This window comes from Pseudoliparis swirei, chromosome 15 (genome assembly GCF_029220125.1).
Source record: "Pseudoliparis swirei isolate HS2019 ecotype Mariana Trench chromosome 15, NWPU_hadal_v1, whole genome shotgun sequence".
NCBI classification, from domain to species: domain Eukaryota; kingdom Metazoa; phylum Chordata; class Actinopteri; order Perciformes; family Liparidae; genus Pseudoliparis; species Pseudoliparis swirei.
Window position 1 is genome coordinate 2,051,850 of NC_079402.1, and position 72,089 is coordinate 2,123,938.

Consider the following 72,089-nt stretch of genomic DNA (forward strand, 5'->3'; position numbering starts at 1 on the left):
CCGGCCAGCCCGACGGCCGTGTCCGCGGCGGCCGCCCCCCCGCCGATAACCCGAGGTGAGACCTGATCCGTGGGCGGTGCTGTGTGAGCGGGGGGGCACCTGAGCGCTCACCTTCCTCCTTCTCCCTCTCTACTGCGACGCCCGTCGGACAGAGCACACACGACAGGGAAATACATGTTATGGATATGAATATCATCTGTGATGAAACCCGACAGTCTAATTAGTTCTATCAGCTGCAGTGTAAAACACGCCCAAAGAACATCTTCCAAAGAGGAAACGTCAGGGTTTCTTAGGAATATATACACTACCAGTAAAAAGTATTTTATAACACCTCAATTTCTCCAGTTTTTATTGAAATGTACACAGTTTAATTTCTTAATTTACTCTGAAACTAAAAGCTTAGAACAAATAAACAATTGATGTACAATAAACCATGACATTATTTTGTTTAACGAAATGTAATCTACGTGTTTGACTCCTTTTGCAGACATAAAACACTCGTTTAAAAATCTTTCTGCCATAGAAATCAAATATAATTCCTAAAGTTCTTCCCAACACGGCTGCAGAAGTTCCCACATACGCGTTGCACTTGTAGGTTGAAACATTTGGGTGTAAATAGTGTCCATATTGCATTTGATGTGCAAATACGCGTCAACTCTATTAATGAGGTGGTGAACTATTACATGTTTGCTAAAAGGCTTCTTTAAGAAAACTTGTTTCGGAGCCAGCGTTGGCAGATGACCAGAGAACACGGAGCATATTCAGGGAGAGCGTCAACAACCGCACTCATGACTCAGTTCAGTTTATTTGTGTAGCCCATTACCCTCAGAGGGCTTTACAATCTGTACATATAGACATCCCTGACCTTTGACCTCACATCGGAACAGGAACAACTCCCAAATAACCCTTCAGGGGGAAAAAGTGAAGAACCCTTAAGGAGAGAACAGAGGAGGATCCCTCTCCAGGATGGACAGAACAATAGATGTCATTCAATTCAATTCAGTTTATTTGTATAGCCCAATTTCACAAATTACAAATTTGTCTCGGAGTGCTTTACAATCTGTACACATAGACATCCCTGCCCCAAAACCTCACATCGGACCAGGAAAAACTCCCAAATAACCCTTCAGGGGGAAAAAAAGGGAAGAAACCTGCAGGAGAGCAACAGAGGAGGATCCCTCTCCAGGATGGACAGAACAATAGATGTCATGTGACCAGAAGGACAGATTTAGAGTTAAAATACATTCAATGAATATGACAGAGTGTATGAATAGTTCATAGTAGGCATATTCCACGATGGAGACCTCCACGATCCATCAGGCAGACGGCGGCGGGGAGGAGGAGTGGGCGGAGTCAACAGTGGGCGGAGTCTCAACAGGACAGTGGCGTAGTCAGGAGCAGGAACTCCACGACCCAGACCTCGATGATCCATCAGCAGATAGGATCTATGTCGTCTCATCGGGTCCGATGACCCCATGAGACGTGAAGTCAAAAGGACTCCGGGGAGAAAGCAGAGTTAGTAACGTGTGATTGAGAGATGAAAATTCATCCTTAAGGAGAGAAAAAAAAAATGTCATGTGTACAGAAGGACAGATTAGAAGGACAGATGAGAGTTAAAACACATTCAATGAATATGACAGAGTGGATGAATAGTTGGTAGTCGGCATATTCCACGATCCATCAGGCAGACGGAGGTAGAGCGGAGGAGTGGGCGGAGTCTCAGCAGGACCAAAGGAAGTGAAACGTATTCCTGCTCCTCCTTTCTTGCATCACTCTCGTGACGTCGGCGTGCGACCCGTTCCCTCAGATAGACTCTGTGTTGATACACTTTAGTTCATTTATTTTTTAGACTGTTTCAAGACGAAACTGAACATAAAGTGGTTGGATCCGGTGTGATCTGCAGCATCAAGTCTCTCCGAGGTCATCAAGGCCTCCTGATGGCTCTGAACCATGACATCATCGGTCGTGAACATAGAAGGCCTGAGTCTGTCTCTCCGTGTGTTCCAGGTCTGTCCAGCCCTCTGTCCCCCCCCGGCTCCGTCGGCCCCCCCTCCTCCGCCGCCGCTCTCGGCCCCCCTCCCTTCGTCCCCGCCTTCAGCAGCCCCCTCGCCCCTCCCCCCTCCCTGTCGGGCCACTTCCCCCCTCCCTCCGCCCACGCCTCCCCCTACACCAGCGGCGCTCACCACTTTCCTCCATCCCCCTCCCTGCCTCCCCCGCCCTCCTCCGGGGGACCGCCTCCCCTGTCGGCCCCTCCCTCGGGCCCGCCCATGTCCACCTTCTCCATGAGTGCGCGATACGACATCACGCGGGGTCACGCCGGTCGGACGCCGCAGACGCCGTTGATGCCGACGTTCTCCGGCCCCAACGCCATGCCGGGTGAGAGCCGCTCTCCTCCTCCCGCGGCGCGTGAACCGAGGTCAGAATCACGAATGCTGAGCGATGTCTTTCAGGCGTGTCGAACCCCATGGTGCAGCAGCCAGCCATGAGCGGGGGCTTCGGGGCGGCGTCCGCCATCACGTTCCCCGAGGAGCAGGAAGACCCCCGGGGGCCAGAGCAGAGCAGCACTGGGGGAGGCATCTGGGGCTTCTTCAAGGTGTGTGTGTGTGTGTATGTTCCTGATGGATGGAGGAGATAAGACGATGTGTTCCTGTACTTTCGGGTCTTTAAACGCACCAGAGACACATTTATGTAAATGTACATTTTGCACAATGTCACTTTAAAAAAAAAAAATGCACTCACTTATTTACATTTATTTTTCAACAACATAACAATGTGTATTTTCTTTCACTCACTTTCTTTGTCAATTTTCCAGTTGTAGGTCTTGGTACACGAGATATTATGTTGTTATTATTATTATTATATATATATATATATACTCACCCCAAGAAAAAAAAGAAGAAAGGAGGAAAAAAAGAGAATGAATAGATTTCATAAAAAGTAATTAAATACAAATTTACAAAATAATTTAAATAATTGTCCACTCCTGAGTGTTTTATGTGCTTTAAATATGTCGGCTTGTTAAAAAGAAATAACAAAAATCAAACTATTGGACGTGATCTGTAGCGTGGATGAATGTGTCCAAGTAGAACGACCTGTGCCCTCTGACCTCTGACCTGTGCCCTCTCTGCGGGTCCTCAGGGAGTGGCCAGTAACCAGGTGGTGAAGACGGTCCTGGACAAGACGAAGCACTCTGTGGAGTCCATGATCACCACGCTGGACCCGGGCATGGCGCCGTACATCAGTGAGTTCCTCCTCGCTGCTTCACCCCGCGATGAAATACGCCCGGTGACCGTCGTTGTTGTTGTTGCTCTGCAGAGTCCGGCGGGGACATCGACATCGTGGTGACCTCCAACAAGGAGGTGAACGTGGAGGCGGTCCGAGACGCCTTCCAGGAGGTCTTTGGGATGGCGCTGGTCACCGCAGAGCCCGGCCAGTCCAACATCGCCCCGCAGCCCGTGGGCTACGCCGCCGGGGTCAAGGTCAGTCCAGGAGGCCGCATCGGGCGTCGGCTCATTTTGACCTGAAGCTCGTGGTACGGGGCGTTCAAAGACAATCGGAAAAAACAGAAAGAAAAGATTGATACCAGTCGTCATAAACTATTATCAAATTAGTATCATCAATTCGTGATGAGACCTGAGGATTATTTGTTCCCACAACTGGAGAATTGGAGAATTCAGTCGTAACATTTTGAGTAACGGTCATCATATAATGAGAAAATGGGGTTTGTTATGCTTTATTTTTGTGTTGTATACGTTTTATTTTGTATTGTTATGATATTATGCTGTACCCAGAGGCCCAAACAGGGCGAGCTGTCCGTGTTTCTGAGTTCTGAACGGCAAATATTCACATTCGAGAAAACTGAAATAAATGTATTATCCATTTTCTTTTGATGACCCATCAAACGTGTCCCGTGTTGGTCTGTCGACATCCGTCGGCTGGAGAGATAGAGTTCTGTTCTGAATAATCATAACAACAAGTCGCTGCTCGCAGGGCGCTCAGGAGCGCATCGACAGCCTGCGCCGGGTCGGCGTGATCCACGAGAAGCAGCCGGTCGTCTCTCTGGAAAACTTCATCGCTGAGCTGTTCCCTGACAAGTAGGAAGAAAACCACACACACACACACACACACACACACACACACACACACAGACACAGAGACACACACACACAGACACAGAGACACACAGACACAGAGACACAGACACACACACAGAGACACACAGACACACACAGACACACACATGCATCAGGAACACACTGATAATGCATTGACATCTACTTGAATCACTCTCTCCATAATGCATCATAGTCTTCATGATGCATCATAGTCTCTTTATAATGCATCAGTCTTCATAATGCATCATAGTCTCTTTATAATGCTTCATAGTCTTCATAATGCATCAGTGTCTTCATAATGCATCATAATCTTCATAATGCATCATAGTCTTCATAATGCATCATAGTGTCTTCATAATGCATCATAGTCTCTTCATAATGCATCATAGTCTTCATAATGCATCATAGTGTCTTCATAATGCATCAGTGTCTTCATAATGCATCATAGTGTCTTCATAATGCATCATAATCTTCATAATGCATCATAGTCTTCATAATGCATCATAGTCTTCATAATGCATCAGTGTCTTCATAATGCATCATAGTGTCTTCATAATGCATCATAGTCTTCATAATGCATCATAGTGTCTTCATAATGCATCATAGTCTTCATAATGCACCATAGTCTCTTCATAATGCATCATAGTCTCTTCATAATGCATCATAGTCTCTTCATAATGCATCATAGTCTTCATAATGCATCATAGTCTTCATAATGCATCATAGTGTCTTCATCAGTGTGTTCCCCGCGTCTCGTCCAGGTGGTTTGACATCGGCTGTCTGGTCCTGGAGGACCCGGGTCACGGGGTCCGGATCGAGGTCTTCACCCAGGCGACTCCTCTGGCTCTGGACCACGTCCAGCAGGTACCAGAACACCTTGGCTCTCACCACGGCTCATGGCGGGGGAATAATCTCAGATTTCAAGCCAAGTCAGCAAAAGTGAACGCACAGTAACTTGAAAAGAAATTAATGCTTATTCTTTTAATCTAAACTATTGTCTCTGATTCATTTGAGTCATTTACGGTTATTTACTGGATGCTTTGGAATTCTCTTTGTTAGTTTAAATACAACATGTTATCACTTTTATTATGTTCATGCATCAAAATTTCCCAAAAATGTTTAGTCATGGAAATTTGGTTTAAAGTCCTGGACACCCATTGGTCACCAAGGGGATGAACCTGTTCATTGGTCACCAAGGGATGAACCTGTTCATTGGTCATAAGGATGAACCTGTTCATTGGTCACCAAGGGATGAACCTGTTCATTGGTCATGAGGATGAACCTGTTCATTGGTCACCAAGGGATGAACCTGTTCATTGGTCACCAAGGGATGAACCTGTTCATTGGTCATGAGGATGAACCTGTTCATTGGTCATGAGGATGAACCTGTTCATTGGTCACCAAGGGGATGAACCTGTTCATTGGTCATGTGGATGAACCTGTTCATTGGTCATGAGGATGAACCTGTTCATTGGTCATGTGGATGAACCTGTTCATTGGTCATGAGGATGAACCTGTTCATTGGTCACCAAGGGGATGAACCTGTTCATTGGTCATGTGGATGAACCTGTTCATTGGTCACCAAGGGGATGAACCTGTTCATTGGTCATGTGGATGAACCTGTTCATTGGTCATGAGGATGAACCTGTTCATTGGTCACCATGTGGATGAACCTGTTCATTGGTCATGTGGATGAACCTGTTCATTGGTCATGAGGATGAACCTGTTCATTGGTCACCAAGGGATGAACCTGTTCATTGGTCATGTGGATGAACCTGTTCATTGGTCATGAGGATGAACCTGTTCATTGGTCATGAGGATGAACCTGTTCATTGGTCATGAGGATGAACCTGTTCATTGGTCACCAAGGGGATGAACCTGTTCATTGGTCATGTGGATGAACCTGTTCATTGGTCATGAGGATGAACCTGTTCATTGGTCACCATGTGGATGAACCTGTTCATTGGTCATGTGGATGAACCTGTTCATTGGTCATGAGGATGAACCTGTTCATTGGTCATGTGGATGAACCTGTTCATTGGTCTTGAGGATGAACCTGTTCATTGGTCTTGAGGATGAACCTGTTCATTGGTCATGAGGATGAACCTGTTCATTGGTCATGTGGATGAACCTGTTCATTGGTCATGTGGATGAACCTGTTCATTGGTCATGTGGATGAACCTGTTCATTGGTCATGAGGATGAACCTGTTCATTGGTCATGAGGATGAACCTGTTCATTGGTCATGTGGATGAACCTGTTCATTGGTCATGTGGATGAACCTGTTCATTGGTCATGAGGATGAACCTGTTCATTGGTCATGAGGATGAACCCTGGACTCTGTGGACTCTACCTTCTCTTGCCCCTGACCTCTGCCCCCCCCCCCCCTCCCTGTGGTCCAGGCCCAGTCCCTGACCCCCCCCGACTACAGCCTGCGCTGGTCGGGCCTCATCGTCACGGTGGGCGAGGTTCTGGAGCGCAGCGTGCCCAACACCACCCGGGCCGACTGGCACCAGGCCGTGACGGGCATGACGCAGCGCCAGATGATCCACAGCGCCGCCAAAGCTCTGGCTGGACTCTACAAGCGGCAGCTGCCCCCCCGCACCGCGTGAGGGCCCGGTGGGTCCACAGTGGGTCCACAGTGGGTCCACAGTGGTCCACGTACTGGGAGGACTGGGGGAGGAAGAGGCCGGCGTGTCGGGCGGCGAGGTTCCTCAAAGCCTCAAAGCCTCAAAGCCTCGATGCCTCGATGCCTCAAACCCAAACACACATTTCTCTTGAGGATATTTTCCTGACGGTTCAACGAAGGAATCTCCTCGTCCCGCTCCCGAAGGTTACACCGTTTACACGACGCCCGGATCTCTGTGTTCTTGTTCTGTTTATTGACGCTCGTGGTTGTTGTTCATGGACCTGGTTCTGTGTTTATGGACCAACGGGCCTCACGGGTCCAACATGCGGCTTCCTTTGGGGGAAAGAGAGCCGACCAACATGTGGGAACCTGGAAGCTGAGACGTGGCCCAATGACTCTGAATATAAAGTGGACCTGGTCTTATGGGTGGTTCTGAGTGGACCTGGTCTTAGGTGGGTGGTTCTGAGTGGACCTGGTCTTAGGTGGGTGGTTCTGAGTGGACCGGGTCTTAGGTGGGTGGTTCTGGTCCTCCGTAGTGCCTGTTGCAGCGTGTCGTCTCCGTGGCATCAGGACCCGACACTTTTAAAGGGAGCTTATTGTGAACCGTGTGGCGTGGGAACCGGGAACCAACCCGACCCGGTCGGTTCTTGTGGTGCCAGGATCCGATAACATGCGGCTCAATAAGCCACGCCCCCTTGGCGCCCCGACTTGTCTTCAATCTTTAATGTTCTCTACTGACCAGCAGGGGTAGATTGTATGTATAAAATATATATATATGTGTATATTTATATATATGTGTGTGTGTATATACAGGACTGTCTCAGAAAATTAGAATATTGTGATAAAGTTCTTTATTTTCTGTAATGCAATTTAAAAAAACAAAAATGTCATGCATTCTGGATTCATTACAAATCAACTGAAATATTGCAAGCCTTTTATTCTTTTAATATTGCTGATTATGGCTTACAGCTTAAGAAAACTCTAAAATCCTATCTCATAACATTTTAATATTTCCTCAGACCAAGTAAAAAAAAAGATTTATAACAGCTGAGTGTTTGTCAAGGCTCAGGAAACCCTTGCAGGTGTTTCCAGTTAATTAGACAATTCAAGTGATTTGTTTAATACCCTACTAGTATACTTTTTCATGATATTCTAATATTTAGAGATAGGATATTTGAGTTTTCTTAAGCTGTAAGCCATAATCAGCAATATTAAAAGAATAAAAGGCTTGCAATATTTCAGTTGATTTGTAATGAATCCAGAATGCATGACATTTTTGTTTTTTTAATTGCATGACAGAAAATAAAGACCTTCATCACAATATTCTAATTTTCTGAGACAGTCCTGTATATATGTGTGTGTGTGTGTGTATATATATATACAAAGTCCCCTTTTAAAGAGCCAGTCAAAATGTTTCTACAGATCTTGTTTTTATTTCCTCATGTAAATAATTTCTTTCTTTAACTTGTTCGAGGGCCCCTTTATTTACCCCCCCCCCCCCCCCTCCTGTATTCCTCACGCCAAATGTATGTAATAATTAGCGGAGCTCGTTATGAAGCTCTGGAGCTCAAACTGGCTCCTTGTTCTGGAGCCGATGATCTCAACTGGGACCAACACGGCGTCGCTCTGCTTTCTGTCTGCATGTCGTGATCCTCTGACTCCATCTCGGTGTGGAGTGTCTGAGGGCTGCATGATGTTTTATATACTACCGATTGGTTTTAAACATTCGTTGATTCTTACTAGTTTTAATTCAAACTATTTGCACATCATTCCCTCCGTGTGTACGTACGGCTGCACTCATTGGCCGACGACTCCTTCTGACCTGACAGCTGAGCTGTGATTGGATAAGAAGGATGCATTAATATCTGGAACGCCGTGAGGAGAAGTCTGAGTTGAGTGAAGTCCTTGTGTGTCGGTTCCCCTCGATGTGCCTTTTTACACGACTAATAAATCACTTTTCCATGCCGCTGTGTCGTCGCTCCACTTTTGTTAAGCCGGTTACCGTGGAGAGAGTCGGGTTTTAACCTTCTACAGTTCACCTCGTAAACACAGCGACGGCGTGGGCCGACTGCAGGTGTTTTAAAAATGAACTAGAATCTACTGTATGATCATCATCACCACCACTTCCTGGCTTCAGACTAGATGTCGACTTAATTCTGTGATTTCTGCTCGTTTTAATATATAATAATAACCCAACAGAGAAACTGGTGGTTCCATGTAGATATTGTGAGAGAAAATACATCTTCCATAACTGATGTTTTATTCTGGTGTAGAACCAGTGGTAGATATTTTAGTCATTCTGACATATAATAATAATAGTAATGCTTTTTATTTATAAAGCAAAAATAATCTGAGTGTTAATGTCGGGCTTTCCACAATACCAAATATTCCAGTATCTTTAATATGGAGTCGTGCTTTATGAAAAAAGCTTTTTTTCATGATGAATGCCTTTTTACATTTTTTTATTAATGCCTAAATTCAGAAAACATGTATTAGAGTAGTGCTTTTAGAACCTGAATATGTAACGTTACATTACTATTAGTGTAATGACTGAACATGTGATTCCTCCAAAGATGTAAATGAACATTAAGAAAAAATAATGTAAATCCAGATTTAAAAAGAGTTTAATGACCTCTTAATGATGAATTATTAGATTAAAGTTGTGTTATTGTTTTGTTCATTCCCACGTGTCTATGTTTGTGTTTTAATGCAGTGGCCACAGTCGATACTTTATCTAATTTGCAAAGATAAGCGCCCTCTCGTGGTCGTTCCCTCTAACTGCAACGGAATCTACCACGTGATCTCAGAGCACGTGAAGGCGACGTGCTGTGACGTCATCACGTACGGCCGTTGCCCCGGACACGGTGTGAACGCACTTGTCCCGGTGTTCGTCAACTTTAAAGGAAAGTCCAAATATAACTAACTGTGAGTACAACTTGGAGTATTACTTTAAACTTGTTGGGGAGTTGTTCCTGATCCGATGTGAGGTCAAAGGTCAGGGATGTTGTAATCTGATGCTGGGCTATACTAGCTAAATAAACTGAATTGAATAGTTTATTTTAACCGAGTTAAAAGTTGAGTTATAACGTTGTCTTCTCTTTTCAAACTCGTATTATTAACAATAAAGAGAACATGTTAGTTACATATTAAAGGGGAATATCAAGTGAAATCACCTAAATCTACTTAAAGTATCCGATACACACGCGGCCGTTAGCTAGCTGTCGCACCCCGTGACTCACTCTCAACCAATCAGAATGCTTGATTGCATCTCCCCGTATTTTAATTTGATATGTCTTATTAATATTTCCTTAAATGTATATGTATTTATATATATATATATACATATTATTTACATATATGTATGTATATGGACATATATAAAATGCATATCAATTTGTGAAAATATGAATAATATATTAACAAGACATATCGTCGTTTATGTAAAACCTCACATTTAGTCCCAAGAGATGGAGTCAGAAAGAGAGGAGACGCTAAAGGAGGAGGAGGAGGAGGAGGAGAGGGTCAGCGGAGGAGAGCCGACGAAGGAGGAAGACAATGAGCCGCTCCATGGTTCAGCTGCTCGTGAGCTTCTGTGAGTAAATATACACACACACACACACACACACACACATACACCCACATACAGTCACAAACACACACTCTCTCACACACACACACACTGTCACACACACTCACACACACATGTTTTCATTTGGAGTAATTATAGAACAATGGTTTCGGTTGAGTTGTATGTCCATGGTCCTGCTCCTGGAGTCCGTGGTTGTGTTGACCTCGCCGTTGACCTCACCGTTGACCTCGCCGTTGACCTCACTGTTGACCTCACCGTTGACCTCACCGATGACCTCGCCGTTGACCTCGCCGTTGACCTCACCGATGACCTCGCCGTTGACCTCACCGATGACCTCACCGATGACCTCGCCGATGACCTCGCCGTTGACCTCACCGATGACCTCTCCGTTGACCTCACCGTTGACCTCACCGTTGACCTCGCCGATGACCTCGCCGTTGACCTCGCCGATGACCTCACCGATGACCTCTCCGATGACCTCACCGTTGACCTCACCGATGACCTCGCCGTTGACCTCACCGATGACCTCTCCGATGACCTCACCGTTGACCTCTCCGATGACCTCGCCGATGACCTCGCCGTTGACCTCACCGATGACCTCACCGATGACCTCACCGTTGACCTCACCGATGACCTCGCCATTGACCTCACCGATGACCTCGCCGATGACCTCGCCGATGACCTCACCGTTGACCTCACCGATGACCTCGCCGTTGACCTCACCGATGACCTCGCCGATGACCTCACCGTTGACCTCACCGTTGACCTCGCCGTTGACCTCTCCGATGACCTCTCCGATGACCTCACCGATGACCTCGCCGTTGACCTCACCGATGACCTCACCGATGACCTCGCCGATGACCTCGCCATTGACCTCGCCGATGACCTCACCGTTGACCTCGCCGTTGACCTCTCCGATGACCTCGCCGTTGACCTCACGTGTCTCATGTGCTGCTGCAGCCTGAAGCTGGAGCAGGAGGCCCCCGAGTCCCACCGGCTGAACTCCCACAACGAGAGCCGGCTGCTGGCCGTGGCCGCCAGCTTCCAGCGCCAGTTCTCTCAGCTGCACCCCGCCCGCAAGCCGCTGCTGCTGAGCCCCCTCAACGAGTGTGGCGTTCAGGTGACGCGGGACAATCGCGTGACCTCTTGCTTTGCTTTTTAAATGGTTATCTCCGAGAAACAGATTATTAAAATGTGAATTTACACGGGACTGAAATATGGGCCTGAAGGAGGTGCACTTCAGCCTCGTGTGGACAAACGGAGAATTACAACAACAAACGGGCAGGCAGATGAGACGGCTTGGCCTGCTGCTCCTCTGTGTTTCTACTGTGGAACTCGTCTGTTTCTACTGTAGAACTTGTGTGTTTCTACTGTGGAACTCGTCTGTTTCTACTGTAGAACTTGTGTGTTTCTACTGTGGAACTCGTGTGTTTCTACTGTGGAACTCGTGTGTTTCTACTGTAGAACTCGTCTGTTTCTACTGTGGAACTCGTCTGTTTCTACTGTGGAACTCGTGTGTTTCTACTGTGGAACTCGTGTGTTTCTACTGTAGAACTCGTGTGTTTCTACTGTGGAACTTGTGTGTTTCTACTGTAGAACTCGTGTGTTTCTACTGTAGAACTTGTGTGTTTCTACTGTGGAACTCGTCTGTTTCTACTGTAGAACTCGTGTGTTTCTACTGTGGAACTCGTCTGTTTCTACTGTGGAACTCGTGTGTTTCTACTGTAGAACGCGTGTGTTTCTACTGTGGAACTCGTGTGTTTCTACTGTAGAACTCGTGTGTTTCTACTGTGGAACTCGTGTGTTTCTACTGTGGAACTCGTGTGTTTCTACTGTGGAACGCGTGTGTTTCTACTGTGGAACGCGTGTGTTTCTACTGTGGAACTCGTGTGTTTCTACTGTGGAACGCGTGTGTTTCTACTGTGGAACTCGTGTGTTTCTACTGTGGAACGCGTGTGTTTCTGCTGTAGAACTCGTGTGTTTCTACTGTGGAACTCGTGTGTTTCTACTGTAGAACTCGTGTGTTTCTACTGTGGAACTCGTGTGTTTCTACTGTGGAACTCGTGTGTTTCTACTGTAGAACTCGTGTGTTTCTACTGTAGAACTTGTGTGTTTCTACTGTGGAACTCGTCTGTTTCTACTGTAGAACTCGTGTGTTTCTACTGTGGAACTCGTCTGTTTCTACTGTGGAACTCGTGTGTTTCTACTGTGGAACTCGTCTGTTTCTACTGTGGAACTCGTGTGTTTCTACTGTGGAACTCGTGTGTTTCTACTGTGGAACTCGTCTGTTTCTACTGTGGAACGCGTGTGTTTCTACTGTGGAACGCGTGTGTTTCTACTGTGGAACTCGTGTGTTTCTACTGTGGAACGCGTGTGTTTCTGCTGTAGAACTCGTGTGTTTCTACTGTGGAACTCGTGTGTTTCTACTGTGGAACTCGTGTGTTTCTACTGTGGAACTCGTGTGTTTCTACTGTAGAACTCGTGTGTTTCTACTGTAGAACTCGTGTGTTTCTACTGTGGAACTCGTGTGTTTCTACTGTGGAACTCGTGTGTTTCTACTGTGGAACGCGTGTGTTTCTACTCTCACAGAAGTTCGTGTCCACGACTCTCCGGCCCACGACCACCGGCCTCCTGAAGCTACGCACCTGGGCCGGCTGCGCCTCCTTCGTGGCCGACTTCCTGTCTCTGGAGCCGCTGGAGCCGCTGGTGGACCCGGTGAGCTTCAGTCTGATGCAGAGTGTGTGTGTGTGTGTGTGTATAGATGTGTGTGTATCTATATGTTAGTACATATGTGTCTATGTGTGTATATATATATATATATACACGTGTGTGTATACATGTATATCTCTGTGTATCTATATGTGTGTGTATCTATATGTGTATATGTACGTGTGTATATACGTGTGTATATTCGCATGTGTGTGTGTGAGCATATGTGTGTGTGTGTGTCTATATATGTGTGTGTATATATAGAATGTATGTATCTATACATATATGTGTGTGTATCTATATTTGTGTATCTATATATACATGTGTGTATGTGTGTGTATCTATACGTGTTTATATATATATATATGTATGTGTGTGTGTGTGTGTGTGTGTATCTATACGTGTATATGTATATATAGATATATGTATATGTATATGTGTGTGTGTGTGTGTAGCCCAGGTTCCTGCTCTCCTCCAGCCTGGTGCTCCAGGCCCAGAGGGCTTCCTGTCTGGCCTCCAGCACCCTGCTGTGCAGCCTGTTGCTCGGCAACAACTACGATGCGTACTGCGTGAGCGGCTACACCGTCAGGGAGGTGTGTGAGCTGGACCGCAGCGCGCTGCACTGCCCCCTGCTGGACGTGCAGGTACCTGTACAGGACTGGAGTAGGACACGTGTGTGTGTGTGTGTGTGTGTGTGTGTGTGTGTGTGTGTGTGTGTGTGTGTGTGTGTGTGTGTGTGTGTGTGTGTGTGTGTGTGTGTGTGTGTGTGTGTGTGTGTGTGTGTGTGTGTGTGTGTGTGTGTGTGTATCCGGAGACAAAGCCACAGGAAGATAACACAGAGGTGTGTTATCAGTCTTTGATGCTCTGGTATGGCCGTGTGTGTGTGTGTGTGTGTGTGTGTGTGTGTGTGTGTGTGTGTGTGTGTGTGTGTGTGTGTGTGTGTGTGTGTGTGTGTGTGTGTGTGTGTGTGTGTGTGTGTGTGTGTGTGTGTGTGTGTGTGTGTGTGTGTATGAAGGGGGCGGGACATGTTCAATGTGTCTGGGCTTTGATTGACAGACGGAGGTCGCCGAGCAGGAGTCTCCGGAGGACAAGTACTTGGTGAAACCTCAGAAGGAATTCAAGAGTCGGTTTCTGACGCAGCAAGAAGAGAAGAAGAAGCAGCAGGAAGCAGAGCGCCAGAGGAAGCAGGAGGTAACCAGAACAACCAAGAGCCGCGGCGCCTGAACCCCCTCCGACCTCCGACCTCTGACCTCTTCCTTCACCAGCAGGAGATGGAGCAGCGACCCGCCGACCCCCTGTGGGGCCTGCGGGTGCACTGCTGGGTTCTGGTGCTGTCGGGCTGTCGGGGCGTCGAGGAGAACTTCTTCATCGACCCGCTGAGCGGGAGCTGCTTCGCCACCGGCCACGAGCACTTCCTGGGCGTGGAGAGCGTGTGGAACGAACTCAACTACTACGTCAACATGCAGGACTGCAGCCGCGGCTGTGCTGTGAGTCCACGGCCGCGAAGACACGCCACGTCTGTCCAGACGTGTCTACATGTGTGTGTGTGTGTAGGACATGACCTTTGACCTGGAGGATCTGGCGACGTGGGAGCCGCTCCTCTACGGAGCGATCAGCAGGAAGCAGATTCTGCTGGAAGTTGCTAAGAGCAAAGAGGTCGAGATGATGAGCAAAACCACCCATAGTCCTGAGGAGGTGTGTGTGTGTGTGTGTGTGTGTGTGTGTGTGTGTGTGTGTGTGTGTGTGTGTGTGTGTGTGTGTGTGTGTGTGTGTGTGTGTGTGTGTGTGTGTGTGTGTGTGTGTGTGTGTGTGTGTGTGTTATACCCTCATCTTGCGTAAAATTTCGCGAACATTTACACTTTAGTCACCTTTACATAATGCCTCATTTGCATATTTAAAAATTTCATAAAACTCCTTAAGAACTGTGTCTGAAGCTTTCTGCAGAGGGGTCAGAGCCTCATTCATACACATTTTATTAATACTATATCTTATGAAGCTTTATTACATTTCACCTCCTCAAACCGCCGCTGTCCGTTCTGCAGCACCAGGCGGGGCGCCGGATGCTTTGGATGCCGCGATCCTGGATCAGTCCCATCAGGATCTCAAAAGAAGGTGAAGAAGAAGGTTCCTCTGTTCCCGTCACAGTAAAGATGGAGGACTTGACAAAGCTCTTCCTCCTCAGACCTGGAGAGACGCTGGCCGGGCCGGCAGAACCTGACCCGCTACAGGAAAGCCAAGCTGGAGGCGTTCGCTCCGTACCTGATGTCACACGGCCTGGTTCAGAGGCTGACCACATACAGGGACCTGGCCTGTGAGTGGACCCTCATGTGTTACAGCTGCATTATCTCTCCTGACCACCAGGGGGCGGCTCCTCCGGTTGTATAGAAGTCTCTGCTTCATGTGTTAAAGCTGCATTCTCTCTACTAACCACCAGGGGGCGGCTCCTCTGGTTGTATAGAAGTCTATGCTTCATGTGTTATTTTTTTAAATAATACAGTATTTTATTTGTTTTCATTACAACGTGTGTGTGTGTGTGCGTGTGTGCGTGTGCGTGTGTGTGTGCCTGTGTGTGTGTGTGTGTGTGTGTAGGCACTGAGGAGCTCACGGTGAAGGAGTGGTATCAACACAGAGACGACCGCCTGGAGGAGGTAGAGGTCAACAAGGTCGACGGCTTCACCATCGAGCGCTTCAAACGTGGACGACGTTTTCACCTTTTACGTAAATATTAATAACGATATAATATTAATGTTAAAGTCAAACATTCTGGGGAAGCCGACCGGCTGCTGGACGCGTGAAGCCTCCTCCTCAGTCCACAGGTTCTCGTCCCAGAGCGGTGAGCACGAGATGCTCTTCAGCAGCGCTCACATGGAGGATCTGGTGAGGAGGCTGCTGTTGCCGGGCGAAATGACGGAGACCTTCAACGGCCGCGGGGACCGCCTGTTCTACCGACACGTCGTCTTAGAAGACCAGCAGCCAAAGGTGTATATATATATATATATACATATGTATATATGTATATATATAAATGTATAAATATGTATGTAAATAATATATATACATACATATATATATATAAATGTATTAATATATATGTAAATATATATATATACATTTATATAGACATCCATATAAATATATATATACGTAAATATATATATATACATAAATATACTCTATATATACATGTATGTATGTATATACGATATAGACCAATGTATATGTATATACATATATATGTTTATGAGGATGTTGAAGATGATGATGATGATGATGATGGTGATTGGTGTGTGTGTGTGTTCGTGCAAACAGAAAGTGGTGGAGCATTTCCACAGGAACCAATCCAAACTGGCCTCCGATGACGTGGCCAAGCGAGTGTTCTTATTGGACCTGAACCAGATCGAGTTGACCTACCATCTCGAGGACGACGGGTTCATCGCCGCGACGAGGAGCATCGATATTCCGAATCTGCGCACGCTGACGAAGATGGACTTGGCCCGGGACACGGCCCAGCTCCAGATGGAGAGGGAGAGGGAGACGGGGGTGGCCCGCTGCTCCAGGGTACAGAACACAGGAGGAGGAGCCTGACTGAGCTGCTTCTGAGAGATCGTGTGTGTGTGTGTGTGTGTGTGTGTAGGTGGAACCCTCTCCGAAGCCCCTGAAGCATCTGTCCACCATTAAGATGCTGTACCACCTGATGGACGAGGAAGAGAAGATGCTTTTACAAATCGAAGATTCCCTGAAAGAGGTATAAAAAAAGATGAAGGTGATGGGGTCACCACTACTCACACACACTGGGGTCTCCACCACCAGGTGATGAGGTCTCCACCACCAGGTGATGGGGTCACCACTACTCACACACACTGGGGTCTCCACCACCAGGTGATGGGGTCTCCACCACCAGGTGATGGGGTCTCCACTTTAATCTCCCGTGTGAGCAGATGAGAAAGTCCTGGCCTGCAGAGTGAAGGAGAAGCAAGACGTCCGGCTTCACTTCTCCCCGTGGACGGCAACCGGAGAAGCCAGGGCCCGCAGCCAGAGACAGGATATGGTGAGACCCCCCCCCCCCACACACAAACACACATTGTCACCAATGTAATACTCGGTAAAAGGTAAGGCTTGGTGGGAACACACCTTCACCGCCGTAGGAGCGCCAGGCTGCCGAGGAGCAGCTGTGGCTGCAGCAGAGGAAGACGGACTTCCTGGCTCCCTTCCTGCTCCGGCTGGACGGCCCCGAGACGCTGAGCGCCGCCGACGCCGAGCGGCTCCACCGGGACGTCGTGGCCGACGGCAAGCAGAGGCTGCTGGAGAAGGCCGAGCTCATTCAGACGCTCTGGGAAGAGGTACCGTTACTACTGCAGAGACACTACTACAAAGAGACACTTCATAACTACAGAGACACTTCATAACTACAGAGAGACACTTCATAACTACAGAGAGACACTTCATAACTACAGAGACACTTCATAACTACAGAGACACTTCATAACTACAGAGAGACACTTCATAACTACAGAGGGACACTTCATAACTACAGAGAGACACTTCATAACTACAGAGGGACACTTCATAACTACAGAGACACTTCATAACTACAGAGACACTTCATAACTACAGAGAGACACTTCATAACTACAGAGGGACACTTCATAACTACAGAGAGACACTTCATAACTACAGAGGGACACTTCATAACTACAGAGATACACTTCATAACTACAGAGACACTTCATAACTACAGAGGGACACTTCATAACTACAGAGAGACACTTCATAACTACAGAGGGACACTTCATAACTACAGAGAGACACTTCATAACTACAGAGACACTTCATAACTACAGAGAGACACTTCATAACTACAGAGGGACACTTCATAACTACAGAGACACTTCATAACTACAGAGACACTTCATAACTACAGAGAGACACTTCATAACTACAGAGAGACACTTCATCACTACAGAGACACTTCATAACTACAGAGAGACACTTCATAACTACAGAGACACTTCATAACTACAGATAGACACTTCATAACTACAGAGAGACACTTCATAACTACAGAGACACTTCATAACTACAGATAGACACTTCATAACTACAGAGAGACACTTCATAACTACAGAGACACTTCATAACTACAGATAGACACTTCATAACTACAGAGAGACACTTCATCACTACAGAGACACTTCATAACTACAGAGAGACACTTCATAACTACAGAGACACTTCATAACTACAGATAGACACTTCATAACTACAGATAGACACTTCATAACTACAGATAGACACTACATAACTACAAAGAGACACTACATAACTACAAAGAGACACTACATAACCACAAAGAGACACTACATAACTACAAAGAGACACTACATAACCACAAAGAGACACTACATAACTACAAAGAGACACTACATAACCACAAAGAGACACCACATAACTATATATATACACTCCATAACCACAAAGACACACTTCATAACTACACAAAGACACTTCATAACTACACAAAGACACTCCATAACTACAGAGACACACTTCCTAGCGGTTCGGTGTACGATGTGTTCAGGGGACCCGGGCGCTGCAGATGAAGCAGCAGTCGTTCCAGGAGAACCAGTCGTTCCAGGAGAACCAGTCGTTCCAGGAGAAGCTGCAGCAGGACGAGCACGACAGCTACTGCTCTGAGAAGACGCTCCAAATACACGTCGCCAAGCAACGCCTCCGCATGTAGGGCAGCACAGCGTTCACACGCCCACCTCCTTCATGACGCAGAGCGGCGAGGCGGCGGGCGTCTCATTATGTCTGTGTTTGGTTTCAGGCACATGGAAGCAGCTCCTCTGGAGCTCCAGAATTTGACTGTGAGGCTGAGGAACGACCCTCGCCTGGCCCCTCACCTGGCCCCTCGCCTGCCTGCTCTTTAAATACTGAAGTGCATGACTCATGTGCTCAGACTTTCCTCAAGAGCCTCATTCATAAATCCTCGCATATGGTTATTGTATCAATTGGCTTCAGTGCAATTCATTCAAACAGGAGTATTTATATATGATATGTTATATATAGGAAGGTAAAGTAATTTGATTACTCATCAAGTGTCGTCAGTGCGGGAGTCCATTCACCGATACTCTACGCATTCAGAGATGTATATTTTGTTTTGCACAGTAATAAAGCAAACACATGTTCATTCATATATAGAAACATTCATGTTACTGTACTCATGATTGAATAGATGTAACCTACTTTTTGACCTGTTTTATCATACCAAATTATATATGGATTGTATGTAATAATGCCATTACCCCCCCCCCCCTCCCCACACACACACACACTCCCTCCTCCCCATTAATGCTAAATGGAAGATGGTCCAGGTGCATTTCTTCTATTCAAAACAAATCAAAATCTGTTAAAGTTTGGTAAATCCTCTATAAAAAAGGCATGCCCAAAACACAGGTAGGCATATTGGGTCATACATTGATAATCAGATGATGTCATCACAATTTGCCTGGCAGTGTTCTTTCTTTTAAATCACACCATTTATAAATGATATGTATACCATAAAATGACACTTAATTATTATGTACGACACTATGTCATTTGTATTAGACTATGTTGAATGTTTGTATGCACAACTTCATCGTGACATACTCCACTGTGACATTTTTGGTAAGTGCATTTTCACTTCTGTCAGTACCTAAAATCTATTAAAAACAAATGATGCAGTTGCTGTGGCCCTGGAGGTTTTAGAGTTTAACAAGCTCCCAACTTGCTGTTCAAAAGTGGTTTTATTCTTCAGTTGTCGTTATTTCTTGCTTCCCGAACAACACATGGTCAAATACATGATGTTTACAACGAGGAGGGATGGATAGAAATACACAAGCATTGTGCGCCGATCGCCGGTGATCGATTCTGCGCAGGACTGGCTCATCTCGAACGAACCGATATGGGTTTAAGGCATTAGATCTCGCGAGAACTTCTCAACGAGACTTCACAAGACATCTCGTGGATATCGAAGGCTCGACTTCCTTGTTGACTTGGGTGCGCCGATCAAGGGAACTTAAAAAGGCGAATCTGTTTTGATCTTTGATGGGGGCGTGTCCGAGGAACGATGAAAGCCATAACAAGGGACGAATTGATGACGTGAGTATTTATTCTATATATAGAAGCTGTGCGAGTGATTCTCAACAGTCGCTTCCGCTAACCAGTATTCATTACGCGTCTAGTCTACGGGAAAAACGTTACAAACGAACAATGTTGGAATTTATTTCCAGACTTTTTTGGACTAAAACGACCATCCAGGTAAACGGGGATGATCCTCAGGACCGACCTGGACCACACAAGGCTGACGGTCCTCAGGACCGACCTGGACCTGAATCAAAGCCAAACACAGGACGACGGCGGTTACGACCAACTGAGGATGTCGAGGAAACATCGCTGCCACCAAATAAACGACAGCGGACACTCGACCCATGCCCGGACACTCCTCACCCTGGACCTGAACTAGGACTATGGCGGAAACGACAAACTGAGGATGGCGATAAAATATCTCTGTCGCCAAAAAAAAGGCAGCGGACACTCGACCCATGCCCAACGCCACACACCATGTCAAAGATTTCAATCGAAAACGGTGAGGACACTTTGGGTCTGTTCTTAAGACTGCAGCGATCAGAACAACAGTTGTTCAGCCAGGAAGCTCAATGCAGATTAAAGGAGGAGAATCTGGTGGCGAACCGCAAGTCTCAAACAGACCGTATTGAGGACCGAGTGTCTCTAGAAGACTATATTGAGGACCTGGTGACGAAACGCAAGTCTCTAGAAAACAATGTTGATGTCCTGGAGACTAAAAACAAGTCTCTAGAAAACAATGTTGAGGTCCTGGAGACCCAAAACAAGTCTCTAGAAAACAATGTTGAGGTCCTGGAGACCAAAAACAAGTCTCTAGAAAACAATGTTGAGGTCCTGGAGACCAAAAACAAGTCTATAGAAAACAATGTTGATGTCCTGGAGAACAATAACAAGTCTCTAGAAAACAATGTTGATGTCCTGGAGAACAATAGCAAGTCTCTAGAAAACAATGCAGAGGTCCTGGAGAACAATAGCAAGTCTCTAGAAAACAATGCTGAGGTCCTGGAGACCAGAAACAAGACTCTAGAAAACAATGTTGATGTCCTGGAGAACAAAAACAAGTCTCTAGAAAACAATGTTGATGTCCTGGAGAACAAAAACAAGTCTCTAGAAAACAATGTTGATGTCCTGGAGAACAATAACAAGTCTCTAGAAAACAATGTTGAGGTCCTGGAGAACAAAAACAAGTCTCTAGAAAACAATGTTGATGTCCTGGAGAACAAAAACAAGTCTCTAGAAAACAATGTTGATGTCCTGGAGAACAAAAACAAGTCTCTAGAAAACAATGTTGATGTCCTGGAGAACAAAAACAAGTCTCTAGAAAACAATGTCGAGGTCCTGGAGAACAAAAACAAGTCTCTAGAAAACAATGTTGAGGTCCTGGGGAACAATAGCAAGTCTCTAGAAAACAATGTTGAGGTCCTGGTGACCAAAAACAAGTCTCTAGAAAACAATGTTGAGGTCCTGGAGAACAACAACAAGTCTCTAGAAAACAATGTTGATGTCCTGGAGAACAAAAACAAGTCTCTAGAAAACAATGTTGATGTCCTGGAGAACAAAAACAAGTCTCTAGAAAACAATGTCGAGGTCCTGGAGAACAAAAACAAGTCTCTAGAAAACAATGTTGAGGTCCTGGGGAACAATAGCAAGTCTCTAGAAAACAATGTTGAGGTCCTGGTGACCAAAAACAAGTCTCTAGAAAACAATGTTGAGGTCCTGGAGAACAACAACAAGTCTCTAGAAAACAATGTTGAGGTCCTGGAGACCAAAAACAAGTCCCGAGAAGACTATGTTGGGTTCCTAAAGACCAAAAACAAGGCTCTAGAAAACAATGTTGAGGTCCTGGAGCACAAAAGCAAGTCTCTAGAAAACAATGTTGAGGTCCTGGAGAACAACAACAAGTCTCTAGAAAACAATGTTGAGGTCCTGGAGAACAACAACAAGTCTCTAGAAAACAATGTTGAGGTCCTGGAGAACAACAACAAGTCCCGAGAAGACTATGTTGGGTTCCTAAAGACCAAAAACAAGGCTCTAGAAAACAATGTGAAGTCCATAAAGCCACGGTCACCCTCCTCCACCCCCCTCCCCCCCGACGACAGTGACACCGTCGTGGTCACCACACCCTCCTCCCCCGCCGCCCAGACGCCATCGTCACGCACCTTCTCCCCCCCCCGCCCCCGATACCTTTGGGACCAACCAAGAAATCGGCCAGTACGCAATGCAGCGTTCCAGATGTGTTATGCGGATACTTGCCGATCACAAAATCAAAGTGTGTCCAACAGAACGAGGTCACGGATGAGAGAAAGGTCCCTAAAAAGGGTGGATTTACTCCCAGTTGGCCTGGGAGCGTCTCCCACAGAATGAGCTGGAAAATGTTGCTGGTGAAGAAAATGTTCCGGCTCTCCCCGTCCCGTCACTGCATCACAGCCCCCGCCGGAACCTTTCCCCTGTCCCTATCCCCGTCCCGTCACCGGTTCCGGATCTCCCCGTCCCGTCGCCGGCTCTCCCCGTCCCGTCGCCGGTTCCGGCTCTCCCCGTCCCGTCGCCGGTTCCGGATCTCCCCGTCCCGTCACCGGTTCCGGCTCTCCCACGTCCCGTCGCCGGTTCCGGCTCTCCCGGTCCCATCGCCGGCTCTGCCCGTTCGGTCACCGGTTCCGGCTCTCCCCGTCCCGTCGCCGGTTCCGGCTCTCCCGGTCCCATCGCCGGCTCTCCCGGTCCCGTCGCCGGCTCTGCCCGTTCGGTCACCGGTTCCGGCTCTCCCCGTCCCGTCGCCGGTTCCGGCTCTCCCGGTCCCATCGCCGGCTCTCCCCGTCCCGTCACCGGTTCCGGCTCTCCCCGTCCCGTCGCCGGCTCTCCCGGTCCCGTCGCCGGCTCTGCCCGTTCGGTCACCGGTTCCGGCTCTCCCCGTCCCGTCGCCGGCTCTGCCCGTTCGGTCACTGGTTCCGGCTCTCCCGGTCCCATCGCCGGCTCTCCCGGTCCCGTCGCCGGCTCTGCCCGTTCGGTCACCGGTTCCGGCTCTCCCCGTCCCGTCGCCGGCTCTCCCCGTCCCGTCGCCGGTTCCGGCTCTCCCACGTGTCGTCGCCGGCTCTGCCCGTTCGGTCACCGGTTCCGGCTCTCCCCGTCCCGTCGCCGGTTCCGGCTCTCCCACGTCCCGTCGCCGGCTCTGCACGTTCAGTCACCGGTTCCGGCTCTCCCCGTCCCGTCGCCGGTTCCGGCTCTCCCGCTCCCGTCGCCGGCTCTCCCCTTCCCGTCACCGGCTCCGGCTCTCCCGGTCCCGTCGCCGGCTCTCCCCGTTCCGTCGCCGGCTCTCCCGGTCCTGTCGCCGGCTCTGCCCGTTCGGTCACTGGTTCCGGCTCTCCCCGTCCCGTCGCCGGCTCTGCCCGTTCGGTCACTGGTTCCGGCTCTCCCCGTCCCGTCGCCGGCTCTGCCCGTTCGGTCACTGGTTCCGGCTCTCCCTATCCACGACAGGAACAGCGGTGGCTGCGATGCGGCGACGGGACGGGGAGAGCCGGAACCTTTCCCCTGACCCCGTCCCGTCGCCGGTTCCAGCTCTCCCTAGCCACGACAGGAACAGCGGTGGCTGCGATGCGTATTTATTCATTATGTATTATTTCACATGTGGGAGATGGATCTGCAGCCTGATCCTGTTTGGTTTGTAGGGTACGGTATCGGTTCTCACAAACAATACCACTCCCAACTGATTAACTGTCAAACGGCTTTCTTATCTATCAAGGGCTTTAACATTATATTGTAAAAATAATTGTTTTAACAACACGCTGTGGAAAGGGAACACATTAATAAGCTATGAATGATGTGTAAACACAGTTTTAACTGCTGAAGTTTCCAGATGTTAATTCACTTTAAATTAGCACACACAAAAACCTAGGAATCTAGCAAAAGGAGCATAGCAGCAATAGCCAAATAGTATTAAAATACATAGAAATGTAATTAGAACAAAAAACAAAAAAAACCTGTGTATATATTTTTATTCACTTTCCTGTTTTTAACATATATATTTGTCAGCTCATTTCTCTTAATTCAACCAAACGTTATAAACTCATAACAAAGAGGTTCCATACATCAGTTTCATCTCCCTGTTCTGAATAGTTGGGTTTTCTCTTTCTTTGTTTCCGGGCAGGAAAACAACTTATTAGGATATTTATCTTAAAATGTAATTACTCTATAACACCCGAGCTATTATCTGTATCGTTGTATGGCCACTACGGGGAGAATTCATACAACCGAATGATTTCAAAAGCAGCCGTTATCAGAGAAGTCAGGCGGCGCTTGTTATTAACACCGGGACAGCTCGGATCCAACAAACCGGGGTCAGCCCCCCACAAAGCCTAACGTAAATAGACTCCGCCTACTGCGCACCGTGTCGGCATATAGCGGTCACTATTCCAAGTGAACCCAGACGAGAAGGCATCGCCATTGGTCAGCTGGAAAACAACGTAAAATATCTCATGATCCGCCATATTAGGACAGTAGGGGCGAGATCCACCTAGCGACGCTGGCACTCAGTGGCACTTGCCAGTAGTTGCCACAGCTACTCAGTGGCACTTGCCGGCACTTGCCAGCAGTTGCCAGCAGATGCCACTACTAGTCAAAAAGTGCCACTACTAGTTTAAAAGTGCCACTACTAGTTAAAAAGTGCCACTACTAGTCAAAAAGTGCCAGCAGACGGAGGGTCGGCCGCAGTGACGAGTCTGCGACGATTTAGTGACAAGCTTCACTAAAGTGCCCAGACAGCGGAATAAATCACTTTCATGATCACAGAATGGAGGAGCTGCGGTTTAGCTAGATAGATAGATAGCTAAAATAGCTAGATACACAGATGGATGTGTGTATATATATATAAAAAAGACACTAATTAATATATATATATATATTAATTAGTGTCTTTTTGTAGACACTTTCTGACAATATGCAATAAGATAGTGCTGTACATTACTGCTGTACTATATTTAATATTGTTTTGCTACTACTACGTTTCACTTCGTAATCTATTACACTTATATACCATGATATTGTAACGTCTCGGACGTTATGGCACTGATGACACGGAGACGGGACGACGTTATTAATCCTCCCTTTATTGGGCATCCACCAACACATACAGCGTGTTCCTCTCAGCTTAGCAGGTCGAAAGTCAACAACAACGGTTCCCGTCAACCACCCTTAACTCCCGTTTTCCGACAGGTTAACCCGCCTCCCTCTACTCCGCCAATCACAGGCACGCCCCCTCGACCAGCACGCACGGTGCCACACTTTGATTGACAGCCACTTCACAGGGTCGCTACAATATATTACGAAGTGAAACGTAGTAGAAGCAAAACAATATTAAATATAGTACAGCAGTAATGTACAGCACTATCGCATATTGTAAGTAAGTGTCTACAAAAAGACACTAATTATATATATATATATATATATCCATCTGTGTATCTAGCTATTTTAGCTATCTATCTATCTAGCTAAACCGCAGCTCCTCCATTCTGTGATCATGAAAGTGATTTCTTCCGCTGTCCGGGCACTTCAGTGAAGCTTGTCACTAAATCGTCGCAGACTCGTCACTGCGGCCGACCCTCCGTCTGATGGCACTTTTTGACTAGTAGTGGCACTTTTTAACTAGTAGTGGCACTTTTTGACTAGTAGTGGCATCTGCTGGCAACTGCTGGCAACTGCTGGCAAGTGCCGGCAAGTGTCACTGAGTGCCAGTGCTTACACTTTAGACTAACAGTGGCATCTCCTCAAAGTAGAATTTCATGGCGGTATAACAGTATGACATGGTAAAACAATAAATTATATATATATATATCTTTTTTTTAAATTATTATTAAAGAAAGGCGGGTACATTATACATATCATGGTATATAAGTGTTATATATTACGAAGTGAAACGTAGTAGTAGCAAAACAATATTCAATATAGTACAGCAGTATTGTACAGCAATATCGTATTGCATATTGTAAGTAAGTCTAAAAAAATACATTATCTATGCAAGTCTGTGGCACTTGCCACAGACTTGCCACTGAGGTGCCACTGAGGTGCCAGTGAGTTGCCAGTGAGTTGTCGGTGCCAGTGATTGCACTTGCCCTCTCTCTATTAGGAAGCCAACCGCTTCTTCCCCTCCGATAAGAAAATACCAGGACGGCGCTTCAGGTCCTCGTTAAGCGCCTCAACCGAAGTCCTTGACCGCCCCCCCCCCCCCCCCCCCGCGCGCTTTATCTTGATTTAGTTCAGTCGCAGTCTCATAAAACGGGTTTATTTAAGTTTTTTTAAACAATGGCGACCGCTACTCCTACCGGTCAGCGGAGCACGTGCGGCACTCCGTTGACGGTAAACAGGATCACCCGGCTGCAGGAGAAGCAGCAGCTCCGGGACCTCAACGATCGCCTGGCGGTGTACATCGAAAAGGTCCGCAGCTTGGAGTCGGAGAACGATGCCCTCCAGTTTTACATCAAGGAGAAGGAGGACGTGAGGAGCCGCGAGGTGACCGGCCTGAAAGCCCTCTACGAGACGGAGCTAGCGGACGCCCGGAGGAGCCTGGACGAGTCCTCCAAGGAGCGGGCCTGGCTGCTGATCGAGCTGGGGAAGATCCAGAGCGAACACCAGCAGCTCCAGCAGAAGTAAGGCCCCGTTGACCTGTAACGATGTAGCGCGCGAATGCGGCCCAGACTCTGGATGACGAGCTGGAGGCTAACGGCTTCACGCCGCTGACCGGATCAGAGAGAGGGCGAGTGCAGTCACTGGCAGCGACAACTCGGCGGCAACTCGGCGGCAAGTGCGACAACTCATTCATTTTGGGTTATCAATACTTTAACTTGTTCACATGAGATGGCAAAAGAAATACATGACATCAGAATTGTTCTGCTCTTTGCAGGATCTGGAGCAAAAGATCACAGATGGCAACAGAAACTATCTCCATAAAAACAAGGGTTTTAATCCAGGATTACAAATGAGGTATGCCACCAACAACACATTGTTGGATGAGTTGAAGCTATGCTCAAAACATTGCCATGTTTCATCGTAACTAGCAAGACGTGTTTCTCTTTGTCTCTAATCGTTAGGAAAGTATGATCTGTATTTATAATAATGTTTGTCAAAAAACAGAAGCACGACATTTTCATCAAAGCTTCTGAAGAAAGTCTGTACTTTGTAGATCATATGTAATAACTATCATTTGTAAAATGTTTTAGACTGCAGAGATGATCAACAGCCTGAAGAACATCCTGCCTGTCCCGGGAAAAGAGATGGAACAGCAGATGTGTCTGGAAGAAGTCATTCTGCCAGAGGTAGGATTCATAGTATTTATTAAATTGTGAGAGAAAAAACCCTCACATTCATAATAATGAATGGTATTTGGTGTGAAATACACTGTCACTTTGTTTGTTTTTACATATACCTGTGCTTTACTGTTATCCAGTGACTGCATGCTATTTTTTTTTTTTTAAACACGAGCATAAACCATAAACTGCATGACTCTATTCATATATTTGCTCTCGATAACGGTGTAATAAATGAACATACAGCACATAAATAGATGCCATGACCATACTCTGTTGAATAAGTCAGGAGTATTGAACACGCGTTCTGGTGGCCCTGATGGTCGTTGTGCCCAAATGGAGCATTAGTAAAGATTTGGTGAAATTGTTACATCTTGGATTCATTTGATTTCACAACTTTGTACACATAGAACTTAAATGTGGTCACAAAATGTGAATTTATGTTGCTTTGAAGGTAACAATTCAGTGGCTGAGGCCAACGCTTTGTCTTTGGAGACACGAGGCAGAAAGCCTCTTGAAACAGGAAGATGCACACAGGAAAGACCTTTTTCTTTATGAGATCTAAGTAATTCCTTTGCTTTTGGGAAAGTCCATCTGATGGTAGGGGTGCTTTGTGGTGAGCAGGTGGCAGTAATAACTTGTCCTCTGCTTTTCTCCTGTTCCTTGCCTGACTTGGCACTACGGAGGTGGTGTGTGTTAAATGTACATTTCATGCATTTTTATGAACACTAACAGGTTTAGTGATGAAGGGAAATGCAATTTCTAATATGTATTTGTTCATCAAGATCAATAATAAATAAATGAAGAATTGTGTTTCGACAGCTAACTGTATGCCTATAATCAGCTTGCCATAATAATCCAGCACTCTCTGTAAAGTGTGACATTTTAAGAAAAGTCAATCGTGAAAGTAATGTCACAATTTACTCTGTTCATTTCAAGTGGAGGATATAAGGGAGACAGCCCTGCACCTCAAGAGCCGACAGACCAACAGGTAATTGTTAAAAGTCTGATATATCATGTCTGAACAAATACACAGTGAAACAAAAGGATAAAGTCTCCCTCCTCTAGATAAGAACTCTAGGAACATTGTACATACTTTGCTGGTGGATTGGAGTCCCACCATATTATTTACACTGCAGTGAAATCCTGCTTCTACCACCGACTCGTCCATTGGTGGTTTTGAAACAACATCCATGCTCAAGGAACTCCAGCCACAGTCCACAAGCATCAAGTGCAGATCACTAGAGACATCTTGAAATAGTATTTGTCGTGGCCATTTGTTCGATAAATCAGTCGCATTACCCAATTCATAAACAAGGGAACAAACCAAAGACTAAGTATACATAGACAACAACGACAAATGGCTTAATTTAACAAATATATGTATATTCTGAATAGGCAAACATCTCGAATAATTAAACAAGAATACTTACAAATAGAATAAATGGAGTTTTACAGAACTTAGTTCGGGAGCAATGACCACGTAGCTCACTTCCGTGTACGAGAGCATTTAAACCGAGCACACCTGCCCATCTCCCCGTAACTCTGTCTCTACATCCCGTAGCAGCATGGACCCAGAACTCTCACTCACCGCTTCCGATGCCGACCTCTTCGCAGACGAGCCGATAATGCCCGAAGACCCAGAGACCCCACCGTCTCCCGCCATATGTCGCCGCCGGCGACCGCGACATACAGCCAGCGTCACTCACGGCTCCGGACACCGATCCCCGGGCAGCCCCGACGTCATCGGCCCCTCGCAATCCAACAGCCCCGCGCGGAGATCCCGTCTCCGTCGCCCGAGGGACATCGCCCCTCCCCGACGGCACTCTTCCAGCCGCTCGAACGCCAGCCGCGATCGGTCTCCACGCCGACGCCCCTCCGAGCGCCGTCATCAAACAACTCCGGGTGGACAGTGCGTAAATTGAAAGATGCACTCACCGAGCGCAACATCCCGTTTTTCGAATCCGACAGGAAAGCACGACTACACCAACGGCTGACTGAACACCAGCGGAACACCACGGCACTTCCGGGTTCCCAGCGCCGCGCCAGCAGCAACGCCAATGACGTCACTATGCCAACCACAGAGGGCCAGGCTGCATCGCACCCCCCCAGCATGCCCTCAACCCAGAGGCCACCCACCTGGCAGGCTCCCTCGTACAGCCTTCACTTCCACCCCATGCACATGCTTCCTTCCATCCAAGCACCCCTCCCCACCCTTCCTTCGTTCCCGTTCCCCCCCCCTCCCCCCTACCCCTTTCATTACCCTTCCCTCCCCCATCTCCCAAATGTGTGTAATACTAACCTGCATACAACCTTTCATTCCACAGGTCAGCCAGCATCAGTTCACAACTTCCTTCCACAGCACGTACCTCCACCCGCCAGGCCCACCCTCGCCATAGCAACACCTCCAGCACACCCACCCACCCGACCATCCCCGTTATCTAACTCCATCAGGCAGCAGATTCTCACCGGTAACTACGTCGACCTCGCCCATCTCATCCACCCATCAGCTAGCAACACCCAGACCCCTAGAGAACTGCTCACCATATTCGGCCCCGTCGAGCTGAGCCAGCCTCTCCCCACCCGGTCCAAAGAACTCACGACAACGGAGTTCGCGTACGCTTTCTCCCTGTACCGTGACGTCATCTGCTCCGCCCTACCCGACCGCAGGCCCGAGCTGGACAACTACTTCACGTTAATCCTCAATTTAGCCTTGCGGTTCGGCAACAACGGGTTCTGTAGCTACCACGTCCTGTTTGCTTCCGAGGCCGCCGGCCGCGTGCAACAGTACAACCAGGGCACATATTGGAGAACCCTCGACCCAGAATTATATTGTCGAGTTTGCATCCCGCCCTTCCCTTAACTGCGAGCTCTGCAGCGCACCAGCCCACCCAGCCTCCTCATGCTTCCTCTCTACAACGCAGCCGCAACCAATTCCCTGTAAACAAAGTCCCACCTCCCACCACAGCCCCCCGCCCCTACCCCGTCAAACCAGCCCCCCGCCCTCCCGCCAAGGACACAGACCGGAGAGGAAGACCCATCCTCTACCAGGGCGGGAAGACGGTCTGCAACAATTTCAACGACCTGGGATGCAACGCCTCCAGCTGTCGATTCCTCCACACCTGCTCCTTCACACTAAATCAACCTGCCCCCATAACCCTCTAAAACACAGGCTTTGTAAGTACCTCGGGACACCGATTAACATCCCCGCGTTAGCCTCCGCACTGGAGGGACACCCAGACCCCCAGTTCACGAGTTATCTTGTACAAGGTCTCACTCACGGTTTCCACCCAGGCGTTTCTGCAGTACCACAGTCTTCCTTTACGTGCAAAAACCTGCAGTCAGCCACTGCCGAGCCTGACATAGTTGCCAAACTCTTAGCCCAGGAAGTTAAAAACTCATTTATGATCGGCCCACTCACCAGCCCACCTTTCCCCATAGTTAGAATAAGCCCCATCGGAATAGCTACCAGGAAATATTCGGGCAAAAAGAGGCTAATTATAGACCTCTCAGCACCTCGCGGCTCCTCAACCCCAAGCATCAACAGCCTCATCCCCAGCGCAGACTACTCCATGCAGTACACAACAATCGGCCATGCCACATCCCTCATCCGCCTCGCAGGCCGAGGAGCCTGGCTGTCCAAAGCTGACATCACCAGCGCTTTTAAAATAATGCCCATCCACCCGGATTACTGGCACCTCTTCGGCGTCTCCTGGAACGGCGCTTACTACTTTGCCGTGCGCCTGACCTTCGGGTGCAAAAGCAGCCCCAACATCTTTGACTGCTTATCCGAGGCACTCTGTTGGGTCCTAGTGAATGTCCATAAACTCCCCTACGTCATCCACCTCTTGGACGACTTCCTCACCGTCACACCACCTTCCTCCCCCCCGGCACACGGCCTCCATGCCCTGACCTCCTTGTTCCAGGAACTCGGCGTCCCCCTTCCTGCAGAGAAAACCGCAGGTCCCAGCACGTCACTGGAATTCCTCGGCATCACCCTCGACTCGGTCCTATTCCAAGCGTCTCTACCCCTCGAGAAAATCAACCGCATTTCCCTGATTATCTCCAATTTCCTCCTGACCCCCACATGCGCCAACTCCTCTCACTGCTAGGCCACCTTAATTACGCCATTCGTATCATTCCCCAAGGTCGTTCCTTCTTGTCCCACCTTCTCTCAGTCGCCGCTTCCGCCGAAAACCTCCAGACACACGTCACGCTCGACAACGCATGCCAAACAGAGCTTAAACTATGGCACCAGTTCCTCTCCTCGTGGAATGGAATCTCCTTCTTCTATGATGACCACATTACAAAACCGGAAGACATCCAGCTCTACACAGACGCAGCACCCTCAATAGGCTTCGGCGGCCTCTTCGGCAACAAATGGTTTTCAGCCGATTGGCCGGCGGAATTCGCGTCCTTGACTCCCTCCTCCGCGATCTCAGAATTGTATCCCATCGTCATCGCAGCCATTCTTTGGGGGCCTGAATGGTCCAAAAAGACAATAACTTTTTACACCGACAACAGCGCAGTAGTTGACATCATCAACAAAGGGCGGTCACGCTGCCTAGACATCATGCAGTTCATGCGCAGACTAACCCTAATTTCAGCCCGGTGTCAGTTCATCATCAGAGCCACCCACATCCCAGGTCACAAAAACCTCATCGCCGATTCACTCTCCCGTTTCTCATTTCAGAAATTCAAACGATTAGCACCAGCCTCGGAACCCCAGCCGACTCCGGTCCCACCGTTTTCAGCCACCATCTTCATCTGACCCCTCAACTACGACACCTGATCTCCGCCTCCCAAGATGCCATCATCACTAGCGTCGCACCACGGACACTGTCTTCGTACCTCACAGGATGGCACAGCTTTAAAGCTTTTCACGCCTTTGCCGGCTTGCCATTCCCATCACTCGACGTCCTCACCCTCACAAACTTCGTCACATACGCCCACTCCCGCAGCATCAGGTCAGCGACCATGAAAGTCTACCTAAGCGGAATCAATTTCCTCACCAAACTGTCCACAGGGGCGCCCTGTCCCGCCACAAGCCACTCGCACATAGCCATGCTCCTTAAAGGCCTTCGCTCACCGAACCTATCTCTGCCCCTCACTCAGGACCTCCTCACTCGCTGCATCCAGACACTCCGTTCAGGCTACCTGTCTCCATTCACGGACAAAACGCTAGAGTCCATGTTTCTGCTAGCGTTCTTTGGTTTCTTGCGTTGCTCCGAGTTTACCACTCCGACCTCGGTCCACCACCCGTCGCTACACGCCACCATTTCCGACGTCTCCATCCATCCTCCCGACACCATCGCATATCTCCTCAAACGCAGCAAGACTAACCAGCACGGTCCACCTCAGCGCGTTTACCTCTTCCGCCAAGAATCGTTCCTGAGTCCGTATGAGCCCATCTGCGCCTACCTAAACTCAAGATCAACGAGCCCAACCCAAGACCCCCTGTTTATCACCTAGACAGGGAAGGGGGCCACGCAGTCCTGGTTCCTCCACCACTTCCGCCAGGTCCTAGCCAGATCCGGCATACCTCCCGCGTCATACTCGTGCCACTCATTCCGCATCGGAGCCGCCTCCGCAGCCGCAAGCAAAGGAATACCCGACCACGTCATAAAGATGCTCGGCCGGTGGTCCTCCTCCGCATATCTCTCCTACATTCGCTCCAACCTGAACGGCATCAGGAACGCTCACCGGTGCTTGTCTACCTGAAGCTACCTTTTGGGGGATTCAGCCTTCCGAAGCTTCAAGAGGAGACAACCCCCACCCACGAGTCTCCACTCCCCGTTCCCGCAGCTACCGGGACACCGGCAACCCGCCGTCTCACCCCGCCGACCTTCTCTCTCTCTCTCTCACACCCACCTAACCCCTCTACCTCCCTTACCTCTTACCCCTCGACCGTCATCCCGTTCCACTCGACCCCATCCCTACATCCCTCATCTCTACATCCCTTCCCCTCGACCCCTTTTCCTTTTTCCCTCTTTCGCAATAAACCGATCAAACTCATATCGCTATCAGCGTGGTCATTGTTAGTGAACTAAATACTAACACAATAAAAAGCTCCTACAGTATTTCTGTGCTGATTTAGAATTCAAATGTATCACTTTTCTTTCTTAATTACATTTAGCTATTGTTTCATATTGTATAGTCAAAGTGACTTAAAAACGAAATGTACTTGAAATAAATGGTGTGTTTTTTTGTAATGTTCATATTCTTCTCATGCAGAATTCTGGAAAATTAAGAAGAATTGAGCATGCTCTGTTGGCAGCCAAGTGGTGGCGGACCTGGCCTTTAAAGGAGAAAGTGACCGAGGTGACGCTAATGGACCGAGCAGAACCGCTAAAGGCCAGAGGAAAAAACATGCGGAGAGGAAGAAGCTGAACGACTATTTGATTTCAACTTTGAACACCAAAGTGATGACAACATGTTTTGTGAATAATTCATGGAGAAGGGCTCCAAGGTGGAGGGGTCATTCAGCTCTGATGAGATGCTTCATGAGAGTTCATCCTCTTGAGTTTTGTTTTATTAAATGTATTTCATATTTACAAATATGTTCCGTGAATCCTGTTTCCTGACTTTCTCTGCGTCTCGTTCTTTTCATATTCTGTTCACACCATGACAACTGTATCTTTATTGATTCAGCAAATATATGTGCTTTGATGTGTAATTTAATGTATTGAATTAATAACCATCACATTCATTGCATTTATAAACCTAACTCAAGCATCACAGAACCTTACAAAAACATGTTTTCCAAATAAACTGACATTATTAAAAAAGGCGGTTACATTATACATATGGTATACAAGTGTAATATATAGAAGCAAAACCATATTAAATATTGTAGAGCAGTAATGTACAGCACTATCTTAATGCATATTGTAAGTAAGTCTACAAAAAGACACTAATTATCTAATCCATCTGTGGATCTAGATAGCTATTTTATCTATCTATCTAAACCGCAGCTCCTCCATTCTGTGATCATGAAAGTGATTTCTTCCGCTGTCCGGGCACTTTGGCACCTTTTGACTAGTTGCGGCATCTGCTGGAAACTACTGGAAACTACTGGCAACGACTGCCACTGATCCAAGACGTCCCGACACGCTGGAGCTCAACGCTGGACATGGGTAAACGTCTGATCCGCAGTACGGATGCAGTGACAGCAGCCATGGACCAGCAGAACCACAAACTAGTGACGCCACAGGAATGGGAGCGACTGCAGAGACTGGAGTCTCTTCTAGAGCCCTGAAGGAAGACATCCATGAGAACGGGACTATTCTAACATTAAGTTGGACGGATTCAATTCTAATTATATTTGTGTACCTGTTTTAATAACTTAATGATCTCTCTCACCTCCTCCATCTTCCTCTGTGTGTGTTTCCACTGAAGGTATCTGGTATTCTGGGTGGGGAGGCCGATGTCTCCTGCTCTGTGGTTCTGCCTGCACTCTGCCACCTGCGTCATGGAATGGAAGTCACCGAAGATGACCCGCATATGTGGTGACATTTAAGACGGCATTCAAGAGAGACCGAGCCTCCCGCCAAGACAATACCAACAATGAATGGCTCAGAGAATGGCTCTCTATTGCACCAGCTGGATCCACGTGTTAAAGCCCTGAAGAGCCTCCCCAAGAGACCAGAGGGGTGGACCACACTTGAGAGATTGCTGCAGGAACAGTCACCCGGGGCCAGGAGGCCACGAGCTGCTGAAGATGGGCCACCAAGAAGAAACTCTTCTGGTAATGGGCTCAGGTTGTGACTCCGATGAAGAGGTGCAGCAGCCTCACAGAGCGTTGGTCTGGAGGACGGCCCCTTGGAGTGGTGCTCATCTCATTCAGGAGCCCATGAGCAGTTGGCCTCACAGCTAGCAGATACCTCGCCACTCCTTCTTCCACGGTTCCATGTGAACGACGGTTCTCAGTCGCAGGACACATTGTGCAAAAGAAGCGGTCAGAGAATGTGAACAAGTGAGTTTGCCTCAGCAGCTGCTAGAGGAAGACTAGAGGCCTTCAGGCTGCATCATGGTGGAGTTCATGGTTGACTGTTGAAACGTTCTGTTTAGGATGAAGATACATTCATGTTCCATGTGGAAGAGAACTGCTACAGAACTGCTGAGTTGCATTTTTTATGAATAAAAAAAGAATGTCAAATGTATAGATCCGTCTTTTATCATAAATCTTCATGTTCTCACAAAAATATACCGAGAATATCGGTAATATGTGATTAATCATGATTAATCCACAGAAACCTGTGATTAATTTGATTACAATGTGTAATCATTTCACAGCCCTAATATATATATGTGTGTGTACAGGCACGTGCACAGACATTTTGGGGGGCAGGTGCTCAAACCAAAAAAAGGGCACCCATCGGCAAAATGATTTTTATATTGATCGCTGTAACTAGAAGTTAGCAAGTAATTGAAACACATTGTGTCGTGAGAAGACATGAGAGCTAAACAAAATGAAATTGTTTTCTATTAACAATTACAATAAGTTTTTTTTTCAAAATGATAAGAGCGAAAAATGCCATATAATAAACAACTTAGGCTACTAACCTTGACCGCTCGGTCATGCCGGGAAATATCAAACCTCTGTAAAAGCGTTAAAAAGCCTCAGTCTGATATTTCCCGGCATGACCTCACTCTGGGTTAGTAAGTAGTTATTACAAGTGTTGTTTACCTTCGCATTGAAAATGCGGAAGGTTATGTTTTGATCGCTGTGTATTTATTTGTATGTGTGTGTGTTTGTGTGTTATTCGCATAACTCAAAAAGTATTAAACCAAATCGCATGAAATTTGGTTGGATGATTGGTTATTATCCGGGGACCATTTGATTAGATTTTGGGATCGATCGGGTCAAAGGTCAAGGTCATGAAAAGGTCAAAATCTTCTTTTTACCATAGCGCGGTCAATTTTTATCCAATTGGCATGCAACTAATGCCAACATGTTCACATGACATCAAGCTCCCCACACTCTCATGCCAAGTATAACAAAGTGGCTGCGGCGAAGGTATGCGCTCTACCGAGTGCCCGTTCTAGTTTTTCTTGCGTTTACTCTTTTCACCCTCTGCAATGCTCATACAAGATTGATCTTTGTAAAACTGGAACAGACAAAACAAAGAGAAACATACCACATAAAACAATGTGGTACAAGGATAGCAATCATAGTTTAGCTGCAATTTTCTAGCTGTGAATTCTTGTGACATTTATAAAATGAATTAATAAGTTCAACATACTTTCGAAATTGTCTCAATAGCATTTATACAACACAAATAAGATGCCTGCCTGCACTCAAAAAAATATTTAAGCCCAAAAGTTAAAATGGATGCATTTCAATTACATGACAATTTTCCATCTATTTTGATCACATAGCTCTAATGTAAAAAATCAAATTTCAATCCATGTTTCTTAATCATGTTCATTCAACATGAATAAATTAGATAACTCAACATTAAATCAATTAAATTGCACTTACTCAGGTATTATGCATAAACCCAATGTATTTGGATTAACCTAATATTTTCAATCCGTTTCTTAATCATGTTCATTCAACATGACTAAATTAGATAACTCAACATTAAATCAATTAAATTGCACTTACTCAGGTCGTATGCATAAACCCAATGTATTTGGTTAGATTACATGAACCTAATATTTTGAAAAAGCCACACATGTCAAATTAAAGTCAAACATTTATTTATTAAACATTTATTAACATCACAACTCTTCAGGTTTTTTTTGCCTCGCCATACCACTTAAATGAACACAATTTGAAAGCTTCTGGAATAAATGGCAAGCCTCAGTGAGGGAATAATATTGACCACCGAACATTAGCACCAGGCGTCAGTGAAAGGGAATGATCTTGACCCATGAACAAGATGTGTCTGAATATACCACTATCTAACACAAATAATATTGTTAATGAGCAAATGTCAATACAAATTAAAGTTTGTTTTGGTTCCTTAAGTGGGGAGAGAGAAAAAGACAATCCTCTTTAAGATCTAAAATAAAATGTAAAACAAAACATGAGGCCTTCAGACCTATAAGTGAGTTTACTGGAGCATCTTAATTTTAAGTGCTTGAACCTAGGAGAAAGATTGTTGCCATCCAAGTTCATCAGCACCTTCTGGAGGAACTCAAATGTGAATTTGAGCCCTTGTGGGTAGCTCATGTTGAGACAGTAAATCAGTCCAAAAAGCATGGAAAATCCAAAAGAAACGCTTCCCAGGTTGCTCAGCAGCTCCACACCCTCGATCACCACTCCGACATGCTCAGGCTCTTCCCTTGCATCAGCACCCTCTTTCCGAACGACATGAAGTCCCATGGTGGCCGACTCCCTGTCCGCTTCTTCCAAGTTGCGGTTCTATGGGCAAGAAACCACAAATTGACCCGAGTGCCGCTTAAATACTAAAAAGATTCCAACAAGTAGGATCAGTCGTCAAAGACCAGAGTGAAATAACATCTACTTACCATGTATTCCTTGATGAGAGTTTCATCATCCTCATTGAGGTAGACACAGAGGCTTCTTAGGACACGTTCTCGTCTGGAGTTTATGCTGTTACGAGAGACGCGTACGTGAACCGATTCGGTCGCCTCGTGTGGGAGACGGAAAGAAAAGTCACGCCGCAGTCTTCTCGTACTGCAGTCAAGCCAGCCGCCACTTCGAAAAACACAGTCAAGCCAGCCCGCACGATTTTTTTCAGTACACGTATATACCAGGCATTACGGTGTGAGTGTGTGAAAACTGTTTTCAAAATAAGAGCGAACTTCCGGTGAACGTGATATGACGAAACACGCCTTTAAATACAGATATAGTGATAGATTAAAATAAATGAAGAGATGAAAAATCATGAATGGTATTAATGATGAACACATTAAATGAAATAAAGTAATTATTCCAATATTGGGATATTCTGATTTAGAATTTCAAAATAAAAGCTAAAGAAAATCACATTCATGTGCAAATGGGTGTCTAATTTAAGAATAGATTTAGAACACAATGGTGCGTAGTTACAAAATACTTTCACTTCTGATTCATGGTAGAGTACCTCAAGGTGTCATCCAGAGATAATCAAGACATTCTGACGTTTGATTTCTAAATGAAAGCACTTCATAAAGAAAATAATAGTAATATATTTCCAATATTTGATATTTCTTTGAAGCAAATCTGTAACTTTCTTGAAAATGATCACACTGCAGTCTTGTTATTGGTGACCTCAGCTAGGTCCATGATTATTTTCATGAGATATTACTGTGTAGATTTTGAATTAATTCAATTCAAAGTTAGCGAGAAATAAATATTATGAATATTATGGCAATATTTGGATTTTATTTTAAGCAAATCTGAAACTTTCTTGAAGAAAGGTACACTGCAGTCTTGTTAAGGGTGACTTCTGCTAGGTCCATGATTATTCTTATGAGATATTACTGTGTAGATTTTGAATGAATTCAATTCAAAGTTAGCGAGAAATAAATATTATTAATATTATGACAATATCTGGATTTTATTTTAAACAAATCTGAAACTTTCTTGAAAAAAGCTACACTGCAGTCTTGTTAAGGGTGACCTCTGCTAGGTCCATGATTATTCTCATGAGATATTACTGTGTAGATTTTGAATGAATTCAATTCAAAGTTAGTGAGAAATAAATATTATTAATATTATGACAATATTTGGATTTTACTTTAAGCAAATCTGTAACTTTCTTGAAAAAAGGTACAATGCAGTCTTGTTAGTGGTGACCTCAGCTAGGTCCATGATTATCTTCATGAGATATTACTGTGTGGATTTCGAATAACTTCAATTTAAAGTTAGCGAAAAATAAATATTATTAATATTATGGCAATATTTGGATTTTATTTTAAGCAAATCTGAAACTTTCTTGAAGAAAGGTACACTGCAGTCTTGTTAGTGATGACCTCTGCTAGGCCCATGAATATTGTCATGAGATAATACTGTGTAGATTTTGAATGAATTCAATTCAAATTTAGTGAGAAACAAATATTATTAATATTATGGCAATATTTGGATTTTATTTCAAGCCAATCTGAAACTTTCTTGAAAGAAGGTACACTGCAGTCTTGTTAAGGGTGACCTCTGCTAGGTTCATGATTATTCTCATGAGATATTACTGTGTAGATTTTGAATAAATTCACTTTAAAGTTAGCGAGAAATAAATATTATGAATATTATGGCAATATTTGGATTTTATTTTAAGCAAATCTGAAACTTTCTTGAAAAAAGGTACACTGCAGTCTTGTTAGTGATGACCTCTGCTAGGCCCATGAATATTTTCATGAGATATTACTGTGTAGATTTTGAATGAATTCAATTCAAATTTAGTGAGAAATAAATATTATTAATATTATGGCAATATTTGGATTTTATTTTAAGCAAATCTGAAACTTTCTTGAAAAACGCTACAATGCAGTCTTGTTAAGAGTGACGTCTGCTAGGTCCATGATTATTCTCATGAGATATTACTGTGTAGATTTTGAATAAATTCACTTTAAATTTAGCGATAAATTAATATTATTAATATTATGGCAATATTTGGATTTTATTTTAAGCCAATCTGAAACTTTCTTGAAAAAAGGTACACTGCAGTCTTGTTAAGGGTGACCACTTCTAGGTCCATGATTATTCTCATGAGATATTACTGTGTAGATTTGAATAAATTCACTTTAAATTTAGCGAGAAATAAATATTATTAATATTATGGCAATATTTGGATTTTATTTTAAGCAAATCTGAAACTTTCTTGAAAAAGGGTACAATGCAGTCTTGTTAGGGGTGACGTCTGCTAGGTCCATGATTATTTTCATGAGATATTACTGTGTAGATTTTGAATTAATTCAATTCAAAGTTAGCGAGAAATAAATATTATTAATATTATGGCAATATTTGGATTTTATTTTAAGCAAATCTGAAACTTTCTTGAAAAAAGGTACACTGCAGTCTTGTTAGTGATGACCTCTGCTAGGCCCATGAATATTTTCATGAGATATTACTGTGTAGATTTTGAATGAATTCAATTCAAATTTAGCGAGAAACAAATATTATTAATATTATGGCAATATTTGGATTTTATTTTAAGCAAATCTGAAACTTTCTTGAAAAAGGTACAATGCAGTCTTGTTAGGGGTGACGTCTGCTAGGTCCCTGATTATTTTCATGAGATATTACTGTGTAGATCTTGAATTAATTCAATTCAAAGTTAGCGAGAAATAAATATTATTAATATTATGGCAATATTTGGATTTTATTTTAAGCAAATCTGAAACTTTCTTGAAAAAAGGTACAATGCAGTCTTGTTAAGGGTGACGTCTGCTAGGTCCATGATTATTTTCATGAGATATTACTGTGTAGATCTTGAATAAATTCAGTTTAAAGTTAGCGAGAAATAAATATTATTAATATTATGGCAATATTTGGATTTTATTTTAAGCAAATCTGAAACTTTCTTGAAAAAGCGTACACTGCAGTCTTGTTAGGGTGACCTCAGCTAGGTCCGTGATTATTTTCATGAGATATTACTGTGTAGATTTTGAATAAATTCAATTAAAATTAGCGAGAAATAAATATTATTAATATTATGGCAATATTTGGATTTTATTTTAAGCAAATCTGAAACTTTCTTGAAAAATCTACACTGCAGTCTTGTTAAGGTGACGTCTGCTAGGTCCATGATTATTTTCATGAGATATTACTGTGTAGATTTTGAATTAATTCAATTCAAAGTTAGCGAGAAATAAATATTATTAATATTATGGCAATATTTGGATTTTATTTTAAGCAAATCTGAAACTTTCTTGAAAAAGGTACAATGCAGTCTTGTTAGGGGTGACGTCTGCTAGGTCCCTGATTATTTTCATGAGATATTACTGTGTAGATTTTGAATTAATTCAATTCAAAGTTAGCGAGAAATAAATATTATGAATATTATGGCAATATTTGGATTTTATTTTAAGCAAATCTGAAACTTTCTTGAAAAAGGCTACAATGCAGTCTTGTTATGGGTGACGTCTGCTAGGTCCATGATTATTTTCATGAGATATTACTGTGTAGATTTTGAATTAATTCAATTCAAAGTTAGCGAGAAATAAATATTATTAATATTATGGCAATATTTGGATTTTATTTTAAGCAAATCTGAAACTTTCTTGAAAAAGGGTACAATGCAGTCTTGTTAGGGGTGACGTCTGCTAGGTCCATGATTATTTTCATGAGATATTACTGTGTAGATTTTGAATTAATTCAATTCAAAGTTAGCGAGAAATAAATATTATTAATATTATGGCAATATTTGGATTTTATTTTAAGCAAATCTGAAACTTTCTTGAAAAAGGATACAATGCAGTCTTGTTAGGTGACGTCTGCTAGGTCCATGATTATTCTCATGAGATATTACTGTGTAGATTTTGAATAAATCCAATTCATAGTTAGCGAAATAAATATTATTAATATTATGGCAATATTTGGATTTTATTTTAAGCAAATCTGAAACTTTCTTGAAAAAGGTACAATGCAGTCTTGTTCAGCGTGACGTCTGCTAGGTCCATGATTATTTTCATGAGATATTACTGTGTAGATTTTGAATTAATTCAATTCAAAGTTAGCGAGAAATAAATATTATTAATATTATGGCAATATTTGGATTTTATTTTAAGCAAATCTGAAACTTTCTTGTAAAAGGTACAATGCAGTCTTGTTAGGGTGACGTCTGCTAGGTCCATGATTATTTTCATGAGATATTACTGTGTAGATTTTGAATTAATTCAATTCAAAGTTAGAGAGAAATAAATATTATTAATATTATGGCAATATTTGGATTTTATTTTAAGCAAATCTGAAACTTTCTTGAAAAAAGGTACAATGCAGTCTTGTTAGGGTGACGTCTGCTAGGTCCATGATTATTCTCATGAGATATTACTGTGTAGATTTTGAATTAATTCAATTCAAAGTTAGCGAGAAATAAATATTATGAATATTATGGCAATATTTGGATTTTATTTTAAGCAAATCTGAAACTTTCTTGAAAAATCTACAATGCAGACTTGTTAAGGGTGACGTCTGCTAGGTCCATGATTATTCTCATGAGATATTACTGTGTGGATGTCGAATAAATTCAATTAAAATTAGCGAAAAATAAATATTATTAATATTATGGCAATATTTGGATTTTATTTTAAGCCACTCTGAAACTTTCTTGAAAAAAGGTACAATGCAGTCTTGTTATGGGTGACGTCTGCTAGGTCCATGATTATTCTCATGAGATATTACTGTGTAGATTTTGAATTAATTCAATTCAAAGTTAGCGAGAAATAAATATTATTAATATTATGGCAATATTTGGATTTTATTTTAAGCAAATCTGAAACTTTCTTGAAAAAGGTACAATGCAGTCTTGTTAGGGGTGACGTCTGCTAGGTCCCTGATTATTTTCATGAGATATTACTGTGTAGATTTTGAATTAATTCAATTCAAAGTTAGCGAGAAATAAATATTATGAATATTATGGCAATATTTGGATTTTATTTTAAGCAAATCTGAAACTTTCTTGAAAAATCTACAATGCAGACTTGTTAAGGGTGACGTCTGCTAGGTCCATGATTATTCTCATGAGATATTACTGTGTAGATTTTGAATTAATTCAATTCAAAGTTAGCGAAAAATAAATATTATTAATATTATGGCAATATCTGGATTTTATTTTAAGCAAATCTGAAACTTTCTTGAAAAAAGGTACACTGCAGTCTTGTTAGAGATGACCTCTGCTAGGCCCATGAATATTTTCATGAGATATTACTGTGTAGATGTTGAATAATTCAATTCAAAGTTAGCGAGAAATAAATATTATTAATATTATGGCAATATTTGGATTTTATTTTAAGCAAATCTGAAACTTTCTTGAAAAAGGCTACAATGCAGTCTTGTTAAGGGTGACGTCTGCTAGGTCCATGATTATTTTCATGAGATATTACTGTGTAGATTTTGAATTAATTCAATTCAAAGTTAGCGAGAAATAAATATTATTAATATTATGGCAATATTTGGATTTTATTTTAAGCAAATCTGAAACTTTCTTGAAAAAGGTACAATGCAGTCTTGTTAAGGGTGACGTCTGCTAGGTCCATGATTATTTTCATGAGATATTACTGTGTAGATTTTGAATTAATTCAATTCAAAGTTAGCGAGAAATAAATATTATTAATATTATGGCAATATTTGGATTTTATTTTAAGCAAATCTGAAACTTTCTTGAAAAAGGTACAATGCAGTCTTGTTAAGGGTGACGTCTGCTAGGTCCATGATTATTTTCATGAGATATTACTGTGTAGATTTTGAATTAATTCAATTCAAAGTTAGCGAGAAATAAATATTATTAATATTATGGCAATATTTGGATTTTATTTTAAGCAAATCTGAAACTTTCTTGAAAAAGGTACAATGCAGTCTTGTTAAGGGTGACGTCTGCTAGGTCCATGATTATTCTCATGAGATATTACTGTGTAGATTTTGAATAATTCAATTCAAAGTTAGCGAAATAAATATTATTAATATTATGGCAATATTTGGATTTTATTTTAAGCAAATCTGAAACTTTCTTGAAAAAGGCTACAATGCAGTCTTGTTAAGGGTGACGTCTGCTAGGTCCATGATTATTTTCATGAGATATTACTGTGTAGATTTTGAATTAATTCAATTCAAAGTTAGCGAGAAATAAATATTATGAATATTATGGCAATATTTGGATTTTATTTTAAGCAAATCTGAAACTTTCTTGAAAAAGGCTACAATGCAGACTTGTTAAGGGTGACGTCTGCTAGGTCCATGATTATTCTCATGAGATATTACTGTGTAGATTTTGAATTAATTCAATTCAAATTTAGCGAGAAACAAATATTATTAATATTATGGCAATATTTGGATTTTATTTTAAGCAAATCTGAAACTTTCTTGAAGAAAGCTACAATGCAGTCTTGTTAAGAGTGACGTCTGCTAGGTCCATGATTATTTTCATGAGATATTACTGTGTAGATTTTGAATTAATTCAATTCAAAGTTAGCGAGAAATAAATATTATTAATATTATGGCAATATTTGGATTTTATTTTAAGCAAATCTGAAACTTTCCTGAAAAAGGGTACAATGCAGTCTTGTTAGGGGTGACGTCTGCTAGGTCCCTGATTATTTTCATGAGATATTACTGTGTAGATTTTGAATTAATTCAATTCAAAGTTAGCGAGAAATAAATATTATGAATATTATGGCAATATTTGGATTTTATTTTAAGCAAATCTGAAACTTTCTTGAAAAATCTACAATGCAGACTTGTTAAGGGTGACGTCTGCTAGGTCCATGATTATTCTCATGAGATATTACTGTGTAGATTTTGAATAAATTCACTTTAAAGTTAGCGAGAAATAAATATTATTAATATTATGGCAATATTTGGATTTTATTTTAAGCAACTCTGAAACTTTCTTGAAAAAAGGTACAATGCAATCGTGTTAGGGGTGACGTCTGCTAGGTCCCTGATTATTTTCATGAGATATTACTGTGTAGACTTTGAATTAATTCAATTCAAAGTTAGCGAGAAATAAATATTATGAATATTATGGCAATATTTGGATTTTATTTTAAGCAAATCTGAAACTTTCTTGAAAAAGGCTACAATGCAGTCTTGTTAAGGGTGACGTCTGCTAGGTCCATGATTATTTTCATGAGATATTACTGTGTAGATTTTGAATTAATTCAATTCAAAGTTAGCGAGAAATAAATATTATTAATATTATGGCAATATTTGGATTTTATTTTAAACAAATCTGAAACTTTCTTGAAAAAGGCTACAATGCAGTCTTGTTAAGGGTGACGTCTGCTAGGTCCATGATTATTTTCATGAGATATTACTGTGTAGATTTTGAATTAATTCAATTCAAAGTTAGCGAGAAATAAATATTATTAATATTATGGCAATATTTGGATTTTATTTTAAACAAATCTGAAACTTTCTTGAAAAAAGGTACAATGCAGTCTTGTTAAGGGTGACGTCTGCTAGGTCCATGATTATTTTCATGAGATATTACTGTGTAGATTTTGAATAAATTCACTTTAAAGTTAGCGAGAAATAAATATTATTAATATTATGGCAATATTTGGATTTTATTTTAAGCAAATCTGAAACTTTCTTGAAAAAGGCTACAATGCAGTCTTGTTAAGGGTGACGTCTGCTAGGTCCCTGATTATTTTCATGAGATATTACTGTGTAGACTTTGAATTAATTCAATTCAAAGTTAGCGAGAAATAAATATTATGAATATTATGGCAATATTTGGATTTTATTTTAAGCAAATCTGAAACTTTCTTGAAAAAGGCTACAATGCAGTCTTGTTAAGGGTGACGTCTGCTAGGTCCATGATTATTTTCATGAGATATTACTGTGTAGATTTTGAATAAATTCAGTTTAAAGTTAGCGAGAAATAAATATTATTAATATTATGGCAATATTTGGATTTTATTTTAAGCAAATCTGAAACTTTCTTGAATAAAGCTACAATGCAGACTTGTTAAGGGTGACGTCTGCTAGGTCCATGATTATTTTCATGAGATATTACTGTGTAGATTTTGAATAAATTCAGTTTAAATTTAGCGAGAAATAAATATTATTAATATTATGGCAATATTTGGATTTCATTTTAAGCCAATCTGAAACTTTCTTGAATAAAGGTACACTGCAGTCTTGTTAAGGGTGACGTCTGCTAGGTCCATGATTATTCTCATGAGATATTACTGTGTAGATTTTGAATTAATTCAATTCAAATTTAGCGAGAAACAAATATTATTAATATTATGGCAATATTTGGATTTTATTTTAAGCAAATCTGAAACTTTCTTGAAAAACGGTACACTGCAGTCTTGTTAAGGGTGACGTCTGCTAGGTCCATGATTATTTTCATGAGATATTACTGTGTAGATTTTGAATAAATTCAGTTTAAATTTAGCGAGAAATAAATATTATTAATATTATGGCAATATTTGGATTTCATTTTAAGCCAATCTGAAACTTTCTTGAATAAAGGTACACTGCAGTCTTGTTAAGGGTGACGTCTGCTAGGTCCATGATTATTCTCATGAGATATTACTGTGTAGATTTTGAATTAATTCAATTCAAATTTAGCGAGAAACACATATTATTAATATTATGGCAATATTTGGATTTTATTTTAAACAAATCTGAAACTTTCTTGAAAAAGGCTACAATGCAGTCTTGTTAAGGGTGACGTCTGCTAGGTCCATGATTATTTTCATGAGATATTACTTTGTAGATTTTGAATTAATTCAATTCAAAGTTAGCGAGAAATAAATATTATGAATATTATGGCAATATTTGGATTTTATTTTAAACAAATCTGAAACTTTCTTGAAAAAAGGTACAATGCAGTCTTGTTAAGGGTGACGTCTGCTAGGTCCATGATTATTTTCATGAGATATTACTGTGTAGATTTTGAATTAATTCAATTCAAAAGTAGCGAGAAATAAATATTATGAATATTATGGCAATATTTGGATTTTATTTTAAACAAATCTGAAACTTTCTTGAAAAAAGGTACAATGCAGTCTTGTTAAGGGTGACGTCTGCTAGGTCCATGATTATTTTCATGAGATATTACTGTGTAGATTTTGAATAAATTCAGTTTAAAGTTAGCGAGAAATAAATATTATTAATATTATGGCAATATTTGGATTTTATTTTAAGCAAATCTGAAACTTTCTTGAAAAAAGGTACAATGCAGTCTTGTTAAGGGTGACGTCTGCTAGGTCCATGATTATTTTCATGAGATATTACTGTGTAGATTTTGAATTAATTCAATTCAAAGTTAGCGAGAAACAAATATTATTAATATTATGGCAATATTTGGATTTTATTTTAAACAAATCTGAAACTTTCTTGAAAAAAGGTACAATGCAATCTTGTTAGGGGTGACGTCTGCTAGGTCCCTGATTATTTTCATGAGATATTACTGTGTAGATTTTGAATTAATTCAATTCAAAGTTAGCGAGAAATAAATATTATGAATATTATGGCAATATTTGGATTTTATTTTAAACAAATCTGAAACTTTCTTGAAAAAAGGTACAATGCAGTCTTGTTAAGGGTGACGTCTGCTAGGTCCATGATTATTTTCATGAGATATTACTGTGTAGATTTTGAATTAATTCAATTCAAAGTTAGCGAGAAATAAATATTATTAATATTATGGCAATATTTGGATTTTATTTTAAGCAAATCTGAAACTTTCTTGAAAAATCTACAATGCAGACTTGTTAAGGGTGACGTCTGCTAGGTCCATGATTATTCTCATGAGATATTACTGTGTAGATTTTGAATTAATTCACTTTAAAGTTAGCGAGAAATAAATATTATTAATATTATGGCAATATTTGGATTTTATTTTAAGCAAATCTGAAACTTTCTTGAAAAAAGGTACAATGCAGTCTTGTTAAGGGTGACGTCTGCTAGGTCCATGATTATTTTCATGAGATATTACTGTGTAGATTTTGAATAAATTCAATTCAAAGTTAGCGAGAAATAAATATTATTAATATTATGGCAATATTTGGATTTTATTTTAAGCAAATCTGTAACTTTCTTGAAAAACGGTACACTGCAGTCTTGTTAAGGGTGACGTCTGCTAGGTCCATGATTATTTTCATGAGATATTACTGTGTAGATTTTGAATTAATTCAATTCAAAGTTAGCGAGAAATAAATATTATTAATATTATGGCAATATTTGGATTTTATTTTAAGCAAATCTGAAACTTTCTTGAAAAAGGCTACAATGCAGTCTTGTTAAGGGTGACGTCTGCTAGGTCCATGATTATTTTCATGAGATATTACTGTGTAGATTTTGAATAAATTCAGTTTAAAGTTAGCGAGAAATAAATATTATTAATATTATGGCAATATTTGGATTTTATTTTAAGCAAATCTGAAACTTTCTTGAAAAAGGTTACACTGCAGTCTTGTTAAGGGTGACGTCTGCTAGGTCCATGATTATTTTCATGAGATATTACTGTGTAGATTTTGAATTAATTCAATTCAAATTTAGCGAGAAACAAATATTATTAATATTATGGCAATATTTGGATTTTATTTTAAGCAAATCTGAAACTTTCTTGAAAAAGGTACACTGCAGTCTTGTTAGGGGTGACGTCTGCTAGGTTCCTGATTATTTTCATGAGATATTACTGTGTAGATCTTGAATTAATTCAATTCAAAGTTAGCGAGAAATAAATATTATTAATATTATGGCAATATTTGGATTTTATTTTAAGCAAATCTGAAACTTTCTTGAATAAAGCTACAATGCAGACTTGTTAAGGGTGACGTCTGCTAGGTCCATGATTATTTTCATGAGATATTACTGTGTAGATTTTGAATTAATTCAATTCAAAGTTAGCGAGAAACAAATATTATTAATATTATGGCAATATTTGGATTTTATTTTAAACAAATCTGAAACTTTCTTGAAAAAAGGTACAATGCAGTCTTGTTAAGGGTGACGTCTGCTAGGTCCATGATTATTTTCATGAGATATTACTGTGTAGATTTTGAATTAATTCAATTCAAAGTTAGCGAGAAATAAATATTATTAATATTATGGCAATATTTGGATTTTATTTTAAGCAAATCTGAAACTTTCTTGAAAAACGGTACACTGCAGTCTTGTTAAGGGTGACGTCTGCTAGGTCCATGATTATTTTCATGAGATATTACTGTGTAGATTTTGAATAAATTCAGTTTAAATTTAGCGAGAAATAAATATTATTAATATTATGGCAATATTTGGATTTCATTTTAAGCCAATCTGAAACTTTCTTGAATAAAGGTACACTGCAGTCTTGTTAAGGGTGACGTCTGCTAGGTCCATGATTATTCTCATGAGATATTACTGTGTAGATTTTGAATTAATTCAATTCAAAGTTAGCGAGAAACAAATATTATGAATATTATGGCAATATTTGGATTTTATTTTAAACAAATCTGAAACTTTCTTGAAAAAGGCTACAATGCAGTCTTGTTAAGGGTGACGTCTGCTAGGTCCATGATTATTTTCATGAGATATTACTGTGTAGATTTTGAATTAATTCAATTCAAAGTTAGCGAGAAATAAATATTATTAATATTATGGCAATATTTGGATTTTATTTTAAGCAAATCTGAAACTTTCTTGAAAAACGGTACACTGCAGTCTTGTTATGGGTGACGTCTGCTAGGTCCATGATTATTTTCATGAGATATTACTGTGTAGATTTTGAATAAATTCAGTTTAAAGTTAGCGAGAAATAAATATTATTAATATTATGGCAATATTTGGATTTTATTTTAAGCAAATCTGAAACTTTCTTGAAAAAAGGTACACTGCAGTCTTGTTAAGGGTGACGTCTGCTAGGTCCATGATTATTCTCATGAGATATTACTGTGTAGATTTTGAATTAATTCAATTCAAATTTAGCGAGAAACAAATATTATTAATATTATGGCAATATTTGGATTTTATTTTAAGCAAATCTGAAACTTTCTTGAAAAAGCTACAATGCAGTCTTGTTAAGAGTGACGTCTGCTAGGTCCATGATTATTTTCATGAGATATTACTGTGTAGATTTTGAATTAATTCAATTCAAAGTTAGCGAGAAATAAATATTATGAATATTATGGCAATATTTGGATTTTATTTTAAGCAAATCTGAAACTTTCTTGAAAAAGGTACAATGCAGTCTTGTTAAGGGTGACGTCTGCTAGGTCCATGATTATTTTCATGAGATATTACTGTGTAGATTTTGAATAAATTCACTTTAAAGTTAGCGAGAAATAAATATTATTAATATTATGGCAATATTTGGATTTTATTTTAAGCAACTCTGAAACTTTCTTGAAAAGAGGTACAATGCAGTCTTGTTAGGGGTGACGTCTACTAGGTCCCTGATTATTTTCATGAGATATTACTGTGTAGATTTTGAATTAATTCAATTCAAAGTTAGCGAGAAATAAATATTATTAATATTATGGCAATATTTGGATTTTATTTAAGCAAATCTGAAACTTTCTTGAAAAAAGCTACAATGCAGACTTGTTAAGGGTGACGTCTGCTAGGTCCATGATTATTTTCATGAGATATTACTGTGTAGATTTTGAATTAATTCAATTCAAAGTTAGCGAGAAATAAATATTATTAATATTATGGCAATATTTGGATTTTATTTTAAGCAAATCTGAAACTTACTTGAAAAAGGTACAATGCAGTCTTGTTATGGGTGACGTCTGCTAGGTCCATGATTATTTTCATGAGATATTACTGTGTAGATTTTGAATTAATTCAATTCAAAGTTAGCGAGAAATAAATATTATTAATATTATGGCAATATTTGGATTTTATTTTAAGCAAATCTGAAACTTTCTTGAAAAAGGTACAATGCAGTCTTGTTAGAGTGACGTCTGCTAGGTCCATGATTATTTTCATGAGATATTACTGTGTAGATTTTGAATAAATTCAATTTAAAGTTAGCGAGAAATAAATATTATTAATATTATGGCAATATTTGGATTTTATTTTAAGCAAATCTGAAACTTTCTTGAAAAAGGCTACAATGCAGTCTTGTTAAGGGTGACGTCTGCTAGGTCCATGATTATTTTCATGAGATATTACTGTGTAGATTTTGAATAAATTCACTTTAAAGTTAGCGAGAAATAAATATTATTAATATTATGGCAATATTTGGATTTTATTTTAAGCAAATCTGAAACTTTCTTGAAAAAAGGTACACTGCAGTCTTGTTAAGGGTGACGTCTGCTAGGTCCATGATTATTCTCATGAGATATTACTGTGTAGATTTTGAATGAATTCAATTCAAAGTTAGCGAGAAATAAATATTATTAATATTATGGCAATATTTGGATTTTATTTTAAGCAAATCTGAAACTTTCTTGAAAAAGGTTACACTGCAGTCTTGTTAAAGGTGACGTCTGCTAGGTCCATGATTATTTTCATGAGATATTACTGTGTAGATTTTGAATAAATTCAGTTTAAAGTTAGCGAGAAATAAATATTATTAATATTATGGCAATATTTGGATTTTATTTAAGCAAATCTGAAACTTTCTTGAAAAAAGGTACAATGCAGTCTTGTTAAGGGTGACGTCTGCTAGGTCCATGATTATTCTCATGAGATATTACTGTGTAGATTTTGAATTAATTCAATTCAAATTTAGCGAGAAACAAATATTATTAATATTATGGCAATATTTGGATTTTATTTTAAGCAAATCTGAAACTTTCTTGAAAAAAGGTACAATGCAGTCTTGTTAAGGGTGACGTCTGCTAGGTCCATGATTATTTTCATGAGATATTACTGTGTAGATTTTGAATTAATTCAGTTTAAAGTTAGCGAGAAATAAATATTATTAATATTATGGCAATATTTGGATTTTATTTTAAGCAAATCTGAAACTTTCTTGAAAAAGGCTACAATGCAGTCTTGTTAAGGGTGACGTCTGCTAGGTCCATGATTATTTTCATGAGATATTACTGTGTAGATTTTGAATAAATTCACTTTAAATTTAGCGAGAAATAAATATTATTAATATTATGGCAATATTTGGATTTTATTTTAAGCAAATCTGAAACTTTCTTGAAAAAAGGTACACTGCAGTCTTGTTAAGGGTGACGTCTGCTAGGTCCATGATTATTCTCATGAGATATTACTGTGTAGATTTTGAATTAATTCAATTCAAAGTTAGCGAGAAATAAATATTATTAATATTATGGCAATATTTGGATTTTATTTTAAGCAAATCTGAAACTTTCTTGAAAAAAGGTACAATGCAGTCTTGTTAAGGGTGACGTCTGCTAGGTCCATGATTATTTTCATGAGATATTACTGTGTAGATTTTGAATGAATTCAATTCAAATTTAGCGAGAAATAAATATTATTAATATTATGGCAATATTTGGATTTTATTTTAAGCAAATCTGAAACTTTCTTGAAAAACGGTACACTGCAGTCTTGTTAAGGGTGACGTCTGCTAGGTCCATGATTATTTTCATGAGATATTACTGTGTAGATTTTGAATTAATTCAATTCAAAGTTAGCGAGAAATAAATATTATTAATATTATGGCAATATTTGGATTTTATTTTAAGCAAATCTGAAACTTTCTTGAAAAAAGGTACAATGCAGTCTTGTTAAGGGTGACGTCTGCTAGGTCCATGATTATTTTCATGAGATATTACTGTGTAGATTTTGAATTAATTCAATTAAAGTTAGCGAGAAATAAATATTATGAATATTATGGCAATATTTGGATTTTATTTTAAGCAAATCTGAAACTTTCTTGAAAAAAGCTACAATGCAGTCTTGTTATGGGTGACGTCTGCTAGGTCCATGATTATTCTCATGAGATATTACTGTGTAGAATTTGAATAAATTCACTTTAAAGTTAGCGAGAAATAAATATTATTAATATTATGGCAATATTTGGATTTTATTTTAAGCAAATCTGAAACTTTCTTGAAAAACGGTACACTGCAGTCTTGTTAAGGGTGACGTCTGCTAGGTCCATGATTATTTTCATGAGATATTACTGTGTAGATTTTGAATAAATTCAATTTAAAGTTAGCGAAATAAATATTATTAATATTATGGCAATATTTGGATTTTATTTTAAGCAAATCTGAAACTTTCTTGAAAAAAGGTACACTGCAGTCTTGTTAAGGGTGACGTCTGCTAGGTCCATGATTATTTTCATGAGATATTACTGTGTAGATTTTGAATAAATTCACTTTAAAGTTAGCGAGAAATAAATATTATTAATATTATGGCAATATTTGGATTTTATTTTAAGCAAATCTGAAACTTTCTTGAAAAAAGGTACAATGCAGTCTTGTTAAGGGTGACGTCTGCTAGGTCCATGATTATTTTCATGAGATATTACTGTGTAGATTTTGAATTAATTCAATTCAAATTTAGCGAGAAACAAATATTATTAATATTATGGCAATATTTGGATTTTATTTTAAGCAAATCTGAAACTTTCTTGAAAAAAGGTACAATGCAGTCTTGTTAAGGGTGACGTCTGCTAGGTCCATGATTATTTTCATGAGATATTACTGTGTAGATTTTGAATTAATTCAATTCAAAGTTAGCGAAATAAATATTATTAATATTATGGCAATATTTGGATTTTATTTTAAGCAAATCTGAAACTTTCTTGAAAAAGGCTACAATGCAGTCTTGTTAAGGGTGACGTCTGCTAGGTCCATGATTATTTTCATGAGATATTACTGTGTAGATTTTGAATTAATTCAATTCAAAGTTAGCGAGAAATAAATATTATGAATATTATGGCAATATTTGGATTTTATTTTAAACAAATCTGAAACTTTCTTGAAAAAAGGTACAATGCAGTCTTGTTAAGGGTGACGTCTGCTAGGTCCATGATTATTTTCATGAGATATTACTGTGTAGATTTTGAATAAATTCACTTTAAAGTTAGCGAGAAATAAATATTATTAATATTATGGCAATATTTGGATTTTATTTTAAGCAAATCTGAAACTTTCTTGAAAAAAGGTACAATGCAGTCTTGTTAAGGGTGACGTCTGCTAGGTCCATGATTATTTTCATGAGATATTACTGTGTAGATTTTGAATTAATTCAATTTAAAGTTAGCGAGAAATAAATATTATTAATATTATGGCAATATTTGGATTTTATTTTAAGCAAATCTGAAACTTTCTTGAAAAAAGCTACAATGCAGTCTTGTTAAGGGTGACGTCTGCTAGGTCCATGATTATTTTCATGAGATATTACTGTGTAGATTTTGAATTAATTCAATTCAAAGTTAGCGAGAAATAAATATTATGAATATTATGGCAATATTTGGATTTTATTTTAAGCAAATCTGAAACTTTCTTGAAAAAGGCTACAATGCAGTCTTGTTAAGGGTGACGTCTGCTAGGTCCATGATTATTTTCATGAGATATTACTGTGTAGATTTTGAATAAATTCAGTTTAAATTTAGCGAGAAATAAATATTATTAATATTATGGCAATATTTGGATTTCATTTTAAGCCAATCTGAAACTTTCTTGAAAAAGGTTACACTGCAGTCTTGTTAAGGGTGACGTCTGCTAGGTCCATGATTATTCTCATGAGATATTACTGTGTAGATATTGAATTAATTCAATTCAAATTTAGCGAGAAACAAATATTATTAATATTATGGCAATATTTGGATTTTATTTTAAGCAAATCTGAAACTTTCTTGAAAAACGGTACACTGCAGTCTTGTTAAGGGTGACGTCTGCTAGGTCCATGATTATTTTCATGAGATATTACTGTGTAGATTTTGAATAAATTCAGTTTAAATTTAGCGAGAAATAAATATTATTAATATTATGGCAATATTTGGATTTCATTTTAAGCCAATCTGAAACTTTCTTGAATAAAGGTACACTGCAGTCTTGTTAAGGGTGACGTCTGCTAGGTCCATGATTATTCTCATGAGATATTACTGTGTAGATTTTGAATTAATTCAATTCAAAGTTAGCGAGAAACACATATTATTAATATTATGGCAATATTTGGATTTTATTTTAAACAAATCTGAAACTTTCTTGAAAAAAGGTACAATGCAGTCTTGTTAAGGGTGACGTCTGCTAGGTCCATGATTATTTTCATGAGATATTACTGTGTAGATTTTGAATTAATTCAATTCATATTTAGCGAGAAACAAATATTATTAATATTATGGCAATATTTGGATTTTATTTTAAGCAAATCTGAAACTTTCTTGAAAAACGGTACACTGCAGTCTTGTTAAGGGTGACGTCTGCTAGGTCCATGATTATTTTCATGAGATATTACTGTGTAGATTTTGAATTAATTCAATTCAAAGTTAGCGAGAAACAAATATTATTAATATTATGGCAATATTTGGATTTTATTTTAAGCAAATCTGAAACTTTCTTGAAAAAGGTACAATGCAGTCTTGTTAAGGGTGACGTCTGCTAGGTCCATGATTATTTTCATGAGATATTACTGTGTAGATTTTGAATTAATTCAATTCAAAGTTAGCGAGAAATAAATATTATGAATATTATGGCAATATTTGGATTTTATTTTAAGCAAATCTGAAACTTTCTTGAAAAAAGGTACAATGCAGTCTTGTTAGTGGTGACCTCTGCTAGGTCCATGATTATTTTCATGAGATATTACTGTGTAGATTTTGAATAATTCAATTTAAAGTTAGCGAGAAATAAATATTATTAATATTATGGCAATATTTGGATTTTATTTTAAGCAAATCTGAAACTTTCTTGAAAAAAGGTACACTGCAGTCTTGTTAAGGGTGACCTCTGCTAGGTCCATGATTATTCTCATGAGATATTACTGTGTAGATTTTGAATAAATTCACTTTAAAGTTAGCGAGAAATAAATATTATTAATATTATGGCAATATTTGGATTTTATTTTAAGCAAATCTGAAACTTTCTTGAAAAAAGGTACACTGCAGTCTTGTTAAGGGTGACGTCTGCTAGGTCCATGATTATTCTCATGAGATATTACTGTGTAGATTTTGAATAAATTCACTTTAAAGTTAGCGAGAAATAAATATTATTAATATTATGGCAATATTTGGATTTTATTTTAAGCAAATCTGAAACTTTCTTGAAAAAGGTACAATGCAGTCTTGTTAAGGGTGACGTCTGCTAGGTCCATGATTATTTTCATGAGATATTACTGTGTAGATTTTGAATTAATTCAATTCAAATTTAGCGAGAAACAAATATTATTAATATTATGGCAATATTTGGATTTTATTTTAAGCAAATCTGAAACTTTCTTGAAAAAAGGTACACTGCAGTCTTGTTAAGGGTGACGTCTGCTAGGTCCATGATTATTTTCATGAGATATTACTGTGTAGATTTTGAATTAATTCAATTCAAAGTTAGCGAGAAATAAATATTATTAATATTATGGCAATATTTGGATTTTATTTTAAGCAAATCTGAAACTTTCTTGAAAAACGGTACACTGCAGTCTTGTTAAGGGTGACGTCTGCTAGGTCCATGATTATTTTCATGAGATATTACTGTGTAGATTTTGAATAGATTCAGTTTAAATTTAGCGAGAAATAAATATTATTAATATTATGGCAATATTTGGATTTCATTTTAAGCCAATCTGAAACTTTCTTGAAAAAGGTACACTGCAGTCCTGTTAAGGGTGACCTCAGCTAGGTCCATGATTATTCTCATGAGATATTACTGTGTAGATCTTGAATACATTCACTTTAAAGTTAGCGAGAAATAAATATTATGAATATTATGGCAATATTTGGATTTTATTTTAAGCAAATCTGAAACTTTCTTGAAAAAAGCTACAATGCAGTCTTGTTAAGGGTGACGTCTGCTAGGTCCATGATTATTCTCATGAGATATTACTGTGTAGATTTTGAATTAATTCAATTCAAATTTAGCGAGAAACAAATATTATTAATATTATGGCAATATTTGGATTTTATTTTAAGCAAATCTGAAACTTTCTTGAAAAACGGTACACTGCAGTCTTATTATTGGTGACCTCAGCTAGGTCCATGATTATTTTCATGAGATATTACTGTGTAGATTTTGAATTAATTCAATTCAAAGTTAGCGAGAAACAAATATTATTAATATTATGGCAATATTTGGATTTTATTTTAAGCAAATCTGAAGCTTTCTTGAAAAAAGGTACAATGCAGTCATGTTAAGGGTGACGTCTGCTAGGTCCATGATTATTTTCATGAGATATTACTGTGTAGATTTTGAATTAATTCAATTAAAATTAGCGAGAAATAAATATTATGAATATTATGGCAATATTTGGATTTTATTTTAAGCAAATCTGTAACTTTCTTGAAAGAAGGTACAATGCAGTCTTGTTAGTGGTGACCTCAGCTAGGTCCATGATTATTCTCATGAGATATTACTGTGTAGATGTTGAATAAATTCACTTTAACGTTAGCGAGAAATTAATATTATTAATATTATGGCAATATTTGGATTTTATTTTAAGCGAATCTGAAACATTCTTGAACAAAGGTACACTGCAGTCCTGTTAAGGGTGACCTCAGCTAGGTCCATGATTATTCTCATGAGATATTACTGTGTAGATTTTGAATAAATTCACTTTAAAGTTAGCGAGAAATAAATATTATGAATATTATGGCAATATTTGGATTTTATTTTAAGCGAATCTGAAACTTTCTTGAAAAAAGGTACACTGCAGTCCTGTTAAGGGTGACCTCAGCTAGGTCCATGATTATTCTCATGAGATATTACTGTGTAGATTTTGAATAAATTCACTTTAAAGTTAGCGAGAAATAAATATTATGAATATTATGGCAATATTTGGATTTTATTTTAAGCAAATCTGAAACTTTCTTGAAAAAAGCTACAATGCAGTCTTATTAAGGGTGACGTCTGCTAGGTCCATGATTATTCTCATGAGCTATTACTGTGTAGATTTTGAATTAATTCAATTCAAATTTAGCGAGAAACAAATATTATTAATATTATGGCAATATTTGGATTTTATTTTAAGCAAATCTGAAACTTTCTTGAAAAAAGGTACACTGCAGTCTTGTTAAGGGTGACCTCAGCTAGGTCCATGATTATTTTCATGAGATATTACTGTGTAGATTTTGAATTAATTCAATTCAAAGTTAGCGAGAAACAAATATTATTAATATTATGGCAATATTTGGATTTTATTTTAAGCAAATCTGAAACTTTCTTGAAAAAAGGTACAATGCAGTCTTGTTAGGGGTGACGTCTGCTAGGTCCATGATTATTTTCATGAGATATTACTGTGTAGATTTTGAATTAATTCAATTCAAAGTTAGCGAGAAATTAATATTATTAATATTATGGCAATATTTGGATTTTATTTTAAGCGAATCTGAAACTTTCTTGAAAAAAGGTACACTGAAGTCTTGTTAAGGGTGACCTCAGATAGGTCCATGATTATTCTCATGAGATATTACTATGTAGATTTTGAATAAATTCACTTTAAACTTAGCGAGAAATTAATATTATTAATATTATGGCAATATTTGGATTTTATTTTAAGCGAATCTGAAACTTTCTTGAAAAAAGGTACACTGCAGTCCTGTTAAGGGTGACCTCAGCTAGGTCCATGATTATTCTCATGAGATATTACTGTGTAGATTTTGAATAAATTCACTTTAAAGTTAGCGAGAAATAAATATTATGAATATTATGGCAATATTTGGATTTTATTTTAAGCGAATCTGAAACTTTCTTGAAAAAAGGTACACTGCAGTCCTGTTAAGGGTGACCTCAGCTAGGTCCATGATTATTCTCATGAGATATTACTGTGTAGATTTTGAATAAATTCACTTTAAAGTTAGCGAGAAATAAATATTATGAATATTATGGCAATATTTGGATTTTATTTTAAGCAAATCTGAAACTTTCTTGAAAAAAGCTACAATGCAGTCTTGTTAAGGGTGACGTCTGCTAGGTCCATGATTATTCTCATGAGATATTACTGTGTAGATTTTGAATTAATTCAATTCAAATTTAGCGAGAAACAAATATTATTAATATTATGGCAATATTTGGATTTTATTTTAAGCAAATCTGAAACTTTCTTGAAAAATGGTACACTGCAGTCTTGTTATTGGTGACCTCAGCTAGGTCCATGATTATTTTCATGAGATATTACTGTGTAGAATTTGAATTAATTCAATTCAAAGTTAGCGAGAAACCAATATTATTAATATTATGGCAATATTTGGATTTTATTTTAAGCAATTCGGAAACTTTCTTGAAAAAAGGTACAATGCAGTCTTGTTAAGGGTGACGTCTGCTAGGTCCATGATTATTTTGATGAGATATTACTGTGTAGATTTTGAATTAATTCAATTCAAAGTTAGCGAGAAATAAATATTATGAATATTATGGCAATATTTGGATTTTATTTTAAGCAAATCTGTAACTTTCTTGAAAAAAGGTACAATGCAGTCTTGTTAGTGGTGACCTCAGCTAGGTCCATGATTATTGTCATGAGATATTACTGTGTAGACTTTGAATAAATTCACTTTAAAGTTAGCGAGAAATTAATATTATTAATATTATGGCAATATTTGGATTTTATTTTAAGCAAATCTGTAACTTTCTTGAAAAAAGGTACAATGCAGTCTTGTTAGTGGTGACCTCAGCTAGGTCCATGATTATTTTCATGAGATATTACTGTGTAGACTTTGAATAAATTCACTTTAAAGTTAGCGAGAAATTAATATTATTAATATTATGGCAATATTTGGATTTTATTTTAAGCAAATCTGAAACTTTCTTGAAAAAAGGTACAATGCAGTCTTGTTAGGGGTGACGTCTGCTAGGTCCATGATTATTTTCATGAGATATTACTGTGTAGATTTTGAATTAATTCAATTCAAAATTAGCGAGAAATTAATATTATTAATATTATGGCAATATTTGGATTTTATTTTAAGCGAATCTGAAACTTTATTGAAAAAAGGTACACTGAAGTCTTGTTAAGGGTGACCTCAGATAGGTCCATGATTATTCTCATGAGATATTACTGTGTAGATTTTGAATAAATTCACTTTAAAGTTAGCGAGAAATTAATATTATTAATATTATGGCAATATTTGGATTTTATTTTAAGCAAATCTGAAACTTTCTTGAAAAAAGGTACAATGCAGTCTTGTTAATGGTGACCTCTGCTAGGCCCATGAATATTGTCATGAGATATTACTGTGTAGATTTTGAATTAATTCAATTCAAAGTTAGCGAGAAATAAATATTTTGAATATTATGGCAATATTTGGATTTTATTTTAAGCAAATCTAAAACTTTCTAAATGCAAAGCATACTTCATTAACCTGTATATGGTCATTGTGTTTCTGTTTAAAGATTGAACAGGATTTCTCAATGATGTTTGGGGCTGAAGTATCTGGGGAGTTTCTTGCAAAGTGGCCTTCATATTTCAAGTCAAAGTCATCGCAGAATGCCAGTCTTCCCCAAAGTCTCCATGTCGAGGAGTTGCTGGCTTTTGACACTGAGGCTGAGAATGACTGGTAAATATGGACAGTTTTTCTGTGTAAAAAATGCCCAACTAAAGCATTTTTTCTTTTCCATTGCTTTATTTTCTTCTTTATAAAATATCTTAGATGTCTTCAAGGCTGGGATAGTGATATGTCAGCTCTTCTGTTGCTGTTGCATCTCCTGCCTCCTACATCAAGAGGCCACAAAAAACAGCCAAAGGAAGCTCAGCCCTGCAGGCAGCCAACCATCTTGTAAGGTTTATTAAGGTATGTACCATCAGCCTTTTGTATGAGCAACATTTTACTTTTTGAGTGCTGCAGTTATTTATAAGAAGTGTGAGTTGCAGGTTGATATCATTGTTCATATATCCATCTAATTGCTTATTATGCTAAATATATGAATCTATTTTATTCAAACAACAGGAAGGAGCCAGCATACATTCCTGGAGAAAGATGATGCTAGACAGCCCTTCCTCCTCTGCATCTGTGCGCAAAGGAAGAACATCGAAAGATTCTTCATCACTGTGGACCAGAAAGATGTCCCCTTCAACGCTCGGACATCAGTGGCTGCTGTTGGTGTGCTATTCAAAGCTCACTGTCTTCAGCATCTCCTACGACGAAGCTCTTTTCAGTTTCTACACCCTCATTCAAACCACGGTGTACAACATCGATGTACTTTGATGACCATTTCCATGCATATTGTATCGAGGAGCAAAGCAGTGAACGTGTTCTGATTGGTCTTGACGAACTGCCATATGTTAGACCTTTTGATAAACTACTCTAATGAGAGTGACAGAGCATACATTGTTCCATATTATTGTATGTTTTGAAAAGCATTGTAAAATGTGTATGTGATGCACTGGTTTTAAAATAAATATGTTTTAAAACTATCATGTCCCTTAAACCATTTCCCTTTAACAAACTTTAATTTTCAAGTATTTCTAGTAAAAAAAGACATTGACACCTTATAGTTAAAATGGGAGTGACACTTGTGTAGTTAACAAACCATCCCTTGAGAGAGTTAATTATTAACACTACATACAAGTGTTAAAAAAACTAACACTACTGAGTGTTACGAAGAGTTAAATTTAAACTCCCAAAAGAGTCAATAATAACACTAAATTGGTGTTAAAGTACAAACTCTCCAAAAAGAGTGAAATTAACACTTTGTCCTTATACAGTCTTCAAAAGTGTTAAAATCAAATCTGAGTGTTAATTTGGCTCTGCTGATTTTGCTGTGTACGCTTTCCCCAATTCATAACAACATTGCAGAAAAGCGAGACAACAAACGGCAAAGATACGTTGATTAGAGACGTATATGTAACGTCAAATATAAAAACGTGATCTGGAAAGAAATACGTTTCGGACAAACGTAATTGCATATGGGTCTTATCTCGTGATAAAGTGTCTACGGTATGTTTGTTTTTTTCTATTTAGAATTTATTTGAGTTTGACGTTAAACCCCGTTAACCCTAATTGGGGTGAGATTTTGACATTGTGGTTAGACTGTGTAGCAGATTAGAATAAACATGAGCCAATATATTGAGACATCAAATTTAACAACAGCATATTGGCTACACTAATTAGTAAGTCATTTAAACGCAACTCAAACATTATTATCAGGGTAAGTCTAGAGCAGGGGTGCTCACACTTTTTCAGCATGCGAGCTACTTATTATGTGACCAAGTCAAGGCGATCGACCGACGGGGGGTGCTAGTGAGAGTCGCGCGCGAGCCGAGAAGGATTGTTGACGGGGGGTGCTAGTGACTTTTTTTTTGCTCCGTCCCAATGCGCGCAAACCGGTGTCGGAGCTCTGCAGCGCACGAGACGGCGGGCAGAGGACTGTTAACGCGACACGTAGAGACAGAAATGACATGCTGCTGCTGTAATGTGGCGCTATAGAGAAAGTGACAGGGGGGCGGGCCAAATTTTTTTTATGTCATGCGATCTACCATACAACGCCGCGATCGACTGGCAGGTCGCCGCGATCGACCGGTCGATCGCGATCGACGTATTGAGCACCCGCGTTGCTCTCAATGTCTTTTTGCTCTTAACCAGTAACACATCTGTTGCCTTTATTATAACCCCAACATTATTCAAATATCCTTTGTGGTTGCAGAGATTACACCCTCTTTAGTTTGGGTATGTTATTTCGAGCAGAAACCTAAAAAATAGGTCGGTTTTTAAGAGGTTAATATCTCTCCCTCTCTCTGACGTCAGTAAACAGCTGGCCAAGGCTGTGAAACCACGGATTTCGTGAGTTTTTTGTTTATTTCTTCGGACCAGTTGCGACGTCATGTTTTTAGCAGCACTAATGTCGACGTGGTTAATTTATCACCAAACAACGTCAGGGGACAAACACCGTCATGACCTGTGTGTCTGATGCTGCGGGTCAGAGGAGAAGGAGGTGCACCCGTTTAGCGTGGCGCGAGGAGACCTGCGCGAGCACTGAGTGGAGGAGGAGGAGGGAGGCGGGGCTCGTGAGCGGCGCGGAGCATGTCGGGGTGAAATTCTCACAAGAACTCAAATAAATGCCCTGTCGGATATCAAAACACATTTGGGGGGACTTGATGACAGGGAGTCATTTATTCTTAAATACTGATGAATGAAAAAAAAGGGGCTCCAGCAAAAAGGGCACTTTACTCATCCAGGGCAAAAGGGCTGGTGCTTGAGCACCACTTGGGGTCTATCTGTGCACGTGCCTGTGTGTGTATATATATATATATATATATATATATATATATATATATATGTATGTGTAATGTTCTCGTGTGTCTGAACTTTGACTTAACATCAAGTTTTCAGTTCAAGTCAGAAAAGAGTCGTATGTTTCTGAGATCGACTTTAATCTGTTCCCTTTCCCGTGTGAGTGACACAGCAAAGGGTCTGAAGACTGAGGACCATGGGATATTTCACTTCTTCTTTTTTAAGAAATTTGCAAAAATGTCTACATGTTAGTTTGTTTCTGTCCAGATGGGGAGCTGAGTGACATCAATGAGAAATAAAATGAACTTTTTTGATTTTAGCAAATGGCTGCAATGAAACAAAGAGTGAACAATTTGAAGGGGTCTGAATACTTTCCGTACCCACTGTATACATACATACACATATACTTATATATATACATATCTTTATAGACATTTAATATATATGATTTTTCATTTTCCAGTCAAATCACTTCTGTTCAACCTAAAGAAATTGGTGGTGGGGGGGGGGGGTGACCTCTCAGCACTGATGATGGTCGTCAATCAGCTGGTGGCAATAAACAGGACGACTTCCACGTCCATCAGTGATGTCATGTGACGCTCCTCGTCCCTGATTGGATGACTGGGCTCCTCCCAAGCTTTTCATCCTCACCTGTAACAACTCCCATTAAATGTAAAGGTGACCCGTGTTTCCACTGTGGTCATGTGACCTCTCACATGGCTGTTTGCATGGCCTCCGGTTCTGGACTGCGCTGATGTGGATCCCTGCCACACGACATATGTATTCATGATGTATTATTACAATGTGGGAGATGGATCTGCAGCCTGATCCTGTTTGGCTTGTAGGGATCGGCTCTCACGAACAATACCACTCCCAACTGATTCACTGTCAAACGGCTTTCTTATCTATCAGAATCAGAAAGTATTTATTGCCAAGTAGGTTTACACCTATGTAAAGTAGTTCTGAAACTGGGCACTTCGCAGATGATGGAAAACAGGCTTCCGGACGCGCGTGAATTAAGTTATCAACATTTAATGGCAGGAAGTGTAAACAAACATTCAAGGCTCACGATCGTGATCTTCTTCGGCTCCTCCCCCTCCTTCTGGCGTCGAGGATACCTGTGGAAGAGACCCGATTTCTCCAATCCACGGAGTTTTATACTCAATGTCCCCGGCCCGGTCAAAACGTCACTTCCGGTCAAGTCGCTAAACAAGTATTTTCACAATAAGAGTCCTGTCTTGTTATTGTCCGCATTAAAGTCACTTTCACAATAAAAGTCCCTTGTTATTGTGAGTCACTTGACGGAATTCAACCGGCCTCGTCGATCTATAATACGAACATACAGTCACTCTCATGCAACATACATTACTTCTTGCCATTTACATTTGCATAGAGTAAACATTACCCCTATGCTTCATAATACATTAATAACAATATCAATATTCTCCCTAATATTTTCTATTATAATATGTTTCTATATGTATTAATTTAAAACATAAGACCTCTGCAGATGTTATCAAAATAAACTATTACAACCTAATATTTTCTATTATAATATCTTTCTATATGTATTAATTTAAAACATAAGACCTCTGCAGATGTTATCAAAATAAACTATTACAACCTAACACCGACCTGGAATTTGTGTATAGGTGAATACAGTGAACATAAAACATACAAACACAATAAGTACTACAATACAAAAAAACAAAAAAACAGGGCAGGAGTGCAAAAGTGCAAAAGTGGATGTGCAATGTGCAGTGTGCAATGTAGTGTAGTGTGTTAACATAACACAGGCTTGAGGTGTCGGGGCGGGGTGAGTGACCCCGTCAGGTGGGGGTCCCGGCCTTGTTCATGAGGCCAACGGCAGCCGGGAAGAAGCTGGTTTTGTGGCGTGAGGTTTTGGTCCTGATGGACCGCAGCCTCCTGCCGGAGGGAAGGACCTCGAAGAGTTTGTGACCCGGGTGGGAGGGGTCAGCCACAATGTGACCCGGGTGGGAGGGGTCGGCCACACTGTGACCCGGGTGGGAGGGGTCGGCCACAATGTGACCCGGGTGGGAGGAGTCAGCCACAATGTGACCCGGGTGGGAGGGGTCGGCCACAATGTGACCCGGGTGGGAGGAGTCAGCCACAATGTGACCCGGGTGGGAGGGGTCGGCCACACTGTGACCCGGGTGGGAGGGGTCGGCCACACTGTGACCCGCCCGCCTCAGGGTCCTAGAGGCCAACAGGTCCTGTAGAGATGCAGATTGCAGCCAATCACCTTCTGGCAGAGCGGATGACACGCTGCAGTCGGCCTTTGTCACTGGCAGTGGCAGCAGCAGCGTACCAGGTGGGGATGCAGGAGGAGAGGATGGACTCCATGATGCAGGTGGAGAAGTGCACCATCATTGTCTTTGGCAGGTTGAACTTCCTGCCGCAGAAAGAACATCCTCTGTTGAGCTCTTTTGGTGAGGGAGCTGATGTTCAGCTGCCACTGAGGTCCTGGGGGAGTCCCTCAGGGTGATGGGGGGGGGGGGGTTCCTTCTGAAGTCTACGACCATCTCCAGTCTTCAGAGCATTGAGCTCCAGGTTGTTCTGCCCACAGCAGGTCACCAGGTGGTCAGTCTCCCACCTGTAAGCGGACTCGTCCCCCCAGAGATGAGCCCAATGAGGGTGGTGTCGTCCGTGAACTTCAGGAGCTTGACGGACTGGTGACTGGAGGTGCAGCTGTTGGTCTACAGGAGGAGAGTCGAGGGGAAAGAACGCAGCCCTGAGGGGAACCGGTGCTGATAGTCCTGGAGTCAGAGACGTCCCCAGCCTCACGCGGTGCCTCCCGTCAGACAGGAAGTCGGTGATCCACCTGCAGGTGGAGTCGGGCACGCTAAGCTGGGAGAGCTTGTCCTGCAGCAGAGCCGGAATGATGGTGTTGAAGGCAGAGCTGAAGTCAACAAACAGGATCCTGAGGAGTCCAGGTGCTGGAGGATGAATGGCCATGTTGACCGCATCGTCTACAGACCTGTTGGCTCTGGAGGCAAACTGCAGGGGGTCCAGGAGAGGGTCAGTGATGGCTTTGAGGTGAACCAGCACCAGACGCTCAAATGCCTTCATAACCACAGAGGTCAGGGCGACGGGTCTGTCAGCGTTGAGTCCAGTGACTTTAGTTTTTTTGGGGATGATGGTGGAGGTCTTGAGGCAGGCTGGTACGTGGCATGTCTCCAGTGAGGTGTTAAACATGTCTGTGAACACCGGAGATGATCAGCACAGTGTTCAGGATTGATGGAGAGACAGAGTCTGGCCCGGCTGCTCTGCGGGGGTTCTGTCTCTTAAAAAGTCTGTTGACGTCTCTCTCAAGGATGGAGAGAGACGTCACTGTGGAGGGGGGGGGGGGGGGGGCTCTGAGGTGGGCAGTTGTGAGGCGCAGTTGACTTGATCTATCAAGGGCTTTAACATTATATTGTAAAAATAATTGTTTTAACAACACGCCGTGGAAAGGGAACACATTAACAAGCTATGAATGATGTGTAAACACAGTTTTAACTGCTGAAGATTCCAGATGTTAATTCACTTTAAATTAGCACACAAAAAACCTAGGAATCTAGCAAAAGGAGCAGAGCAGCAATAGCCAAATCGTATTAAAATACATTTGTATGGCCACTACGGGGAGAATTTATACAACCGAATGATTTCAAAAGCAGCCGTTATCAGAGAAGTCAGGCGGCGCTTGTTATTAACACCGGGACAGCTCGGATCCAACAAACCTGGGTCAGCCCCCCACAAAGCCTAACGTAAATAGACTCCGCCTACTGCGGATCGTGTCGGCATATAGCGGTCACTATTCCAAGTGAACCCAGACAAGAAGGCATCGCCATTGGTCAGTTGGAAAACAACGTACAATATCTCATGATCCGCCATATTAGGAAGCCAACCGCTTCTTCCCCTCCGATAAGAAAAGACCAGGACGGCGCTTCAGGTCCTCGTTAAGCGCCTCAACCGAAGTCGTTGACCGCCCCCCCCCCGCGCTTTATCTCGCTTTAGTTCGGTCGCAGTCTTTTAAAACGGGTTTATTTTAGTTCTTAATTATGGCGACCGCTACTCCGACCGGTCAGAGGAGCACGTGCGGCACTCCGATGAGCTCAAACAGGATCACCCGGCTGCAGGAGAAGCAGCAGCTCCGGGACCTCAACGATCGCCTGGCGGTTTACATCAACAAGGTCCGCAGCTTGGAGTCGGAGAACGACGTCCTCCACCTGCAAATCAACGAGAAGGAGGACGTGAGGAGCCGCGAGGTGACCGGCCTGAAAGCCCTCTACGAGACGGAGCTAGCGGACGCCCGGAGGAGCCTGGACGAGTCCTCCAAGGAGCGGGCCTGGCTGCAGATCGAGCTGGGGAAGATCCAGAGCGAGCACCAGCAGCTCCAGCAGAAGTAAGGCCCCGTTGACCTGTAACGATGTAGCGCTAATGCGGCCCAGACTCTGGATGACGAGCTGGAGGCTAACGGCTTCACGCCGCTGACCGGATCAACATGAACGAGCGCACGTGACGAGCCGTTTGTGCGCGAGCGTTCAGTTGGACGGTCCTGGTGCGCGCGAGACTCTAAACGTACACAAATAAAACAAATGCGTTTGTGTTTTACGGTCCCGTAAGTCATTATTAAGATGTGATTATAATAAGTAACATTCGCTATACATTAATACAAATACTGTTAATAATAAACAATTAAAAATGACCCCACCCGGCCACCACCGTCCGTTGCTGAAAGATAATTTAAAAGTGCATTTAAAAATGTAACTTTTAACACGTTAAGTAACAAGAGAAAATGGGTTCAACGTTACTAACCTGTAAAACACACCTGTTTATTGACGGAATATGTACCCGTTAGATTGGCAGATAACGTACAAGTTCATTGAAGGTGACATGATAATATGATAACTATTTATATAGCACCTTTTTACAAACAGGGTTTACAAAGTTCTCCACAGAGAAGCAAAACATGACGTCAATCCCAGTTCAGTTTCAGAAGAGGCAGCATAGACCATGCCCTACAGGCAATGAACAGAGAAGAGAAAAATACAAAATAAGAAGAACAGACAAACTAAATTAGGGTGACCAAAGAACTGCATAAAAGGATGACGTCACTGAAAAGTGTCACACCGTGGCTTGTCTTGTCTTGGGGTTTTTGTCTCGTAACTTCCTGTTTTATTTTGAAGGCTAACTCTCCTCTCGTTTCAGGTCACTTGCCCTTCCTCATGTGTCACCGGTCTGATTGTCTCCCCTGATCCCTGATTGTTTCCACCTGTTCCCCATTACCCTCATGTGCTTATAGTCTGCGTCTTCCCTCTGTCCTGTGCCAAAGTGTTTCGTCTCATGGTCGTTCACCAAGGCCACATTCATAGCCACCGAACCTTTTTGGAAAGTTATTACCCACCTCTTAGGAGAGTTTTTGTTGTGATTAGTAAACTGCTCACTGACGCCTCAGCATTTGAGTCCTGATCGGAATCTCGGCCTGACAAAAAGCAGTTCTCTAAAAATGGGTTTTAGAAGTGATTTAAACGAAGTTACAGATTCAGTATTGTCCCCTCTAATGGCATTGGTGATGCCTTCAGGGTCTCCAGATGGTGGTCTCTGTTAGGCACAGCAGAAACAAACACAGGATATGAGCGCTTTGGGTATTTTATGAGGGGAAAACATACCCTCAATAATGTGTGGAATACTTGTGGCCAACATAGCTTTGACATTCACATTTATTTATTTTTAATGCTGGGTTTTTATCGTCATTCGCAGGAACAGTGTCTATTAATGAACAGTGTTTAATTGTTTTATTCCCACATATTTGACAGCTGCAACATATGCACACAGCTGTTGATGTGCAGGCTTTCCTCCTGGACTCCCAGAAACACAGAGCCATGAGTTAATGTTATAACGCGTTAGTATTGAGAAGCTTTATATTGGCAGCGACAGCTGTGTTCAACTGCAGCGTGAGTCCCAGCATCACACAAGGGCTGTTCGGCCCCAGCAGTCAGGTGCGCCCTCAGACAGGTGGCAGGGAACCGGCTGCTTGAGTCCCCCTGGCCAGTTGGCGTGACCCATTAGTCCACTTGGTCTTGATTTCTAACGGGCGTGTCGTGACCGCGTGACTGGATTAACTCTCCGACGTTAACGCTGCGCTGGGAGGACAGGGTGGTGACTTTGCATGGGAGCCAAAGTAGCACATTAATTAATTAATGTATTTAATTGTCAAAAAGAAGATAAAATATTAAAAATGGAAATAAGAATGGTCAACTCATTTTTGGTTTTCAAAAGGATTATTTATAAAACATTCTTTGAGGGTTATAAGTGTGATAGAAACTTATGTATGTGGATATATTTTATTTTTTATTTTCTTTATTTTATATTGATTTTCTGATTTATTTGATTATAATAATTTAGGATAGGTTTTGTGTCTATATATGTAGATAATATATATGTGTGTGTGTATATATATAATTGTTTATTTTCTATTAATTTTCTGATTTATTTGATTATAATAATTTAGGATAGGTTTTGTGTGTGTATACAGGACTGTCTCAGAAAATTAGAATATTGTGATAAAGTTATTTATTTTCTGTAATGCAATTAAAAAAACAAAAATGTCATGCATTCTGGATTCATTACAAATCAACTGAAATATTGCAAGCCTTTTATTCTTTTAATATTGCTGATTATGGCTTACAGCTTAAGAAAACTCTAAAATCCTATCTCATACAATTTGAATATTTCCTCAGACCAAGTAAAAAAAAAGATTTATAACAGCAAAACAAAATCAAACATTTGAAAATGTGTTTCCAGGTGTTTCGAGTTAATTAGACGATTCAAGTGATTTGTTTAATTCCCTACTAGTATACTTTTTCATGATATTCTAATATTTAGAGATAGGATATTTGAGTTTTCTTAAGCTGTAAGCCATAATCAGCAATATTAAAAGAATAAAAGGCTTGCAATATTTCAGTTGATTTGTAATGAATCCAGAATGCATGACATTTTTGTTTTTTTAATTGCATTACAGAAAATAAAGAACTTTATCACAATATTATAATTTTCTGAGACAGTCCTGTATATATATATATAAAATCATATTGCAATGATTGACTGAATAAAATACACAACAACAACAATATTCGATGATCCCAACAATGATGAATTACAATTTGGATGAATAAAAGATCCCAATGACGCCGCGCTGCTGTGACACATCACCGAATGGTTCTCATCATTTGGAGCCAGCAGTCGAGCTTCAGTGTGTCCCGTTAATCCACCCCGTTAATCCTCCCAGTCGGGCCTCCCGTTAACCGGCTGCTCGATGTGATGATGCTAACGCGGCGTCCTCTCGACGTACCTGTGGTATTGGTTGTGAGAGTGTGAGAGACTGGACTCTGGTTTCTCCTCCCCTGCGGCTGTTTGACTTTAAAACATGAAAAGAAAGCGTGTCGCTCTGCATTCCACGCCTAGTCTGTCCACTTCCCGCCCGCCCTTCGTTGCCCTCGAGCATAAAGGAGCAAATAACTGTCCTCTGTCCCAGCGGCGCTCAAACCCCCATCACACGCGCTGCACCCTGGACTACAGGCGGCGAGTCAGACGCGTGTGTTCAGAAGGTTTGAGTGTCGTGTGTCTGTGTGCATTAATACAAAAATCACAACAGATAATTATGATAATCAAGGTGGGAAATGTCCATATCTTTTAGGGGGCAGTCACTGACTTCATCCAGGAGCATTTAAAAATACATTGGGAAACTTTTTGAAACTTGTGAAATAACATTTAACCTTTGTACAAAAATAATAAATATACTTATTTAGGCTGACAGGATGTGAGCTATTGTCATAAAAATGGTAATAATGAGACTTTTAGACAATAATAAGACTATTAGACAATAATAATAATAAGACTATTAGACAATAATAACTAGACAATAATAATAATAAGACTTAGACAATAATAAGACTATTAGACAATAATAAAACTATTAAACAATAATAATAATAAGACGATTAGACAATAAAACTATTAGACAATAATAAGACTATTAGACAATAATAAAACTATTAGACAATAATAAAACTAGACAATAATAAGACTATTTGACAATAATAATACTATTAGGCAGTAGTCTACAGATTCAAAGTGTTTTCTTAGATCTTTTGAAAAACAAACCGATATCAATCATTCAATTTTATTCCTTTTTCTTTTTGGTTATTTATTGTTATTACATTTTTCTAAACAACTTTTAACAATTATAACTTATTTCTTAGTTTTTTATAATTAAACATATTTATAGATTTATTGTGATTATCTAGAACAGGCAACACAGAACACACAAAGAACAAAAACAAAATGCTTTTAAATTATCAGAATTATTATATAAGTCATGGGGGCATGTTTCTCCTCTCCTCGTGGTATCAGGGGCAACATTATATTTCTGGGGGCAGTTTTGCCCTCTGCCCTCTTGTGTTTCTGACGCTGATGACAATGCAATATTATAAAAGATATTTCTCCAGTGCAAACATGTGAACCGAGAAGCGGTTTACTCCTTGTGACCACCAGAGGGCGCTGGACTCTTGAAGGAAGGCGTGTAGACAGTGATCTTAAGAACAACTCCAAGTCCAGACTCATTGCATCGCTCTCATTGGTCAGACTGCATCAGGTGTATCCAGGTGTGCCTAAGGAAAGGAAACCATGTAAACAAAGTGTTTAGTGGAGGCTGCCGTGTCGCGGTCACCGCCTCGGCTCTTAACCTGCCTTGTCGTCCTTCCAGCTACAA

General features: G+C 40.8%; 4 protein-coding genes and 1 long non-coding RNA gene across 6 annotated transcripts in view; 4 read left to right on the forward strand and 1 right to left on the reverse strand.

The window, feature by feature from the left end:
• Positions 1–8,709, forward strand: part of prrc1 (proline-rich coiled-coil 1) — a 10,305-nt gene extending 1,596 nt beyond the window's left edge. For both annotated transcript variants that reach the window (XM_056432752.1, XM_056432751.1), the window contains exons 2-9: positions 1–55; positions 2,008–2,376; positions 2,451–2,593; positions 3,139–3,241; positions 3,316–3,479; positions 3,991–4,094; positions 4,877–4,979; positions 6,517–8,709. The exon at positions 1–55 is cut by the window's left edge and continues 104 nt beyond it. In XM_056432752.1, the coding sequence (XP_056288727.1) occupies positions 1–55; positions 2,008–2,376; positions 2,451–2,593; positions 3,139–3,241; positions 3,316–3,479; positions 3,991–4,094; positions 4,877–4,979; positions 6,517–6,726 (1,251 nt within the window). In that variant the 3' untranslated portion in view covers positions 6,727–8,709. The remainder of the gene's footprint in view (positions 56–2,007; positions 2,377–2,450; positions 2,594–3,138; positions 3,242–3,315; positions 3,480–3,990; positions 4,095–4,876; positions 4,980–6,516) is intronic.
• A 905-nt stretch (positions 8,710–9,614) lies between these two features.
• On the forward strand, positions 9,615–19,826 carry ccdc135 (coiled-coil domain containing 135). The gene is given in 18 exon segments (XM_056432453.1): positions 9,615–9,668; positions 10,202–10,335; positions 11,293–11,452; positions 12,922–13,047; positions 13,497–13,685; positions 14,098–14,232; positions 14,307–14,528; positions 14,596–14,736; positions 15,084–15,153; positions 15,224–15,352; positions 15,631–15,759; positions 15,851–16,020; positions 16,351–16,524; positions 16,604–16,804; positions 16,985–17,089; positions 17,187–17,381; positions 18,620–18,777; positions 18,869–19,826. Coding segments are annotated over 17 exon segments (2,532 nt in total). The 5' UTR covers positions 9,615–9,668; positions 10,202–10,210; the 3' UTR covers positions 18,972–19,826.
• A 7,554-nt stretch (positions 19,827–27,380) lies between these two features.
• Positions 27,381–33,473, forward strand: LOC130205640 (uncharacterized). The gene is made up of 4 exons (XM_056433128.1): positions 27,381–27,467; positions 29,097–29,370; positions 29,786–29,929; positions 32,152–33,473. The coding sequence occupies exons 1-4, from the start codon at positions 27,381–27,383 to the stop codon at positions 32,928–32,930; spliced, it is 1,284 nt and encodes a 427-aa protein (XP_056289103.1). The 3' UTR covers positions 32,931–33,473.
• Positions 33,474–34,117: 644 nt separating this feature from the next.
• On the reverse strand, positions 34,118–35,611 carry LOC130205109 (uncharacterized). Its single transcript, XR_008833880.1, has 2 exons — positions 34,821–35,611; positions 34,118–34,712 (listed from the first exon to the last, which is right to left on the reverse strand). It is a non-coding gene; the product is annotated as an uncharacterized LOC130205109 (long non-coding RNA).
• Positions 35,612–67,233: 31,622 nt separating this feature from the next.
• lmnb1 (lamin B1) overlaps positions 67,234–72,089 on the forward strand; it is a 13,673-nt gene continuing 8,817 nt past the window's right edge. The window contains exons 1-2 of the mRNA XM_056433136.1: positions 67,234–67,721; positions 72,084–72,089. The exon at positions 72,084–72,089 is cut by the window's right edge and continues 151 nt beyond it. Of these exons, the coding sequence (XP_056289111.1) occupies positions 67,378–67,721; positions 72,084–72,089 (350 nt within the window). The 5' untranslated portion in view covers positions 67,234–67,377. The remainder of the gene's footprint in view (positions 67,722–72,083) is intronic.

Coding starts and splice junctions, on each gene's coding strand:
- LOC130205640 (XM_056433128.1), top strand. CDS start 27,381: ATGATCAACAGCCTGAAGAACATCCTGCCTGTCCCGGGAAAAGAGATG. Junction 27,468..29,096: donor AAGAAGTCATTCTGCCAGAG/GTAGGATTCATA, acceptor TAATGCCCGAAG/ACCCAGAGACCCCACCGTCT. Junction 29,371..29,785: donor CAAACAACTCCGGGTGGACA/GTGCGTAAATTG, acceptor TTCATTCCACAG/GTCAGCCAGCATCAGTTCAC.